The following is a 68,560-nucleotide window of genomic DNA, read 5'->3' as shown; positions in this document are numbered from 1 at the left end:
TGCTCTCAATACTTGGGTTATGGAGTTCACCAAATAGAACGAACAAACAAACAAACTACACTTGTTTTTAATTCCTTGAATTGTATCTCTTTTTGTATTTTTTTTTATTTTATTTTCAAGGGTGTGTGTGTATGTGTAAGCTTGAATTGCACTGCAATAATAAATACAAATATTGAATACTCGCATACCAACATTTCATTAAAGTAACATATCCGTGCTTGATTGATAAGTTGGTGGGTCGTCACCACGTCAATGAAATGAAACATGACATCTTTCCGCTAAGCAAGTGGAATGTAACTTCGAGTTGTCAAGCAACTATAACTATATTTGTTATTCCTTTTCTTTTTATAATAGGATATTATCTAATAAAACCCAATTTTCATTAAAACTAGACCAAAACACATATCCGAGATCTTACGATGAGTCACTCGAACCCCCCGTGTATATCCTGAAAAATCAATGACGTACTTTGTATTTGTTCTCAACTAAGTCCGCCCTTGTATACAAGAAGAATTCACCACAAAGCTCAATTCATCCATAAACCAATGCCAAATCATATCATTCCAGTTTTCTAGGAATCAATAGATTCAATAGGCACTTGAATGGTATATTTAATGCCAGGACATCCATTTTAGTGTTACCAGCTTTAATTTGAAAGAAAAAAATATATATATGAGTTGCACTCATTTGGTGAAAAAACAAATACACAAGAGTACTTGTGTTAGTAAAGTTCACTTTATGCTCTTGCAGCAGAGTTGAACAGACATTAACTGCACTGAAGTAGCAGAAAACAAGTATCTCTGTTCTCTTTACCTTTTTGTGCAGGTGGGCACGTTTGTTTCTCCAAATGAAAATGGTTTCAGGCTTTTGTTGTAGTTTCAGGAAGGCAAGAGACAAAACAAGATCAATGGATATCTTTGAATATCATCAATAAATGGACATCCAAATCCAAATCCAAATCCAAATCCTTACAGAAAACATACTCCCATGATGTCTCGCCTCTCAAAAGAATACCATCATCATCTGCAGCAGCATAACATAAAGAAAGAGATGAGGGAGTTGGAAGAAATGTTGTCAAAACTCAACACACAACATCAAACCTCATCATCTTCATCTTCATCTTCATCTGCTGCTGCTGTCAACACTCCTACCAGAAGGAGAAAGGTAATTAATCATTAGTAATACCACATCACTTTGTTTAAATATTAATTGTTTTTGTTGGGGATTTAGAACAAGGGGAAGATCAGCAGAAGACAACCAGACCCGCAGGATGCGATTAAGAGGACTGTTTATCTCTGACATTGATTACCATGTAAGTCGGTCGTCGGTCGGTCATATATATCTTTGTAGCTAACTAGGAATGTCACTTCCTTCCGATAAGAAATTTTCTATCTTTTGTTTCGGTGTTAGGTCACTGAACAACAGCTAGCGGCTCTCTTTGTAAATTGTGGACATGTCAGTTATCACAACATCAGTATTTATATTATTATATTATTATTTATGCTGCTAATTTATCACTCTTGTTGTTTACTCAAGGTTGCGGAGACCCCAATACCATTCGTCGTTTCGTCTTCATTGAGTTTACTGAAGAGGGTATGGTTTGGTTTGGTTTACTTGATAGATAGATATTGTACATGTGGGTGTGATTGAGCTGTTTGTTTGTGTTTGTGTGGGTGCAGAAGGTGCAAGGAATGCATTGACTATGGGTGCATTTTTCCCCGTGAAGGTGAGGCCTTCTAAAACAGCCATTGCACCAGTAAATCCAACTTTGTTGCCCAAGGTGAGAGATAATCTTAAAGTTTATTTGTGATTTATCATTGGAATGTGTAATAAATATACTTTGTGTGTGTTTTAGTCATAGGATGAGAGGGAAATGTGCACAAGAACCATCTACTGTACTAACATCGACACCAAGGTACGTATTTCGTATTTGGTATTGTTAGTGGATGGGATGCATCATAACATGCATAGTTTTGGTTTAAAGCAGGTTACCCAGGCAGATGTCAAACTCTTCTTTGAGTTGCTCTGTGGACAGGTAGAGAGAGCTGTAAATGTTTGAATTATTGTGAGATGACATGACAGGAATAGCCGAACCGAATGATAATTGAAAACTGATTGGGTAATTCGGTTGAGGATATTAGCCGAACCGAATCATGTACACCCACAATTACATATAGTACAATGTAAAATAAGTTTCTTACCTGTTTTGCACAAATCTAAGTGGCCAAACATGTTCCTTTGCTAAAGCTTAGCAAATGTATCCGGACCATCAACCTGCACAGCAGTTAATGAACAAATAATAAACTTAACTTCCACCAACCTGCACAGCAGTTTATCATACCAATTCACAACTTTAACATTCGGCTTTCGACTTTAACTACACCCATGGGGCCCGCTATAAGTAACAATATTATCACCTTAAGAATATCTTTCCCTTTCAACAAATCTTCTTGTTTTCCCTGCTCCGACACATTTTCCTTAATAAACTCAATCTGTCCATCATCCCATTCAGCTATCTAAGCAACTTCCTAAATCAAATCAACAAAACTTACTTAAAAAACAGTTTCTAGTTAAAACAGTTGAAAACAATTTCAATCCTAACAACCACACATGGTATGGACAACCTAAAGTCCACCTGGTATGAAAACATAATTAATTTAAAAATAGCCTAATGTTTTACCAATTCCTTCATTCCCAAAACGCGTATATGCACGGTGACTTTAACGGCCTGCGTGCAGCATCTTTAGCTTCTAGATTTCACCCGACCCTAGAATATCATAAACGGCTTTATATAATTATATATAGAATAAAATTAACCCTTATTTATAGGTTTTGTAAAAGGTTACTAAATTAATTTAAACATGAGTAACAAAGACAAGTCATCCTATTATCATAGAACTTCAGTCTTATGTCTAATGAACCTAACTATAAATATATAAGTATAATTAATTGAGTTGAAGAATGGCTAGTAGAACACACATGTATTGAGCTGGCCATCCACCACTTACATTAATAATGTATAAATTTCCCTAGGATGCAGTGGAGGATCCTATGTCATGTTGTAGGGCTGCAAAAGCAAAAGAAGAGGTGCTTAAAGAAAGTTGGAATGGTGATGATGATATGTTATTATGTTATATTATTAGATCGAGGTTGAAAGTGGCATCTCAATTTCCATTTCTTTTTCTTTTCAGGCCTTAAATTAAATCTCCCCTGGACTGAACTAAACTATGGCCCATCATTTTTTCCTTTTTCGCTTAAAGGGGAAACAAAATAGAATTTAGCTTCAATTGTACTCTTTCAATTCAACAACATTCTGACACACCAACATTTACATGTCATAAAGTGGATATCTTTAACTTTCAATCATCACCATTTTCATATTCATATTCATATAGTACGTTTGTATTTCTTCACATACATGATCAAATTGCAGATGGGTTGGCTGGATGTTGTGAAAAAGGCTTTCGGGTCTCCAACTAAAACCATCAAGGCGAGAGAAGAACAAGACCACCTCCACCAACATCATCATTATCAGGAGGTGATTGTGCGGAAGAAGAATAGCAAGAGAAGATGGATTCTCAAGAAAACATGTCTTCATGAAACAACCACCATACTGCTGCATCTGCATCATGATGAATATCCTACCACCAAAATAGCACCTTCACCAGCATATTCATATTCAAATTCCTTTGACAAACACAAAGCCGCCCTTATTATTCAGACGGCATTCAGAGGATACCTTGTAAGTGGTTTTCATATAAATGTATAAAGCTAGCATGTACTAATTAATTACAGCGTAACGGATGTAGGCAAGAAGAGCTCTGGAGGCGCTTAAAGGGGTTGTGAAGCTGCAAGCATTGGTGAGAGGCCACAATGTAAGGAAACGGGCAAAGATGACACTGAAATGCATGCAGGCACTCCTTCGTGTCCAAGCTCGAGTATGTGACCAGCGCAGACAGCTTTCAACCTTCCACCACCAAGATTCACCCCCCATTGTACATACCATTCACTAATTCATTCCTTTTGTTAATTCTTAAGATCTTTAATTATTAGAGAATATTATAGAATATATTATTATTAGAGTTTTAGTAGTATAGTATTACTATAATTAGGAGATTGTATTTGATTATGTTTCCTTGTATATACATAATTGTACACCTATATATAGTTGATCAATAATAAATTACACCTTACGGGGGTTTTCATTATTCTACATTAATATCAGCTTAATTACATGAGAGTTGGTTTTGATTGTAGATCAGAGAAGAAGGTACCAGAATGTTACACAAAACTCAAAATGAACACGAGCAGCAGTCGCCTTCATCCATCTCAAGACCAAGCTATGAGAGATCACAAAGACTAAACACAAATCCATTTTCATCTCCATCGCAACATTCGCCTTCATCCATTTCAAGGTTAGTCAAAGTGAAGTCAAACAGCAGCCCTCGAAGGGAGGGAAAGCCAAGCTACATGTCTGCAACAGCATCAGCCATAGCGAAAAACAGACCACAAAGCGAACCAAGGCAGGTGATGTCAATGACAGAGGGAGAGGGGAAGGGCACGGGGAAACGCCTTTCTTTCGGTAATGTAAGTGACAGTGAAGTAGCAGCTCATAATCATATGATGGGAAGAAACCGTTGCAAACAGAGAGTTGAAGATGAGGTTTCCCGCCTTTCAGTTAGTGAAGAGAGAAGGTGGTTTAGATGACATTACATTAGCATAATATATGTATTTAATTGTTTTGTTTCCCATCTATATACACAAAAAAGCTAGCTAGCTAGGTATTTAATTGTTCTTCTTAATTAGTAATGTAATGCATATCTTTTATTGGTACTTTTATCATGACAATACATTTTTCAAGAATGATTATTACCATATTCTCTTCAAGGTTTTTTAAGCAAATCTTGAAGTGTCAATATGTTTCTACCAGCTTCATCGGTCACAACTATCTTTGTTATGGATCAGTTTAAAATAATGCTCCTTGTGACCTGTAGTCATGATTTTTTGCCAATAGTGCTATGGTCTTTAAAATAGTTACAGTTACAATTATTATCAGTATTTTTAACTTTTAAGGACTAGTGAGGATTAATCTAAACGGGTTCAGATACCAGGTCAATGGATACGGGTCATAGTTAAATTTCAGTTTAATGTTTTATCGGGTGGAGTTGGCCTAGGTTTCTGTAATCTAATTGGTCAGTTTTCTGGTATTGTTCAAAACAAATGTATCTAGTTACCTATAGTCATGCATTATAATGCTAAACATTTTGAGGTCTTTAAACAACATAAGTGTTATTGTTGTTATTATTATTATTATTTTTATTTATTATTATAATTATTATTAGAATTAGTTTTTTTTAATATCCAAAACAGGTTAATTAGAATGCCTGATAGGTTAGTGGGTATGGGTCAAATATCAGTTTAGTTGATACGAGTCAAAGATGTGTACTCAAGATGATGTTTAATCGTGTTTAATCATCTCACGAGACCATAGTATCCCCGTTCAGTGAAAACAAAGGCCCATGAGTCGTTGCGAACCCCGTTTAGTGAAAACAGAAGCAACACTTTTCAAACGAACAAATGAATGCCCTAACGAACAAACGATGACCACGACGATTAAATGAATACTTGAATGGGGAACTAAACCCCTTAAACAACCCACGAGACCATAACATCCCCGTATAGTAAAAACAAAGGCCCACGAGTCATTGCGAGCCCCGTTTAGTGAAAACAGAAACGACACTTTTCTATCGACTTTATATGCAATCAATGAACTGCGGTATTCGCCTATGTGGTTTGTCAAAATCTATGATTTTAATCTACTAGTTTAAAGTTTGCAATTTTCGTGTCCGAAGGATGGAAACAATAATTTTCTAAAAAATGAAATGGACAATTTAATAATGATGGGCCGAGGCGGGTAATAACTGGAACAGCCCGGGTTGAGGTTGAGGACACCTGGCAGGCAAGCACCTAAACAAGCATCGTAGTCGTCGTCTTCTCTTTCGATCGCTTACAATTACATCATCAACAACAACTCACTTGCTTGAGTTGAGGATCCATCATCTATCTATCTGGTGACTCACTGCTTCCTTCCATTCTCTTTATTTATTAATTATTATTATTTATTTATAATTTCTTCATTAGGTTTTATCAATTTCTCTTTCCTGGAATTTGCTTGGCAGGCAGAATGGTAATTAATAAATACCTACCTCCATCCAATCATAATCATAGTCTAGTAATTAGATTTGTATTGTGTTTTATGATGTTTCAGAATTACATATTAGCCTGCTTGTAACATCTCTATTACATTTGCCGATGCCAAAACTCGTAAGCAGGTATATTATTATTATTCATCACTCTGTCTGCCTATGTATATTGCCATGACATTTTATTTCATATCAATAACAAGTTACTCACCACTGCCTTGATCCTTCATCTCAAACTTTCATATTCAGACTGACTGACTGACTGACTGATAGATACTGGTTTTCTGCTTCCATACATATAGGTTCCTTTAAAGAAAGAAAATGGTCAGACCATACTGGTCCCTCTTTTCCATAGTCAAGAAAACATTGCTGGAAAGGTACACACATCCTGCAACCTTCTCCGTATATCATTGCTAGTCATACTTACGCTCCTTTTTTTCATTTCAGATTTCTATAGACCCGCTGCAAGGAAAGAAAGTCGAACACAATGGCATTAAAATAGAGCTCCTTGGTCAGATTGGTGAGTTTATGTCTTCTTAATATTTTGCCATTAGAACAATATCATATTAATTGTGGAATAATAATGTAGCAACCTCATCAACGGGTCTGTGCGATCTGTGTAAACAGTGCCTCTTTATTGATTAGGTCCTGAATTTTAAAATCAAGTCTCATTTTAAGACACAGCTAAGAAAATTGGAAGATATAAAAAATACACTCTCCTGTTGTTACTTGTGTACAGGCGTGGTTGGTAAACGTTTTTTAAAGCGTGTACTTCTGTTGTCTCTGATTGGATGATATTTGATCTGAGTTGATGTTATTATATGACCTAAAATATACGTGTATGCTTTGTATAGGATTGATCACTGCCATGTTTACAATTATTGCCACCTTGATTTAAACTCACATTTCATTATTCTAGAATTTCTGAAAAGGCTGGTATATATTGTATTGTAAGGTTTTTGTTCCAGTGATTATGTACCTAAATAGTTTTATAGAGCTATAGAACATTTCTTGATTTATTGGATTTTAGAATAAAAAGATTATAATATCCTTTGAAGTTTGTTGCAGTGAAAGATGAATCCTGTTAATATCTTATTTCCTTTAGAACTTTCTTTTGTGTGTATATGATATCATACTCTAGCGGAGTCGGCAGGGTATCGCTTAGTGTTGTTGTCAACAACAGGCTTCTAGTTTGGCCTCTCAGTTTTGCTGTGTAAATTATATTCATGGTTTGAGGGCTGTCTTATTTTATTTTCACTGTAACTATTTAGGCCTTTATGATATCATAGAGCCAGCTTACTTAGCTCGTTCTTCAACTTGCGAATTTATTTTTTGGAACAGCCGAGCAACGAATTCCTGTTAATATCTTATTTCCTTTTGCAGAAATGTATTTTGACAGAGGAAATTTCTATGACTTTACCTCACTTGGTAGGTGGTTGTCGTCGATGCAAACCTTTTGCTGGTTTTTGTTTCTGTCTCTACTTATAAGGTCGCTGTTTGACAATTCCATCTCTAAGACAATCCTTTTGGTATGTAGTTCGTGAACTGGATGTGCCTGGTGAATTATATGAAAAGAAAACATATCCTTTTGAATTTTCAACAGTTGAAATGCCATATGAAACTTACAATGGAGCAAATGTCCGACTTCGGTAAGTTTCTTATATGCGCCTTTCCTTATTAGAAACAATTTATCCTTTTCGCGGTTCATAATCAGGCAAAAATAAATAGTTGATTTGAATTGAAGAAACTACATTCATTTCGAGAACTATGCATGCATTTGCTTTTCCTTTTCACTCACTCATTTTAAGTAGCATCAGTTGCATCTGTAGCATTCCCCCCAAGTTTTGTGGTGTTTTCTAAACAACACTAAAAATATTTCTACATCATCCCATTTTCAGATATGTCTTAAAGGTAACCATTGCTCGTGGTTATGCTGGTAGCATAGTGGAATACCAAGATTTTGTGGTAAATACTCTCTTTTTCTGTGTGTAAGTGTGTGTCTTCCATGTACTCGATTGGAAGCTTAGCTTATAAAAAGAACATGCAGTAATGCATGTTCTTTAAAAAGGATTGTGAATATTTGATATGGATGGTGAATGGTAGTTGTTTTCTAACTAGTATATTCTCGTGAGTTGTCTTCATTTTTGCTTTTGTGTTTATCTCTTTCTAAACTGTAAGATATGATTTAATCCACATGAGTTGTTCTGATATATTTCACGGGGCCAGGTCCGCAACTACAGCCCACCTCCTGAAATCAACAATAGCATTAAGGTTGGTGTTAATTTTGTATGAAAGTGGCGCATGGATGATTGTAGTTGTTTTGTAAAGACTATAGTGTAACCGTGTGATATTGCAGATGGAAGTTGGAATAGAAGATTGCCTTCATATTGAGTTTGAGTACAACAAGAGCAAGTAAGTAGAAGAAGAATACAAAGAAAAGGAAAGTTAAGTTCGCTAATTACTGATATTTTTGTTTGTTGGTTGTATATGCATCCAGGTATCATCTTAAAGATGTGATTATTGGGAAGATATATTTTCTTCTCGTTAGAATCAAGTTAAAGAACATGGATCTTGAGATCAGACGAAGAGAATCAACCGGTTCTGGGGCCAACACTCATGTTGAGACAGAGACCCTGGCCAAGTTTGAGTTGATGGATGGTGCTCCTGTTAGAGGTAGGTTAAATAAAACAACTTTTTGCCTTTCATTGGTTCATGTTAACTAAAGCAAGTCACTGTTGATAGGGGAGTCGATTCCAATCAGGCTGTTCCTGAGCCCATATGAACTGACGCCGACACACCGCAATATTAACAACAAATTTAGTGTCAAGTATTATTTGAATCTGGTGTTAGTTGACGAGGAAGAGCGCAGGTACTTCAAGCAGCAGGAGATCACCATATATCGAACCGCAGAAACCTCTTCCTGATTAATGATACCAAAACTTTTTTTATATATTTTTTTTAATTTGTATTTGTGTATAGGTGAGCCGGATAATGCTAAGTAGATTTTGATTCTTGTGTTATTACTTTCTCAACTTGCTTCTTTCTAATCATGTTTGTTACGGTTTGGAGACTTTGTGTTTGAATAAATGAACAACTCTGAAATCGTATTCCATGTGCTGGGTTGGTAAAGATCCACGCTTGAATGACATAATGGGGTTTGATAAAAATGTGTTTCCTTGAGTTGGGTTGGTACAGATCCAGTGTCAACCATATTGGTATAGACCCATTATCTCTAGATCTATCTTACTATGATAAGATTAATAGTTTTTTGGCTTCCATGATTAATTAGAATGTGTTGGGTGGGTGAATGATTAAGCCACAAAACTGAAAATGCAAAGAATTGAACTGGATATAGGTCGTGCCACTTAAAATTCATATCATATCATAATAATTATATTATTATAAGGAGTGGGGTTGGCATCACGTCTTGAGTTTGAGTGTTCTGCAATATTCAAAATAAAATCTTAATCTCTCTCTGGTATTAGTTTATATAACTTGTATTCTTGAATAAAATCAGTGTATTAAACATTATAAAGTTTTTGAGCCATAATAATAACAATAATCAAATTTTAAAGGTTTGCTGGTTGTCGAGTGTTTCTTTTAAACGAACGGTATCTAAGGATTGTTGATCTCTTAAGAACAAGAGTGATTCGTTTAAGGTCGTGTTGTTACCAAAACAGTAAAAACACGCTCATAACAACAAGAGTGATTAGTTTAGGGGAAACCAAATGAAAATCTTATGGTGATAGGGTAAAAAAACAATCTCCATTACAGATTATTAAATTAGTCATATTATTATTGTTATTTTTAAAATCGGTACTAGATCTAAATTTGAAACAAATAAAGCATCGTAGTCGTACAGTAAAACCCAGTTAAGATGAGATTAGAAGTCAAGACCTCCGGCCCGGCTGGCAGGGGTGTAAAAGAGGCAAATGGCAAAAGAAGATGGGGGACAAGGCATAAGCATATAAATAAATAACTGCAATCCTTTGTTGGTTTGTGGAGGAGTGAAGAAGGCAAAGCGCGTACATCCTGCTTGGGTTCGGGTCTCACAGGAAAGGAAGAATCTTAGAGACTGACTTAATTTAGTGATTGTGAAATGGAGGTGTTATATTACATGGTATTTGGGGGTTTAGGAGTGATAGTCCTGGCTTTGGAGTTGAGTAAGAACAGCAACAAGGATCATCGAATCACCACTTCTCAACCTTTCACTTCTTTCAAAAACAATTACCTGCTTGTCTACTCTCTCATGATGGGTACTACAATTCCACTCTACTTTTTTATTCTCTATATTATTATTATTTAGGTTAGGTTAACATCTGTCTGATTCACAAATCTGGATCATAAACATTACATTTCAGATCTATCTACTTTAACTGAATCAATTCCCGTCAGATCACTTTCCATTTACCTAAACACATACTTACATACATAGGTTTAATTAAATTAATTATGTTTATGTATGTTATTTGGCTCTAGCTGGAGACTGGTTACAGGGTCCCTATGTCTACTACCTCTACACAACTTATGGCTATGGCAAGGGAGATATCGGCCAGCTTTTCATCGCCGGCTTTGGATCCTCCATGCTCTTTGGCACCATCGTCGGTTCTTTAGCTGATAAACAGTCAGTAACACCTCCTTACTTTTCCTTTTATTCCTGAATTTTTAATAATAATAATGCTTGTATTTGTTCAATTTCAGGGGCCGGAAACGAGCATGTATCACATACTGCATCACTTACATACTCAGCTGCATGACCAAACACTCTCCTCAATACAAATTTCTACTGTTGGGCCGTATTTTGGGTGGCGTTGCTACGTCTCTCCTCTTTTCAGCGTTTGAATCTTGGCTTGTTGCGGAACACAACAAGAGAGGCTTTGATCAACAATGGCTCTCTTTAACCTTCTCCAATGCCATATTCCTCGGGAATGGTCTCATTGCCATCATCTCAGGCTTGTTTGGGAACTTCTTAGTTGATGTTGCAAGTCTAGGGCCTGTCGCACCCTTTGATGCTGCAGCGTGCATTCTTGCGATCGGCATGGCCATTATACTCTCCTTATGGGGTGAAAACTATGGAGACCCTTCCGAGAACAAGGACCTGCTTTCTCAGTTCAAGGGTGCTGCTGTAGCCATTGCTTCCGGTATGATGTGCATGCACAAACTTCTATTATCCATCTGGCCTGTAATAATTATTCTGTTTTTCTTGTGTCAGATGAGAAAATTGCATTACTGGGAGCCATACAGTCTTTGTTTGAAGGGTCGATGTACACGTTTGTTTTTCTATGGACTCCCGCCTTGAGTCCAAACGATGAGGAGATTCCACATGGTTTCATTTTTGCCACGTTCATGCTAGCATCAATGTTGGGAAGCTCGATTGCAGCTCGATTGATGGCCAGCACATCACCTAGAGTTGAGAGCTATATGCAGATTGTGTTTTTGGTTTCTGCAGCATCACTTTTGCTTCCGATTGTCACAAATGTAGGTGTTTCTATACTTGTCCAATATATTGATGCAAAACTTTGACAGTTGTTAATTTGTGACAGTTTTTCATATCTCCATCCGAGGTGAAAGGCGGAGGCCTCTCACTAGTCTCAAGTATTCAACTTGTTGGGTTTTGTGCGTTTGAGGGGTGCGTTGGAATCTTTTGGCCATCCATCATGAAGATGAGATCCCAATACATTCCTGAGGAGGCCAGAAGCACTATCATGAACTTTTTCCGTATTCCTCTCAATTTATTCGTCTGCATCGTCCTCTACAATGTATGTAAATAAAATTTTAAGATTGTTTTCTTTAGCTTTTGATGCCTAAGGTGGTGGTGTTTTTGAAATTGAAGGTGAATGCATTCCCTATAACAATCATGTTTGGAATGTGCTCCATCTTCCTGTTTGTGGCTGCAGTGCTGCAGAGGCGATTACTGGTCATAACCGACAAATCAAGTAAGTTATTGACTTTTACCAGAATGCATACATTATGTTTATGCAAACGCCACTTAAGTTATCGTTGTTTCATTAATATCAGAGTTGGATGATTGGACATCAATGAAAGAGAGAGATTTAGAGACCGAGCCCCTAAATGATGACTAGGTTGTAACGACACAGATATTGAAGAAACTATTATTGACGCCTTATTTTTATGATGTATAATTTTGCTTCTATTAGTGTTTTCTTACCATCTACTTGTTTGAGACCTTTACAAGTTCGGTCTTGCATGCTATTTAAATACCATATGATTCTTTTATAACATCACAAGTGTTACTGTATACTATCCGAAGAGAATCAAGTTGTCTGATTGATGATGAACTGTTGTTGTACAACAAGGTTAGTTCCGCATTGAAACGCAAAGAGATAATGACATAGCAAAGTTAACCACAAAACAAATAGTATAAATTACAGATTGAATAAAACACACTTGGAAGTTGAATAAGACTGAAGAAGAAACAATGCATAATGAACAGTTTTTCTGATGTTACAATAGGATACATTACAGATTGTAAAACATATGACAACATTAGATTTACAAATAGACGCTAGAGGAAACGGCGACCTCGCTTAGCAGATGCTGAATCAGTTTCCAAGTCTCCAACGAAGAACAAGATTCTATCAAGAATCCCCATCTGACGCTCATTTCTACTACTACCCGTAATGTCATCTCCTGCTGCTGCATCCAGGTGCAGACGTTTTGATCCCAAATGTTTTTGAATTTGTCCTTGGTGGATGAGGAAATAGTCGTCTCCCTCCCTAACGATCTTCAGACCCCTGGATTGACATTATAAAATAGCCTTGAGTTAGTATCGAAGACGTATATAGTCTCTCTTGTTTGTTGAAACTAATGGAATGTAAAAGGAAGGATTAGTAGTTACATACAATCCAACACGGTCGCATCGATCTTGAACTGCATATACATCTTTCCATGATTTAGAATCGACGGGTGCGTAAAACTTGGCTCGGTCTATTCCCCAGCGTCGTTTAAAGAGGTTAGACCAAAGCTCATCTTCTGAGGCCACAAGCTTCCACTTCCTGCAAACTTGACCGACAAACAAGCAACCAAATAATTCAGTCACCAAATGAAGAATGAATGATGTAATTGGGTCAAAAACAGATTTACCAGTATTCATTAAAAAAGATACATATCACACACAAAATAGCAAATTGTAATCGCAGGCAGGCAGGGAGGGAGAATAAGAATAAGAATAATATAGTTAAATTAATATCAACATACAACAGTTTTGATCTAACCGACTGACCTTGGTGAGCAGCAACGAGATCCTGATGATGATCTAATGAAGAAAAAACTTTCATACACAGATCGGCAGGTAGACTCTCCATATATGGCCTATTCAATCGAAACAATTGATGATATATTTTCAGATAGATAGATAGATAGATAGATAGATGTGCAATTGCCAATTGACGTGTTGTGAATCTATCTATCTCTCTGTTCATGTAACTAACTAACTCACTCACTCCACACGTGCCAGTCAGTCTACATATGTTGTTGCCGGTACGTAGCAATTTTGGATGTTACACCTTTTGTCCAACAAACCCACATATTTCTATTTCTATTTCTATTTCTATTTCTAATCCTTCACATTCTTTTATTCTTTATAAACATATTTATTTATTTATTTTTTGTATATTTTACAAATTGCATTTTAAAGAAAATAAAAACTAAAACTTCAAAACTAAACGCTACATGATTGAACAATATATATATATAATTACTAATTTTTATCTTCTGTATTACAATGGTTGTTTTATATTATTTATTTATAATATTTTTTTTTATTATATGAAAGTTAATAATATACTTATAATTTGCTGATAAATTGTTTTATAAATAAATGGGATGCTATAACTCGGTTTAAAAGCTATATGAGTTTGATAAGACCCAAGACCCGTTTATTTTTTTTACTATAAAATTGGTTTTTTAATTATAAATAATATATATATTTTTTTAAATAAATTAAATATTAATTTTTAGTATATCTCTACTCTATAAAATTTTTATATCAAATATTTGGTGATATTGGTTTTTAATTTATTGAGATATTATAACCTGCTTAAGAAATATATGGGTTTGATGAGACCTATACCCGTGAATTCGAGTCAAATGCATGAGAAGTATCCATTTAAAAATCAAGCAAATCTGGTGACTTTAAGAAAATGGGGAGCGGACACATCGTGATAGGTAAGATTTTTATGATTTCGTTTATATATATATTATAGATAATTAGTCTTTGTTGGATCATACATGTTCCACACAACACTTTCAAATTACTTCCACTAAAAAGGTTTTGTTAGAACTTAGAAGTTGAGGGAGTAAATCGAAAAGTATTGGAAAATAGCTAAAGTAAAACATTGGGGGTTCCGAATGGTGATGACTGATGGAATTGGAATTGGAATTGGAATTGGAAGGTGACATAGACATCCAGTGGGTGTCGTCAATTGAGTCTCCGGAGTTTGATCGCTTCAGTTGGGCGGTTCGTCAATCATTGGACTGGACGCCGAATGGAAGCCCGTCGTAAGACCTCACCAACACACTTTTCCACCAGTTTTTTTGCTTCTTCAAGTCGCCTGTCGACTCACCACCAACTCATCCTCATCCTGTTTAGTTTTCTTACTTGACCTCTCAGACAATAATCTTCTTCTTGTGCCTTCCGTGTACGAGCTGTTAGCAAATGTCTCCTAATATCCTCAAGCTAGGGTTTCGCTTTAAACAGGACCTGCTTTACCTCTCTTCTACTTTTCAAAATGCCTCTCATTCTGCTTCTGCTTTCCATAAGGTGGAGCCATTCATGGATATTGCAAGCATATACAGTAATCATCTACAGCAACAGCACAAGCAATCCAGAAGGAAGACTACGGCCACAAAGAGCCTATCCTCCATATGCCACGAACTTCTAGGCTTCTCTCTTTCTAAAGTATTATTATTATTATTATTCCTATTTCTCAAATCAATATAGAGTTAGTTAGTTAGTTAGTTAGTTAGTTGTATATAACAACAATGTTGTGCTCTTTCTTTCAGGAACTTCAATTCAGTGATTGGTCTCTACGTCCTCTCACGCAAGCTCAAATGACCTACGCAGCTTTAGACGCTCTATGTTTGATTCACATCTTCGACGTCTTTCAACACAGACTTCTCAAACAAGGTTTCTCATTTTCTTTCATTTCTTCTGTATTTTCTGATACTACCCGTTCTTCTTTAGATTACCTTATTATTATTGTCAATGGTTGATGGTGCTTGCTCTTTCATGTGATAAGTTTTTTTTTCTTTCTTTTGAACAAGCAACAGATATTCTTAGTGGTAGAATGCATGATCATTTTTTAGTGATCTTTAAGTTCCTCCTCTAGTGACAAGTGAGACAAAGAAGTGGATACACAGAGAGTTTGAGTGTTTATGTGAGATCATCTGACACTGACACAAGTATAGAAATATTATATATATGACATGTCATCTACACAAAACATGAAATAGTACATATTTGATACACGGTATACTGACGGCCCAGTTACATTTTTACCCCATGATGGAAGTCCAAGTCCTAAACATGAAACATTAGCTCGTTCAATCTCAACTTGTAGAAGCACTGTCACATTAATTGTTGTTTTCTTTAGTTTGTAAAACGGAAAATGTACTATTCTTCTGCACATGGATGCTACTTATGGTATAATATTCTTCATAGAGTTAAACTCAGGGTAGTTGGACACTTGGACAACGTATCTCAATAGATGAAATCCTCATCGGTTTTTATATCACTTATGCTTACACCCAGGTAGTCAAAGGTGTTAGATGCACTCAAGGTGCTTAAAAGGCGAGGGCTTCACAGTATGGACTTATAACATTTTTAGTGATTGTAGACAATGTTTTAGGGCCAGTATAAGCTGGCTCGAGGCCTTTTTTGGATGTTTCATACCAGTTTTACTTTTAGGCTTTTAGTAATGTAGATAGGAATTTGCAAAATATGGCCAACATCTCACTAGAGCGCCTTGATGTCCGCAAAGCGTTTTGGCTTTGCCTCGTCTTGCTTAGGTGCCTATGGTGCCTTTGACCAATGAGGTTTACACATGAGGTGTTTGCGATTTTGACCACGAGAAAAACAATATGAACTGGCTTATCATTTTGTTGTTAATTATAGAGTAATTTGGTTTTAGAATTTAGAGTGATAAAGCTAAAAATCATGCTATAAAGATTGACAAAGGGGTTTTAAATATGTGCATCAAACTTGGAAAGTGTGACAACATTATAAAGTTTGTGCATCAAAACCCATTACAACTGTCCCTCAACCTTGGAAGAACCTATGTAATGGGTTTTGAACTTTTGATGCACATACTTTATAACGACACACTATTACAAACTTGTGCATTGCAACGAATTTATGTTTTGTGGCACGACCACGAGCTCACAAGGGTGGTGCCTTTGACCCCACTTGTTAATCGCCGTACATTCCCCTTGACCTTTGCCTTTTTTTTATATGCACTATTGCGTATTCTTATGCATCATTGTAATCAAGAATGTTATGTTGTGGTCTCCGATCCATCATGGGTCGGGTCCGGTTTAGACGAATAGACAGAATTAGGAGATTTAAGCTGTTTGAGTTTTGGCCAAGCCCAAAAGCTCTAATCAGGCCCAGTTTAGTTAAAGGATTAAACCCTAATTGTCTAGTCTATATATTCTCTCCTGTACTTGTAAGTTGGTATCACTCAATAATAAGAAAACCCCAGTTATCGACAGTGGACGTAGGTCATACACCGTGACCGAACCACTTAAATCCTTGTGTCTCTTTCGTTTATTCTTTCGGTTTTACTATTGTATTCGTGTTTGTGTGTGACTCCGAACCTAACAATTGGCATCAGAGCCTGGTTCTCGATTATACACACAGTTCCGCCGCCGCTGCTCCGCTGCTACAGTTCCACCGCCGCTGCTCCGCTGCTACAGTTCCACCGCCGCTGCTTCAGTACCGCCGCCGCTGCTACAGTACCGCCGCCGCTGCTACAGTACCGCCGCCGCTGCTACAATTCCGCCGCCGCTGATTAGGGTTCCGCAGCTGCTGGTTCGTTTTTTCTGATCAGTTTCCAGTCCTTTTATTCCTTGGGTAGTTTGGTTGTTTGCTGTAATCAAAACTCAGTTTGGATAATGGCTGAGGACAGAAAGATCAAGATTGAGAAGTTTGATGGTCAGGATTTTGGATGGTGGAAAATGCAAATTGAGGATTTGCTATGTCAGAAAGATTTAATGGAAGCACTAGAAGAGAGGAAACCGGAAAGTATGAAAGATGATGAGTGGAAGGTACTTGACAGAAAAGCCATAGCTGTTATTAGACTCTCACTAGCTAAGAATGTGGCATTCAATATTGTAAATGAAACTACCACGTATGGTCTTATGAAAGCCCTGTCAAATATGTATGAAAAGCCTTCTGCATCAAACAAGGTATTTCTGATTAGACAGCTAGTTAACACCAGAATGAAGGAAGGGGCATCTGTTACCTCTCATGTTAATGACTTCAACACTATTATTTCTCGTTTGTCTTCTGTTGATATCAAGTTTGATGATGAAGTTCAAGCGTTACTCTTGTTATCCTCGTTACCCGAAAGTTGGTCAGAGACTGTTACTGCAGTTGGTAGTTCTTCTGTGAATACTAAGCTTACTTTTGAAGGAGTCCGGGATTTGATTTTAGGGGAGGACATAAGAAGAAGGAATTCTGGTGAGACATCTAGTTCTATATTGAGCACCGAAGGGAGAGGTAGGAGAAGAGAGAAAGGTAATGGCAGGGGTAGGTCAAAGTCTAGAAGAAGAAGTCAGTCAAAGCCCAGAAAAGACATTGAGTGTTGGAATTGCAAAGAAATGGGGCATTTCAGAAACCAATGCCCTAACCCCTCAATTTCAAAAGAAAAGAAAGAATCTAAGAAGGAAGTTAATCTGGCCATCAGTTCAGATGATTCAGAAGGTTCAGAAGAGACTCTTATCTGCTGTGTTGAAGAATCAACATATTCATGGATTATGGATTCTGGTGCATCTTTTCATGCCACTTATAGCACGAAGAAAATGAAGAATCTCCGAACAGGTAATTTTGGTAAAGTTCGTTTGGCTAATAATCATGCTGTTGATATCACGGGGATGGGGGATATTGAACTAAAAACTTCATTGGGCACCTCATGGACTCTAAAGGATGTTCGGGTCGTTCCTAGCCTTAGTAGAAAGCTAATTTCTGTTGGGCAGTTAGATGACCAAGGATATGATGTTATGTTTGGTGGGGGTAAATGGAAAGTTGTGAAAGGGAATCTTGTGATCGCCAGAGGTAAAAAGAAGGGCACTTTATACATTGTTGAAATTCCAGCTGATGGGGTAAATGCAGTGACCAGTGGACCGAGTCAGTCTAGTTTGTGACACCAACGACTCGGCCACATGAGTGAAAAAGGGATGAAAATGCTCGTTGCTAGAGGAAAAATTCCAGAACTGAAGAAGGTTGAATCTGAATTTTGTGAACCATGTGTTTTCGGTAAAAAGAAGAAAGTATCTTTTGTGAAGACCGGAAAACAACCGAAAGCTCAGAAATTGGAGCTTATTCACTCTGATGTCTATGGACCAACTTCAGTCTCTTCTTTGGGAGGATCGCACTATTATGTCACATTCATTGATGATTCGACACGCAAGGTATGGGTTTACTTTCTTAAAAATAAATCTGATGTTTTTGATACTTTTAAGAAATGGAAAACTGCTGTTGAATTGGAAACTGATTTGAAGGTGAAATGCTTGAAGTCGGATAACGGTGGTGAATACGTTAGCAAAGAATTCTGTGATTATTGTGAAGAGTACGGTATTAGGATGATCTTTACAGTCTCTGGCACTCCTCAACAAAATGGAGTGGCAGAACGAATGAACAGGACGTTAAATGAAAGGGCAAGAAGTATGAGACTTAATGCCGGGCTTCCAAAGACGTTCTGGGCAGATGCAGTTAACACTGCAGCTTATTTAATTAACCGGGGATTGTCAGTACCGTTGGGTTTCAAGACACCAGAAGAAGAGTGGAAAGGTAAAGCTGCAGATTATAAGCATTTGAAAGTCTTTGGGTGTAGCGCTTATGATCTAGTGAAAAATGACAAGCTTGATGCTAAAGCTAAAAAATATGTTTTCATTGGATATGGGTCAAACGAAATGGGCTACAGGCTTTGGGATTTAGAAAGCAGAAAAGTAGTCAGAAGCAAGCATGCAACTTTTAAATGAGGCTGAGTTATACAAAGATAGAAACACTTCAAAATCAAGGGTTCAGAAAGAGCAGGTTGAATATGAAATTGATGCTCAGAAAAAGACAGTTGAGTCAGCTACCGAACCCGAGACAGAAACTGAAGAAACCACAGTTCCTGAATTTGAAGATGATGATATTGGTGGAAATGAAGAGTCAGAGGGAGTCTCTGACAGTGGGAGTTCAGAGTCTGAGGATGAACAGTCTCCACAAGAACCTGACCCGCCTCAGCACTGGGTTAGGAGGTCCACCAGAGTTTCTAAACAGCCGGTACGTTACAAACCTTCAGTTAATTATCTCCTTTTAACTGAAAATGGTGAGCCAGAGAGTTATTATGAAGCACTTAAGTTGAAAGATTCGCTCCAGTGGGAGCATGCTATAAAGGAGGAGATGAACTCTTTGAGTAAAAACCAGACATGGGTTTTAACCAAGTTTCCACCAGATAAAAGAGTTCTACAGAATAAATGGGTCTATAGAGTCAAGGAAGAACGTGATGGGTCTAAACGATACAAAGCTCGTTTAGTGGTCAAGGGTTTCCAGCAAAAGAAGGGAATTGATTATAATGAAATATTCTCTCCAGTTGTGAAGATGACCACCATCAGATTGATCTTAAGTATTGTTGCTGCAGAAAATTTACATCTAGAGCAATTAGATGTTAAGACAGCATTTTTACATGGTGATCTTGACGAGGAGATCTATATGGCACAACCTGAGGGATTTCAGGTTGCCGGGAAAGAAAAATGGGTCTGCAAATTGAAGAAAAGCTTGTATGGTCTGAAGCAGGCACCTAGGCAATGGTACCTAAAGTTTGATGATTTTATGGTGAGAACTGGGTATAAGAAATGCGAGGCCGACCATTGCTGCTACTTAAAGAAGTTTAAAGGCTCATATATCATTCTACTTCTTTATGTAGATGATATGTTAATTGCAGGATCTGATATGAAGGAGATTCGCAAGTTGAAGAAACAGTTGTCTGATGAATTTGAGATGAAAGATCTTGGTCCAGCCAAACAGATTTTGGGGATGAGTATATCCAGAAAGAAAGATGGCTCCATAACACTATCCCAAGAGAAATACATAGGGAAATGTTGGGTTCGTAGGCCTTGTTGGCCCGGTTTATTATATGAAGTCAAAAGAGGAGACGGGTGTGGGCGGTCGGGCCCAAGCCCGGCCCGGTTTAGATTTCTTGCATAATAATTTACTAACCCTAGTTCAGTCTCTATATAAACAACATTATGTACTTGTAATATTTGTCACTCAATAAAGATATACCTAGTTGCCACCCGTGGACGTAGGTCAGTTTAGACCGAACCACGTTAAATCCTCGTGTTCGTTTACTGCTTTCGTGTGTGTGTTCAGTTTCGTGTGTGCGTTTAATCCTAACAAGTGGTATCTAGAGCTTAGGTTCGGATCACACGAAGAACACGGGAACCAACCTTCCGCCGCCGCCACCCTGCTGCGCTAGGGTTCCGCCGTCATCGTTTTTTCGCCGCGAGAAAACCTTGCTGTTGCTGTCGCAACACCGCTAGAGTCTTACCGACTCAGCCGCAGGGAAGAAAGGGGTGATCTCCGGTAGGGTTCCGCCATACCCAGTCGCCGGAGTTGTTCAGGTTCGGTTTTATTTTTCGAAAGCATTTTACCACCGCATAACCACCGTGTACCGTTGTTTAGTTGTGGGTCAGACGCCGGAGTTTTTTGTAAGATATTGATTTTGAGGTAGAAGCTTAATCGATATTTTCTCACTAAGAGCGTGTGCTTGGTAGAGAGAGACGTGACCATGGTTAATTATATTTGTTCAAGTTGCAGCATACCTTTTGACCAATAGCCAGATTTGACCAAAATTCTTGATTTTTTTTTTGTTTTAAAAGATCAATTTTTTGTGTGGGCCAAGTTTTCTCTATTTAGGTTCGAAAGTTTTATCGGGCAGTTTAGCCGAGGCACAAGGACAAGATATCTTTTAACAGTTTCAACGAGTCAAGAACGAGCCAATCAAGATCCTATTTTTGTTGAAGAACAGTTGAAGTCGTTTAAAGAAACGGAGAACCAGTGCCAACCGCGTTTGTCAGGTTTTATCGTTTCAGTTTAAAGTTTCGGTTTCTGATTTACCGCTCGTTATTCCGCTGCACGTTTAAAATAGGTTGATTTTTTTTAACAGAGTTCAGTAGAACAGTCGTTAAGTTCAGGCTCGTGTTGCTGTGTCTGTCTCTGTTTTTTTATCCAGTTTTTCGTTTTAGTCATTGTTATGGTAGAAGACGGAAAGGTTTCGATACAGAAGTTTGACGGACAGAAGTTCGGTTGGTGGAAGATGCAGATTGAGGCACTACTTTGTCAGAAAGACTTGGATGTAGTGTTTGAGGATGAAAAACCAGAAAAGTTGTCAGAAGCAGATTGGAAGAAGTTAGACAAGAAAGCTAGGGCTTGTATTACTTTGTCGTTGTCGGAAGATGTGGCGTTTAACATCATGAAAGAAACCACAGCCCGTGGTATGATGGACGCACTATCTAACATGTATGAGAAGCCTTCGGCAGCGAATAAAGTCTATCTTATCCTAGAGCTAGTGACAACAAGAATGAAAGAGGGTGGGTCAGTTACAACTCATATCAATAATCTAAATTCGATCTTGTCCCGCTTAGTGTCAGTTGACATTAAGTTTGATGATGAAGTTCAAGGCCTCTTGTTATTATCTTCTTTGCCCGACAATTGGTCGCAAACAGTGACTGCAGTTTGTAGTTCGTCTACAAATATTACTTTCGATGGGATTCGAGATCTGATTCTGGGAGAAGATTCAAGACGCAGAAGTTCAGGTGAATCATCAGGCAATATGCTAGTCACAGAAGGTAGAGGTAGGGGAAAACAGCGAGGCAGTGGGAGCAGGAAGAGGAGTCAGTCTAAGACTCGTAAGGATATTGAATGTTGGGGTTGTAAAGAGAAAGGACACTTCAGGAATCAGTGTCCGAATGGTAAGAAAGAGGTGAACGTTACAGAAGACGACACAGATGACGGGGTCAGTAGTGATGAGGCTTTGGTTTGTAGTGTTGAGAGTAGCGTTGATGCTTGGGTGATGGATTCTGGTGCATCGTTTCATGCCACTCACTGTAGTGAAACGATGAAGAATCTTAAAATTGGGGATTTTGGAAAGGTTCGACTAGCAAATGATGATATTTTAGAGGTTACGGGTATGGGAGACGTTGATTTGATAACTTCAGCCGGTACCTCTTGGACTTTGAAAGACGTGAGGGTTATTCCAAGTTTGAAGAAACGTTTGATTTCAGTTGGGCAGTTGGATGACCAAGGGCACGATGTTAAGTTCGGGAATGGGCAGTGGAAAGTAGTCAAAGGGAATCTCGTTGTTGCTCGTGGCAAGAAAATGGGTTCGTTGTATATGGTCGATATGTCACCGAAAGGAGTGGATCCAGTTTTGGTGAAAGACAAAGTCCGGTTCACAGAATCTCGTGGGCAGAAGAAGGTTCGTTTTGCAAGTAACAAACCCAGAGCCAAAGTGAAGATTCAGGATGAACGAGCTAGGAAGGTTAAATCAGTTGGGGGACATCGTGACAGTGGGAGCACAGGTCGTGTTTCAGTTACAGTTCCAGGTCGACAGTGGATTAAGAAAACCAGTATTCCAGCTGTAAAAGTCTCTACAATGAATTACTTGCTGAATATGGAGAGTGTTTGTTCTCAGGTTATCTCAGGATCCGGTAGTTCGTTACAGTGGGAGCCGGTAGGGACAGAGAACGGGTCAGGGGCAGTTTCAGCCGTGACTGACGTGTTGGAGCTCCGGGGAGCTTCAACGGGCCTTCAGGTTAATTGATGAGAAGGCGGTGGCAACTAGAAGAAGTTTAATGTTCAGATTACAGAAGTACAATCATGAGTGCAGACGAGAGTACTCAAGGCTTCCGAGTGGGAGATTGTTGGGTTCGTAGGCCTTGTTGGCCCGGTTTATTATATGAAGTCAAAAGAGGAGACGGGGGGCCCGGCCCGGTTTAGATTTCTTGCATAATAATTTACTAACCCTAGTTCAGTCTCTATATAAACAACATTATGTACTTGTAATATTTGTCACTCAATAAAGATATACCTAGTTGCCACCCGTGGACGTAGGTCAGTTTAGACCGAACCACGTTAAATCCTCGTGTTCGTTTACTGCTTTCGTGTGTGTGTTCAGTTTCGTGTGTGCGTTTAATCCTAACAGGAAAGTGTTAGAAAGATTCAGGATGAATGATGAGAAGACTAAACCGAGAAACACACCTCTGGGAAGTCATTTCAAACTTACCAAAGACCAGTCTCCCAGAACAGAGGAAGAAAGAACAGAGATGGCTAAAGTTCCGTATGCATCTGTTGTTGGCAGTCTCATGTACGCCATGGTTTGTACACGGCCAGACATTGCTCATGCTGTCGGGGTAGTTAGTCGTTTTATGTCGGATCCGGGAAAGGAACATTGGGAAGCGGTGAAATGGTTACTCAGATACTTAAAGGGTACTTCCAGTTTGGGGTTATGTTTTAAGGGGAATGATACAATTCTCAGGGGTTATTCAGATGCTGATCTGGGTGGATGTAAGAAGACGTTTAAAAGCACTACTGGTTATGTTTTCACAGTTGGGGGAACAGCAGTATGTTGGATGTCCAGACTTCAGAAAAGTGTTGCTTTATCAACCACTGAGGCAGAATATATGGCAGCAGCCGAAGCAAGTAAAGAATTAGTATGGTTGAGAACTTTTCTTGAAGAGTTGGGAAAGAAACAGGCAGAGTTCTTCTTATATTGTGACAATGAGAGTGCAGTGAAACTTGCGAAGAATCCAGTCTATCATTCGAAGACTAAGCACATCGGGAGGAGATATCACTTTGTCAGAGATTTGATCAGTGATGGTGTTTTCAGTTTGAAAAATATCTCAGGTGCTAAGAATCCAGCAGATATGTTCACCAAGCCGGTGATGCTGGATAAGCTGAAGCTGTGCAGAGCTTCAGCAGGCCTTCAGGAATAATGTTGAGAAGGCGAAGGGTAACTAGGAGGTGCAAAACCAGATGGGTTTTATTTTACATGTACAAGGCAATGCAGGTGAAGACATTTTACGTCTCCAAATGGGAGCAGGTTGAAATGTTTGACGCATCCAAGTGATGGTTTAGAGAAGATGTCTCGAAGCCCAAGTGGGAGATTGTTATGTTGTGGTCTCCGATCCATCATGGGTCGGGTCCGGTTTAGACGAATAGACAGAATTAGGAGATTAAGCTGTTTGAGTTTTGGCCAAGCCCAAAAGCTCTAATCAGGCCCAGTTTAGTTAAAGGATTAAACCCTAATTGTCTAGTCTATATATTCTCTCCTGTACTTGTAAGTTGGTATCACTCAATAATAAGAAAACCCCAGTTATCGACAGTGGACGTAGGTCATACACCGTGACCGAACCACTTAAATCCTTGTGTCTCTTTCGTTTATTCTTTCGGTTTTACTATTGTATTCGTGTTTGTGTGTGACTCCGAACCTAACAAAGAATGTATCAAATCTTATGAAAAATGATGTTTAAAAAAACTGCTAGGCTTATATAAAATGAAAGAGCCCAACATTCTGGATATTTCGATATGTTTTTTTTTTATTATAAAGATTGAAGTATAGTATTTTCAATTTGTGAGGGTCGTTCTGGCCATATAAGAATTCCGTTTTAAAGATATTTGAAGTTAAAAGTTTGATGGAAACAACCTTTGATTTGCACTTTAAATCATAAGTCAAAGATGTGTTACTGTTTTCTTGCGTTTTATCTTTCGCCCTTCTGTACATGTCTAATTTCCTGTTAATTAATTATACGTTTGCCACCAAATCGTTTTCACCTTCATTTGATGCAATCAAGTGATAGATATCCTCCCTATACTTTATGCAAAAAACCTTTCTACAGTAACTTCACTCTTTATAGGTTATGTTCACTGCAGGAGCCATCACTGAAGTTGATTGTTCAGGTCTGAATATTGGGTTGAAGCAAATTCTTAGGGAACCTAGTAATTCTACTGGAATATTTAGGACCACATATTGTGAAGCTGTAGAGATGGTGAGAGCTACTATACTTGAATACCCTCAAAAGCTGCAAGAAGCTAGTTTGAAGAAATCTAGTTGGGATACTATACCCATGGATTATACTCTCTTGCAGATTGTAAGAAAGTATGGTGATAAATTAATATTGACGGAATCAGATGGAAAGCCTAGAACATCAAAAAAGAAAGGAAAAAGGAAATCCTTTACATGCAAAGAAAAACAAGTTGCTTCTATTGATGAATGGGAAGGCCCACCACCGTGGGACTGTTCGTTGGGTGGCGATGGATGCCCTAAGTTTCTCTGTAATGTGATGGTAAGCAGTCACTTCTTATACAATTGCTTAACTTACTCCAAATTCCCTGCAAAATGTTAGTCCCGTCACGCCAAACAAACTATATTTTGATTTGGGACGTGGTTTAAGACCAGTATTTGACCCTTGTCACATGTCGAACACCTTCCTAACAATTAATACGTGGTAGAAATATTGATGACATACTTGGATTCATCAAAATCGGCATCTAAGTAGGTTTCGCTTAAAATTCTTAAACAAGCAATGTAACTGGACATCCCAATATGAAAACACATTAGTGATAACTTGAGGTTGAGTATATCAATGAAGCTAATTAGATAGTAGTGATTGGTGGCAGTATATATGTTCTTTTGGCTGCAATTGTAATTTGTTTTTATAGGTGATCAATTTACTATGATTGGTTTTAGTTGGTCAATGGATGATTCGATCTTTCTTTTTCTTGTGCTCCTCATAAAGGAGCCAATTGTAGGACTCAGAAATACTAACTTATAATAGTTTTGTTTCATTAATTCAGGTGGAAGGATTGGCAAAACATTTAAGGTGTGTCGGAATCGATGCTGCTGTTCCCTATTCTAAAAAGCCAGATACCAGGTATTACTTCTGCAACACACAATCTCTTTTAAAATATAAGTTGATCCTTTTTTAGTGAAGTCCAAAAACATTAGTTATTGTTATAGTTTTGAGTGTGGTGGTATGATTTTTTCACTGTCATTGTCACTCCACATAACCTACCACCATCACTGGGTTGCTGGAGCCAGTTCTGGTTTTAATAATCTCTTTGGGCTTTTTGTAATAAGATTTTAGCAAAGGTTTCACTAGATTTTAATCCCCTTTCTTACGGTTTAATTCTTTCATCGCCCAGTTTTATAAGAGATTCCGCCTTTCTAGTTGTTGGAAAGTTGTCCTATGTTTATTGGGACTGGGATGGAGTATATACTATACTCAATCCTGAAGTATATAGTTTATTTCATTTTTGTACTTGCACGTGTCTAGTTTTTTCTTAAGATTTATTTTTTCTTTTAATTCATGTTCAGGGAGTTAATTGATCAAGCTATTAAAGAGAAGAGAGTTATTTTGACAAGAGATGCCAAGCTCCTAAGACATGAATATTTGTTAAGAAATCAGATATAGAGAGTTAAGAGCCTTTTAAAAAATGACCAGCTAATTGAGGTATTGATTAGTTTACTCTTAAGGTCAACTTTTTAAGTATCTTATTTTATTAAAAGGGGGCATATTTGAAAAACAAAATATACTTATCCAATTATTTTAGGTCTTAGTATTCTGAAGGGATTTTTATGTAAGCGATGAATTTTGCAGGTGATTGAAACTTTTGAGTTGAAAATTTGTGAGGATCAACTGATGTCAAGGTGCACCAAATGCAATGGCAGATTCATCCAGAAACCATTGTCAATTGAAGAGGCCATTGAAGCAGCAAAGGGGTTTCAGGTTATCCCTAACTGTTTATTTGACAGGAATATTGAGTTCTGGCAGTGCACAGACTGTAATCAACTTTACTGGGAGGTATGTATAAGCATAACTTCATCCACACTCATACCGTGGTCTTGTAATTTGCATTTGATTATATGTTTGAACTGCAGGGAACACAATATCACAATTCAGTGCAAAAGTTCATTGATGTCTGTAAGATTACCTCAACTGACTGAAGCTTGATTGTTGTTGCTGTATTTTCTTTGTTATTGTTTTAAGTTATAGGCGTTTTTTACTTGACTAAATGCATATTTTGCCTTTGTCTCAATGACACACAAACCACATCATTTTAATTTTAAAAAAGTATGGGTCTTAGAAGAAGTTTTTGAAATGACTATTGAACCTTCCATCTACAGAGTGTCTTTGGATTTGATTTTGTGTATGGAAAACATTTTGAGGGTTAAATCCAACATTTTCATTGCACGTTACCTCAGGTGGTTTGTATGTTGAAATTGATGGGAACCTAAGAACGTCTTGTGTATTTATTTTTGTCGAAGACATTACCACACTTCAGAACGGGTCGTAAAAACTTATATGGGTAATAAGGGAGCGGTGATTAAGTTGTAAAAAGGGTGTTAACGGGCTGAACATATAATAAGTATATGTAATTATAAATAAATTGTAATGTCTATGTAATTTGCTATTTTAAGATGAGATTAATAAAATCCAATAACCCTTATTATTTTTATGCAACGTATAAAAGCGCATACTCAACAACCCTTATTATTACCTTTTCTGATTTTTTTGGTGGTTAACTTTTAGTTTGTAGTTGCATCATATTTGTAAATAAGATATAGTTCAGGACTCAAGGACACTGCTTGAGCCTTGAGTCGTTGACTCGTTGGTTAGATTTGCCACTTGTTTTTACAGATTAAAGCTTTATGCTCCTGGACCTATTTAAGTGCCCAATCAATCAACATGTTATAACATGTAACAATATTCTGGGGTGTTTGGGATTCCTTATTTTTACCTACTTATAAGTTAAAAAAAGTGTCTTGGTTTCCTTATTATGTGAGAAAAAATATTGATAAGTCACACAGTTGTGACTTATGACTTTTCTTTATAAGTTATAAGGAGGTAAAAATAAGGAATCCCAAACACCCTTTGTGTACAACATATGAGAGCGCACGCCACCCTGATTAATTAGTTAATAAAGTTGGTAGCTAGAACACATAAACAAGTAGTATACGTGCGCCAGCCATAAACATGGGTGAAACCGAAGGGACACAATTCTCAACTATAAGACGTTGGCTCCACGAGCAATATTGTTTAAAACAATGGAAGGGCCTACATGATGAAGTTTTCCATGCCAATTGGCAGTCACGGTCAAAACATGTAGTTATATCAGACTATGAACAAAGAACAAGATCATATATTAGAACTCTAGTGCATATTGATAAACTATAAATATTAACTAATAGTTTTTTAATAAGGACATAATAATATCTTTATGTTTAAAGAAAATCAATTTAAAACAAAATAAATTTAATAAAGGTTTGCATATCAAAATGATCATAATCTCGTTAAAACTGATATTTTTTTTCGAAATGTGTTAAAATTGATATTTGATCTTCCATTTTCTTTTGCTTGGAAGGAATGCTTTATTTATTTATTTATTTTTTAAATGACCAAATATTTTAAAACAAAACATGAAATTCCTAGCAAGTAGTAGCCCAGTTAAACGAACAAAGAAAAAAAAGAACAGGCATAGAAACTACAATTACAATGAAAAAATAACGAAATTGAACTTGTACCAAAACTCCCGATCAAAGCTCGATCTCTTGCTTCTAGTTGTAACAGTTTCGTTCTCAACAGACTCGAAGTAACCATAACGAGTATAAAAGTTAACACAAATAATATAATTGTATTTCAAAATAATAATAATAATAATAATAATAATAATAATAATATGAGTTTTATAATTACCTACCGTAGGCCTCCATGTATCCGCGGTAAAATTAAATTAGGGCGCCAATTGGTATCCTTTTCCCGCGAAGGCTACACGTATACATACAGCATACACCTGGCCCCATTGATTCATTCATTTTGTAATAATAATGGCTTCTTCTGCTGCACCGAGAGTTGCAGCTAGACGGAGGACACGAGCTACCAAAAGAGAGTATGATGATACCTGCTGCGAGGAATGTGGGTCGGGTGAATTTGGGTCGGAGCTCCTTTTATGCGACCATTGTGACCGTGGCTTTCACTTGTTTTGCCTCCGACCCATCCTTCCCTCTGTTCCTGTCGGCTCTTGGTTTTGCCATTCTTGTTCTTCTTCTTCTTCCAAAAATATTAATAAGACCACCATTCCAAGTATGCATTATTATTTCTTTTTTTTCTTATTTTGCCCTAATTTGTTGTAATACACACACACACATTATCGATTTGCCCTAATTAGTTGTGGATTCATCCTTGTAGTCTTAATTGCTTTTGATACGCATATTATTGATGACCCCTAATTGAATTGAATTGAATTATATCAACCAGCTTTAGATATAACTTTTAAATTGTATATATAGGGCATCTGATGTGTAAATGTAGCTGTTTTTGACACCATATAAATGTTATTATTTGTGGCTCTCTCAGGATTTCCATTGGTTCAAACCAAAATCATTGACTTCTTTCGCATCCAAAGATCGAGTCAAAGTGTTTGCCAAGGTACAGACATACAAATCAAACACACCATTATTATTATTATTATTATTGGATTGCTTGCTCACAGTACTAGTTTTTTCTTATTTGCAGCAGATATTCATCAGAAGAAAAGGCGAAGAGCGAGAAGCTTAGCATTGACATCCAAGAAGAAAAGGCGGCTTTTGCCTTTCACTCCAAGCGAGGACCCTGCACGAAGACTGGAACAAATGGCGTCGCTGGCCACCGCCTTGACGACAACAGGAGCTGACTTCAGTAATGACCTTACCTATATTCATGGCATGGCTCCCAAGTCAGCTAACCGCCCTGCTTACGAGAAGGGCGGAATGCAGGTTTTATCGAAAGAAGACACCGAGGCGTTGAATTTATGTAAGACCATGATGAAGAAAGGGGAATGCCCGCCTCTCATGGTTGTATTTGATCCTCTTGAAGGGTCAGTCACTCACTCACTGCACTTTTCCTTTATTATTCTTCCAATTTTTATGCTCATTATTATTATTATTATTATTATTATTATTATTATTAGTTATCAACTTTAGTGTATATATATCTATTCACTAGTTTCACCGTAGAAGCCGATAAATGTATCAAGGACATGACAATTATCACAGAGTATGTTGGAGATGTTGATTACTTAAAAAGTCGAGAGAACGACGATGGGGATAGTATCATGACTCTTATATCTGCTGCTAACGCTTCAAAAAGTCTGGTAATTTGTCCCGACAAGCGCAGTAATATTGCCCGATTCATCAATGGCATTAATAATCACACACCGTAAGTCTTTCTTTCTTTGTGTATACAATTTTAGTTAATAATAACATCAAAACCGGGAGCGGGAGGTATTAATTTATGTTACGTGTGTGTACATACATACAGGGAGGGGAGAAAGAAGCAGAATTTGAAGTGTGTGAGGTTTGATGTAGACGGGGAGGCTCGGGTGCTGCTGGTGGCTAACAGGGATATATCGAAGGGAGAAAGATTGTACTATGACTACAATGCCTATGAAAATGAGTATCCGACCGAGCATTTTGTATGATCTCTCATTCCTTCTTTATTTACAACAAGAAGAAGTTGACATATTTTGAATTTTGATTTGATCCTTCATACACACAATTATTTACAGAAACGACAACGGTGGCATAACTGCCAATTATTTTGTTTCTTTGTCGGTTGTAATCAGGACTTTCATCTTGTTATAATTTATGTATCAACAAATTCATGAATTTGGTCTTTTTTTTTTTAAGATTTGATTTGTAACTGTTTTTTATGGCCTCTAGTTCAAAAGTGGTTTCTATTTGTTCTAAGACATGAAAAATATATTAGTTTTGTTGGGCTTGGTTTAGAATATACAAACATATAATAAAAGCTATTACAGGTATCATCAATGTTAAAGAGAAAACCAATTATAATGACCTATGCTTTAACTTAAGAAGTGAAGTTTGTAGAAATACGCATGATAACTTCACATTATATAAATAGTGGATGAATATAGGTCCCATAGCTTCCTTAGAACTATTTCACAAAATAGAAAAGAAAAAGAAAACATACATACAGATTTTATATTGTGAAGTTTATACAAAATTATAGTTTCTAGTGTGGTTATTTTCTTATTTTTAAGAAAAATGAAAAAAATATGTTTATTACATTAAATTATAATACTTGTAAGATGATAGAAGTAAATAATTTATTTATGACATAAATAAAAACAAAGCGGTGGCATATAACTAAAAAGAAGTAGCGTGTGAGGACTAAGGTGCTGTTTGTTTTTTCAGAGGTAAAACATTTGCAGTCTGCGGACCATATCTGCAGGCATCTGCAGCAGAAGAGGTGGACCAAACATCTGCAGACTTTAAGAAGAAGACTGTTTGTTTTTTAACTAAATGAGCAATTTTTTGTTCATTTGTTAAATAAACGAATATCCTAACAAAAGTTTCATCAAATGTTCGGTTCATATACAGGCCTACTTAAGTTGATTCTGGGATTAAATTGCCTGGTCTGTTTTCTACTACTACTACTAGAAGCTTGTGTTCATGAACCAAATATGTGTCTGCAATGAACATATTTAAAATCAATGTTATATAAAAAGTGAGAGATTGATTGATACCATCAGCAACAGCCATCTCGATATCTTCCATGGTTATAAGCCCCTTTTCCATAGCTTCCTTCTGGTCCTGTTCAGTAGATTATTCAGTTCAACAAGCTAATTTAAACATGGTAATAATGAATTAATAATACATAAATAGTGAATGAAAGAATAATACCCGGCGCCATTTCTTCATGAGCTTACGCTTACGCTTGCCGGAAATAGTGGTGTTTTGGGGCTTATGTTTCAGCTTTCCGGTAAGAGGGTCACCGTGCGCCGCTCGCTTACGGTCGGCGATGGCGGCTCTCCGCCGCTTCTGTACCACGTTGAAGACGGCCATCCCGATATTTGCTTCTCGGTGACTAGGGTTTCAATTGGGCGTCCATGGTTCCTTATTTGTATTGTCGATGGAATAAGTTACACAATTTCCCCCTCATGTATTACGAGTGAAGTGTCTGATGATGAAGGAACAAAGAAGAAGAAGTGGAGAAGAGGTGAGAAGTCACATGTACAAGACTTCTGGGAGAAGAGGGCGCGCAGACGTTTTTTAATGAAACGTCTTCGGAAAAACAAACGCACTGCAGAGCCCAACGTCTGCGCGCCCTCTTCTCAGTGCAGACAAAAGTGGTCAGGAAGAGCTTTTGAGGAAAAACAAACAGCACCTAAATGTAAAATAACTTATTATTATTATTATTATTATTATTATTATTATTATTATTATTATTATTAATGTAACCGGCCACCCACCTAGTAGTTATTAGTTTGAATTGAAGGGATTTGTAGTGTGGTCCAAGTACACGCTTTCCTTTCAAACCCACCTTACTAACTCCACACTTGTCACTAACAAAACAACACATATTAATCTCATCTTGCTTTTTTTTTCTTTATTAGAATTTGTAACATATAAAGTTATAAACCTATGATTAAATGTCACGTTTTCTGTGTATAACATGTTTTTTGAGCTTAACTAGAAAGAACCCCATTCCATTCCATTTTAAAAGCTATGATTTCTTTTACTTTAGTTATGCGTATAACATGTTTTTGACACATTTAAAAAAATTAACGAAACAGTTGTTTTAACAAAAAGCCTAACATGTTATGCAAAAGTAATGTAATTCAACATTTAAAATAGACAAAATTGCAAAACAGGTCCTTTATGTTTGCATGCTTTTTCATTAGACGTCCCTTAGCAAACTTTAAGACAAAAGACGTATTTCATGTTTCAAATTATGTTCACGTTACGTCCTTTGGTACTATCCCAGTTAAATTTTTCTGTTAAATATGGTCATGAGGACAGTGTGGTCATTTAAGGACTATTTGTGTAACTAGACTAGACTAAAGGTTTGGCCTTTTAAAAAAATATTCATCTCTCTATCCCTCTCTCATCCCACCAATATTCATCATCTCCATTTCTTCTTCATATTAACCACCACCTACCCCAACACCACCACCACCGCTTATCACCACCAAATCCGGCCCCACCAGAAAACTCCATCTCTAACAACCATTAAATCCGAACACCTGACCATCACCATCATCTTCTTTCTTCTCCAAAACCCAAAACCACCACCACCTGTTGCAAACCGCCGCCACCCACCACTCCACCCCTGCCACCATCACCATCCCCTTGGTAGTTCTTCAAACCCAACTTCACCCACCACCTGCCGCCACCACGTCACCGCCGGCTCACTCCATAACAAACGCTAAAACCCCCAAATTTTCGAATTAGGGTTTCCAAACCCTAAATGAGGTATTAGAACAAGAAATAGTGGGATCTGGATATTTGTTTGCTCAGAGTAAAAAAGAGAGAGTGATTAGACGATGGCGGCGACGGTATTCATATAAAATGGAGGTCGGAAATGGTGACTGTAGTTGTTTATGGTGATGCGTACAGAGAAAACGAGAGGTGAGAGAGTGACGGTGGCAGGTGGTGGTGATAGTTGCCAGGAGAGAGAGAGGAGAAAAAGAGATGGAGAGAGAGAGAGAGAGTGTGTAATTTATATATATAATATAATTTTTTTGTTATTAAATAATTTTGAAGTTATAAATATACACTTATGTGCATTGCACATGACCAAATTTAACGAAAAAACTTAATTGAGTTAGTGTAAAAGGACGTAACGTGATATATTTTTGAAACATAGAACATGATTTTAGTCATTAAGTTTGTCAAAGGACGACTATTGAAAAATCATGAAAACATAAAGTACCAGTTTTGTCTTTAAAATATGTTGTTATTATTATTATTTATTACAGAGAGAGAATGAGAATGAGAATGAGAATGAGAATGAGTAAACCCCCATTGCATTGCATTGCATTGCATTGACATGTTTCTTATTTATTCGTTCACCAATCACACTCTCTTTCTCTTTCATTTATTCTTCTTCTTTCTTTTTCTTTTTGTTGTCCCCCAATTCCACCTTTCTTTATTTCTTTCCAGAATTTGATTGAATTGAATGAATCAGTAAGCAATAAGCATACAACTCCTCCTTAATTGCCTCCTGGCTGGCTTGGTACGTTTCAATTTTCATTTATTATTCATCTTCCAAATTTGTCTTGAGTTTTCTTTTCTTTTTTTTTTTTACTTTTAAATTCTTCAACTTGATGATGATTTTGTGTTTCCATACATGACAACTGGATCTGGCTTCCATTTTTGTAACTTTACAATTATTATTATTCATCTTATACTTGTTGTTGTTTTCAATTAGGCTGCTGTTGCTGGGTAATTATTAAACTATCTTCTTTCCTTGGAGAATTGAATTGAATTGAATAGAATAGAATACATTGCCTAGGGTAGGTGTGGTTCTTCTATTAAAAAGTTGGTTTCTTGCTTGGTTTCTTGGTTACTTGGGTGGTGCTTGAAGATTCATCATCATGCTTACCCAACACCAACACCAAGAACAAGAACAAGAATCTCACTTTTTTGATGCTCAAGATGCAACAATCCCATCCATTTCACCTTCTCAATATGATGTTTGGCTTAACCCTCCGACAAGCGTTCAACAACGGAAACATCACTTCCTCAAACTTATTCATAATCTAACCTCAGATCATCATCATGAACATCACGACAATAATATTAATAATAGGATTATGGAGACTAGTGATGCTACCTCCCTTAATCAAGAAAAGCCATCCACCGATAATTTCATCTGTAGACCCAATACATCTTGCCAACAACAACTAGAACAAGAAGACGAGGGATGTAATTCGTTTATCCATAAAGAGAATACTTCGCCTCCATTGGTTCAGAAACTTGTCGAGACACAAATCAAGGTTGCTGGTACTATGGCTAGAACCATGAGCAGGGTAAGAAGTCAATGGTTGACTCGGTTACGCTCTTTCACTTGTCTTGTCCATGCTCAACATGCTCTCAAGGACTCCCATACAAGAAGGGTTCAACGGGTCAAGGTTCGGCAAATTAAGAAACCGCTAAAGGAACTCTCCGCTCTTTTCATTGGACAAGATATCCAAGCGCATCAAGGCTCGATTTTGACCATGAAATTTAGTGAAGACGGCCGTTATCTTGCCACTGCTGGAGAAGACAGGGTTGTCAGAGTTTGGCAAGTTGTAGAGGATGATAGGTCAAATGATAACGACATTCCAGATATTGATCCTTCTTGCATATACTTTACTGTGAATCATCATTCTCAACTCACGCCTTTAATGACGGAAGAACAGAAATTGACTACGCTGAAGAACCTAAGAAAAACGTCAGATTCTGCTTGCGTCATTGTTCCTTCAAAGGTGTTTCGGATTCGGGAGAAACCTGTTCACGAGCTTCATGGACACACTGGTGAGGTTTTGGATCTCTCATGGTCCCGTGATAATGTGAGTTAACTAGACGCTGATTTCATAATCTGTTAAGTTAGTCATGTTTTCATATAGTAACGTTATGCTATGATTTCAGCTTCTTCTATCATCTTCTGTTGATGAAACAGTTCGTTTGTGGAGAGTCGGGAGCGAACTATGCCTTAAAGTCTTTCTACACAGTAACTACGGTATGTCCAAACTCACCCTAACATATAATTTAATAGTGATAAAAATAATCTGATTGAAAAACTGCATGCAGTGACATGTGTTCAGTTCAACCCTGTGGATGATAATTATTTCATAAGCGGGTCAATTGATGGGAAGGTTCGGATTTGTTCTATTAGTTCTTCCCAGGTTGTGGATTGGACAGAAATACGAGAAATAATCACTGCTGTCACTTACAATCCAGATGGCAAGGTTTGCCAATTTTCTTGTACATCAAATTAAAACCAAGAATGAAATTTCTAACACAGATATAACCTTTCTGGTGTATTTTAGGGTGGAATTATTGGATCCATGACAGGCTGTTGCCGGTTTTTCAGTTTTTCAGGTATACTTCACTTGTATTGTACGCCATGGTTTGATGTGTTTTTTTCCTTCAAATTTCTAGCATATCCTTTGAGAGTGATAAATTTGGTGAACCACATTCAACATACCAAATTGGTATTGTTTCTAATATTAATAAGCAAATTTATCTTCATTGTTTGAAAAATCTTGTGGATCGTATATTTGGCTCGGTGCTAGTACCGTATGCAATTTGAAGTCTTTTTATTCATTAAATTTACTAATGGTTACTGCACTTTTAAATCTTGAGAATCTGCTCTTGACTGTCTTTTTCTTGAACCAGATTATCATTTCCAAGTGGAAGCTTCTGTTTGCTTGAATCGTAAAAAAAATTCTCCTTGCAAGAGGATAATTGGCTTTCAGGTTGGTAAATTCATAGCCCTTATCCAATATTGTTCTTAGGTAGAATTTCATATATATCCTACAAACTTGTAAAATATCTAATCCAAATTTAAAATATCATATATGCCCTTAAAAACTAACTAAAATATTAAATGCATTTCAAGAAATGACCATTCTACCCTTATTTTTTTCTTAAAACTTTAAAATTTACTCCGTAATACTTATGCATTTTAACATGAAATTTTATATTTACCCATCAACCTATTTTTCCCAAAATGTGAGCTTTTTACCATTTTATTTAACAAAAAATCACTTTTTAAAAATGTGACAATTATTAAAGGTTTTACACCACATCAAATTATCAAACGTGGATTTCAACAGGGATGAATGATCACAAGAGTGATGCCGGATTTGGGAGAAGGGAAAAGGAATAAGGAAATTATTTAAAAGGGTAAAATTGTCTTAAAAGTAAAAATTTATATGTAAAGGGGGTATATTTGATATTTTGAATTTTGGTTGAGTGTGTGTATATATGATTTTTGAAGTTAAGAAGGGTATGCATGAAAGTCTCCCTTGTTCTTTTTATTCCTAAACTTTTTGTGTTGTATTAATTTGGGGTTCGCTTTATGTACAGTTCTGTCCACAAGATGCAAGTAAAGTAATGGTCACTTGTTCCGACTCCTATGTCAGAATTCTTCAAGGGACCAATGTTATCGGGAAATATAAAGGTAAATCTTCAAACCTCTCAACTGTTTGGTTTGTATATGAGTATTAATTGTTGGTCAATGTTTATGCCAGGCCAAGGAAACCAGTTATGCGCATCGTTCACATCAAACGGGAAACACATAGTGTCAGCATGTGAGGATTCTAACATTTATGTATGGAACTGCAGTAATGAGAAAGAATCTTTAGTTTATGAAGAAAAGACAGTTCGGTCGTCCGAGTGTTTCTCGAGTGACGCGTCAGTTGTGGCACCCTGGTCTGGTCTGAAAGGTGGCGCTTTGAATATACAAGACACTTTGCCTAATTCTTCATCTTCACCTAGTTACCGTCAAGATCAGTCCTTTCTAGAACCGATTCCAAAGGGATCTGCCACCTGGCCTGAAGAAAAACTTGGGAGTTCCAGTCATTACAAGTTTCTGAAATCTTGCTGGCAGAAGTGTGATTCGTGGGGTCTTGTTATCGTCGCAGCAGGGTGGGATGGGCATATCAGATCCTTCGTTAACTATGGGTTACCGGTAGCCCTTTAAGATGTTGTTACGTACACTTTGTATAAATGAGTTGATTAGTCATCCTCTATTATTCAGTGGATGATTTAGTTTTGTCTGCCATTTCTGCACAACCTGGAAGTGGTGTCAAAACTAAATTCAGGGAAATGATTCATTATATCATAGATTGGGTAAATGCCAAAGGCTTCTTGGCAAAAAACAGATGATTTTTTTTTATTTAAAGGAAGGGTGGCTAGTATTATTGTATAGGAATTCATTATTCTTCTTGTTAAGTTTGACTTGCATTGTATTGTATTTCATCAGTTCTGTTTTTTTGATAACTGAAACTGATGCAGGTGGGGTTGCTTTTGCATAGATTCTTGTTGAATTGTGTGATAATGGTATCTTATTTAAGGTGTATGAATATGATATATAATATTTTTTTGTAGCAATATCATCTCATTCAACCAGCCTCATCCTGTGTGTTCAAATTACAAATTATAAAACCATAATTCTTTCTCTTATAACTTTTGTAATGATAAAAAATGCACACCGCAAAACGTAAAACTATCTACCTTCATTCTTTGACATCAATACGCGCATGCTAAATAGATTAAAAAACACATAATTACGATTACAGAAGACCTAAAACCAAAAATAACACAAATACAAATACATAGAGATGTTGACATCAATATGCACATACCAGTTAGATTAAAAAAAAAAAGAAACCATAGGATTACAATTACAAAAGATGTGTAAGCAACAACTTACACAGTCACCTTAAATGCAGTATCAAAGATTCGGTATCTTCTACTAGCCCAAATGTCATTCTCATCAGTGCTGTAAGTATTTAAACGCATAATTGTACCCATGGTGGATATCGTGGTATTTCATTATCTGTTCCTTTAATCCCGAGCAACTTCTTATGCATATGCATCAACCGAGGAACTAACATGACAAAATAGATACCCCAGTAGTCCTAGCCGTAAACGATGGATACTAGTCGTTGTGCGTATGCCAAATGTGAATACCTCCCGAAGCTACATGCAGAATACCTGGTAGAGATACATAACAGAAAATCAACTTTTTATAAATCAATAGCCTCCATAAAACTTCTAATAACTAAATAAAACCCAACATATCACACACTGCATGGAGAAAAGGCTCGCATTGTAAACATACCCCATCTTCTTCATGTAAATATGCATGATTTCTGGCTATAGGATCTTCAAGGGTCAGCCTAATCCTATATCTGTCATTTGAATCACCGAATTCGCTTGGATGACCTGGCAATGTTTCCACTACCCAAACCACACAAATGAATTTACCAATTACCTGGAACATACACACACGCGCGCGTTTTTAATATTTTCATGTTGTAACAAAAATGCTTCAAAGTTGCTTAAAAACGGTTTAGCTGTACCATACCTCTGGATGGCAGAGGGCATCCATCAGAGTTACAAGAAGCTCATTCTCGTGATCAGTGTCTGCATATATAATAAACATAAAACGGTATTATCACTATAGAACTTATAAGGTTTATGTTTAGGATTTAGAGTTCAACATGTTATGTGAGAAGGCGAAAGAACACATGACATGGTCATTTTGCATCTAGCACGTTCTTCATATGTTCTATATCACATGATAATATACGTGAGCTTACTTTATTTTGTTTTCTTAATGTTTTACCGTTTTTGATTGAATTAAAATACTGAATGTAGTTTATGTCTGAGAACATGTTATTGTTGAGTATCGTGAGAGCGTGAGTTGAGGTTAGGCTATTGTTGAAAACTGACTACTAACTGTATCTATTAAGCATTTACCAGTTAGCTAGCTAACTTATTTTTTTTGTCCTTTCTCTTTTGCCCATGACTGAATATTGTGAAGCAAGATGTAAAATTCAATTCGCATATTTATTCGTGTTACCTCTTTATGTATTTTAGGCATGAATAGTTGTTTGTTACTCCCTAGTGAATTACAGTTAGAATCTAAGCCACTGATATTATAAGTCATGAAAATTGGTTCACAGTTGATTCAACTAAATGGCATCATACCATATTACTGATTTTGCATTGACACTCAAAGTGGTGAATGACATATCTATGAATACTGCCTAATACATATGGCTTGTATTTGACCTTGTAATCATGATTGCAGTACAACACAATCTGATTGATGAGGTCAAGTTTAAGAGTGAGGTCTTACAAGCACTATGAAATAATTAGACGAGTAAGGGAGGCGGAAAAACCTTGATATGAAAAGGAATTAAGACGCCATTACCCTCCTTCTCTACAACTATACGGTTGGCTATTTCATGCAAGTGAAGATAACTAATTAATTAATTAAGCTATTTTTACTGTTTTGAAGCAAACCTTACCTGCCTGCCTGCCTGCCTAATCTTGTCCTAACATTAGGTACTACGTGCATATATGAAACGAAACTAACACTTGTAAATATATAATAATGCTACGAGGTTGTCTAGTTAAAGCAGGCCGGCTCGATTGAGCTCATGTATCCTAGACGCATGTGCTTGCACTATTCTTCTCATGTCTTGTTTGGTTAATATTACGTGGTAGTGTTAGATGACGTGTGTGTCGAAAACACAGTGTTTGTTAAACAACCAACCAGGAATGGGCATGGGCATGGACAGAGCCGTGCAACTCCACACAAACAAACACCTTCATAGCCTTCCTTTAATCAACACAAATTCCCTGGTAATTATACTTGTTTTTTTTTAAAGAAAAAAAGGAATGGTCAATAAAATAAAAAAAAGTTATCATCATGTTCACACATAATTGACAAAAGGTCACAATCGATCTCACGATAACACCATACACTTGTCAATGATTCGGATTGCAGGCAGGCAGGCATGTTTTTTTTCTTTTTTTTAATTCATGTTTATCTTTTGATTTGAGATAGTGATGAAACAATCTTGACCACACACATTTTGTTGTGTATTATATATTTTAAGCATACCAGTTTTTATAATAATAATTTGTTTAAAACATGAAATAGAAGGAATAAGAGGTCGGCTTGGTTGACTTTCGACTAGGCTGCCACTGCTGACCAACGTCATATATATATATGATCCACATCACACACGTGTGTGTCTGCTACTGCTGTATTTTATTTTATCCCTCCATGCCCTTTTAATATTAGTTTTCTAGAATCCACACCGAACCTACCTTCCCTCCTAAATAGTAAATTACTCTCTCTCTCTCTCTCTCTCTCTCTCTATATATATATATATATATATCTTGTTTGTTTCATTCCCTGTAAATTCTTGTGTTGAGAAATAAATCATGCCGTTTTGCGACGTAGCGGTTAATAATAATAATATAAAGCTTTTTTATAGAACCTATGGCAGCGGACCAATCAAAGTTGTCATGATCATAGGATTGGCTGGGACACACGATTCATGGAACCCACAAATCCAGGCACTCACCGGAACAACCAACCCCAATGATAATGATGATGACGATGGGGATGGGGATGCTCACCTGTACAATCATAACAACTACGGTATTCGAGTCTGCGCTTTCGATAACCGTGGAATGGGCCGCAGCTCTATACCTAAAAACAAAGCTCAATACACGTACGTACTGTACATAATCCAAGTCTTTGTTGTTAACTTTTTATGTTTCAGCTAATTAACTGTTTCACTTGACAAATACTTATGTTTCAACTAAGTAAAGTAGATGATGATGATGATGATGATGTGTAATGTAATGTGCAGAACAAAGATAATGGCTACTGATGCATTAGCTCTTATGGACCATTTGGGATGGAACAAAGCTCATGTATTTGGCCATTCAATGGGTAACTAACTAACTAACTTCAGCTACTTCATATCTAATCTACTTGTGCTTAACTAAGTAAGTGTATATATATATTTGGCTCATTCAGGTGGTATGATCGCTTGCAAATTGGCCGCCATTTCTCCACACAGGGTCCTCTCTTTGGCTTTACTTAATGTTACTGGCGGAGGCTACGAATGTATCCCCAAGGTATATATAAATAGCTACTCGTCCATCTTAACACCTAACTTTCATGAAACTAACCTTATTTATAAATCCAGATTGACCGTCAAACATTATCCATCGCATTGCGCTTCTTGAGGGCCAAAACTCCAGAGCAAAGAGCAGATGTTGATCTAGACACTCACTACACAAAGGTGAAAGGTTCATCGTCTTCTTTTTAGTTTTTACAACTCGGAACCACCTCACTGTTTTCTTACAATATCTGCTTTCTTCTCTGCAGGAATATCTTGAAGAATATGTTGGACAAAAAACAAGAAGAGAGATATTATACAAAGTAAGGACCGCATAACATCTAGATACAAAATGAGCTCTGTTTCACTTATAAATAATGATTTGTCAGGAATATGTTAAAGGGATATCAGCAACTGGGATGCAATCAAACTATGGGCTTGATGGACAGATCAACGCCTGCTGGACGCACAAAGTTTCAAAAGCCGAACTTGAAGCCATCCGTGCCCAAGGTTTCTTAATATCTGTTATTCATGGAAGGTATTATTTGACCACGTCTTAAATCTTCATTTTCGTTTTCTACTTTTTATAAACTTATCAGTCGCTTATGTATAGGCACGATGTCATTGCTCAACTATCTCACGCACAAAGGCTCGCAAAGAAGCTATATCCACTTGCAAGGATGATAGAACTTCCCGGAGGTCATCTTGTGAGTCACGAGAGAACCAAAGAGGTGCATTTTATATTTTGTTTGATTGCAAATATAAACCAGAGCTTGTTATGTGATGGAGGGTTTAATATTGTTGAAATATAGGTCAATGAGGCCCTACTGGATTTGATAAAGGCTTCAGAAACAAAGACAAGCCCCTACGACTGGACAAATTTATCACCGGAGAGCTCTGGTAAAATTTAGAACCCTATTCTCTATTTAGGCTATTTGACAGATCAACATGATGCTTATAAACTGCTTGTTATTCATCACTTTTCGACTAACGAATGTATTTTATTTTTTTTTGGTTTTCAGGCTGCTGGACAAAAAGCAAGTTAAATTCAGACACAGAAATGAGCAATTCAGCCGTCAACGGTGGGATTGCAGAAAAGCTGAGATTTAAAGTATTGTACATAATTGGCTTATTCGTGGTCGCATTCGAGTACATTAAAAGAGCTTTAACACGTCTAAAGCCGGTCAGGATTGGCTCAGCCCTCTCATAATAACAGGGTTTTTTTTTTGCATCTACTGGTTAAAATCCTTTATATGTCGAATTGTGATCACTTTACAGCTAAACCCTAATCTCCTTTCTTGTAAGGAAATAATTCAACCTACCCAGTTGGCAGTTGGCTATTGATGCCTCACAAACTAAGTTGTAACATGTTAATATTATTGGAATGGATAATTGAACATTAGAGAATACAAGAAAATAGTTGAAAAGCAAAAAGTATGCTGATTTCATACATACCTGCTCTGTTGAATCTTGGTGTTCAAAAGATATTGAGCTGTAAGTATAGGCTGGACCTGCACTGCACCACCGCAACAGCAAAATATCTCTTTAGTATACATTGATATATGAATTGAAATGAGAGAATATTACATGCTAAATAGTGTTCAAAATGGAACATTTGGAGTAATATGCCATTGGAAATTTGGAATATTCTGAGTTCTGACTCTTATGTAATGCAGTACTTTCAGCCACACAAAGGGCAAGTAAGACCCTTATACATATATTTTGTGTTTAACAATCTTTCTATAACTTATTATCACAATCTGTTTATTTCCCTATACAAATCATGTGAACACTTTCCCATACAAACTATTCAGCAATATGCTATCACGAACAAAAAAATAAATAACTAATTTCTTGGATATATCATTCCATCACACGCAAGTGGACCCTCAATGTCCCCTATGATTCGAGATATTCTAACTTCTAAACCTCTTTGGACTTCCCGGAAAAGGGTTCGAAGGCAATCAGCAAATTTCTTCATGTCAAAACTGGCTGCAAATTCATCATCTTGAACACCAACAAAACCAGAAGCAATCTTGGACTGTATCTCCATCAATTTCTGCCCTGTTGCAACTATGTACCTCTGCAACTGGAACGTTTCTTCAAGAAAGTGCTCCAGTTTCTTAGTTTCTTCCTTCGATTTTGCAGCTCCACTGCTTGCATCCTGATCAATCTCATGCTGTACAAAGTAACCAACAAGATATAAGTACAAAGATTTTTCAATCACTCAAGTTAATGAATCTGACATCGTACCATTCGTTTGCAGATATCATTAGCCTTGTCTTGGAGAGACTGATATCTGTTAACTTGTTTATTGACTAAAGTCATGAGGCCATAAAACTGCCTTGTATCTTCACATTTGCTATTTTCACAACTTTCTTGCTTTCCGGTCAGCCTCTCGAACATGAGAAGTTGCTGATTAAGCCGCTTGATCTTGTAGAACACTCCGAGAGCATGAAGATCCATCTTCCATGTTGTTAACGATATGTATTCGCCACTTGGAACATCTTTTTTCATCTCACATCCTTCACTAATTGAAATTACATCCAAAGATGTATTTTTGTTATCTTCAAATTCCTTGTCAGGAGATTGCACTGTCAACACTGTAGCTTTATCTGAGTTTTTCTCTGGTATATCTTCTAAACAAACTTCTTGATCATGACTTATAGATCGGGTTTTGAGACGTGATTCTGATTTCATTTGCTCTTTCAAGGCATGCAGTTCTGATTCGCGGTCCAATAATAAAGCTTCAACCTTAAGGTTTTGTTCTTTGAGGTTTGATAGATCACGGGTAAGTCCTTCAATTTGAGATTGAAGTCGTTTCAATTCGATATCCATATTCATTGCATTCCGACGAGATGCTTCTAGTTTCTCATCTTTCAGTCTCAGTTGTTCTGCAAAAGCATTCACCTCAAGCTGATGCCTTTCCTCCATAACACTTACATATTTCTCAGCTTCAAATTGAACCCATCCTTCCAATTGGCTAATATCTGCTGCAAGAACTTCCACCAATATTTAATCAAGACGTTTAAATATTTGATGCAGAATCATAAATTAAAAAATGTTTTGACCCCAAAATAAAATTGTTTGACGTTCTGGTGCACAATGTTCAAGAATCCTTACCCAATTCTTCGCTTTCTTCAGTTATGTATTGTTGAGAAAAGGCAGAAGCATTGTCTTGCTCTTCCTCTAATTCTGATTGCTGAAACTCATGCAATTTGGTTGGTCGTGATCCTGTTTGTGATGAGACTGCAGTGGCCTCGGGTTTGGATTTGTGATGTCTAGATAGCATACTCCTCAGCGAGTATTTCTCATATCGGGACTCAGCTACTGTCTTTGACTTTTCTGTTTGCATAGCAGCTTGCTGTCTTTTACTCTTTGACACTTTGACTTCTTTCAATAACATTTGTTTCTCAGCCAAATCCATTTTAGATTTCCTGAGCATGGCTGACAAGATCTTGTCTTTTTGCTCCAAATCCTTGCGGGTTTTGATAAGTTCCATTGACAACTTTTGTGTCATCAACACATACTCCTCTTTTTGCTCTAAAACCGCATCAAGCTCTTGTTTTTCTGCTTCAATTTGTCGAACAGCTCTACCCATCTCTGCTTCAAACTGCCTTTGGGTTGATACAAGCTCAATAAATGCACTTTTATGCTTCCAGATCTCTTTCGCATGCTCTTGAGCTTCACGCTTCAATGTTTCTCTCAACACTTCATTCATTTTCTCAACCTTTTTTACGGTTTCCTCATGCTCTATCCTCTTACCCTTTTCTTCCTCCAACAACTTATCTTTCTCTCGTAGCTGAGTATGCAAGTCGGATACGCTTTCTTCTCCTTTTGTATTGATAAGTTGTAATTCTTTGAAAAGAACACGAATTTGTTGTGTAAGTTTCTTCCTTTCCATTATCCATCTCTGTTCGTGTGATGCAAAGATGCCAACAACTTTCTCATTGGCTTTTGCATCTTCAACTCGCCTTGTTTTTAACTCCTTGATCTCCGTGTCTGCATTCCTGAGCTTATTTAGAAGCTCACACTTCTCGGTTTTGACTTGTTCTTCTCTCTGAACCCTCCAGAGAAGTAAGCCCATGAGGCTGACCATTTCATCTGTAATTTCAGTCTGATTCAACAAGCGTTTGAAGGAAAGGAGTGCACATGAGACCCCAACAAGCATAGGATACAAGCTGCTTGCTTTTTCTTCGGAAATTACCATACATGATCCTGTGATCCCTTTCTCGTTCATATTAAGAATCGGCATTCCTGTTCAAAGTAAAAAAAAAATGTTTTAAGTCTCTTATTATAGATTGCCTACATGAAAGTAACGGTATGCATGCATTTACCCTAAACAAACAAAAATTGTTATGGTAAAAAATCATGGATATGATAATATAAAGCAAAACGTGGGTAGCAAACGCAACTCGGAATAATCTAATGCCCAAATATGATATGAAACAGTAGCAAAAACTTACAAGAATCAAAGATAAGTTTGTGTTGTTGAAGTGGAACATGAACAGGGAAATGTGGTTAAGAAGTGTGATATATAAATCAGCAAAAACAGATGCAATAGAAAGAAGGTAGTTAAACATGTGGATGGCTTAAGTTGAGTTAAAAAAGATGATGATGACAATAATAATAATGCAAGTGATGAGTATGGGAAAGAAACAATTGAGATATAATTTGTTCCATTGGTTTGAGTAAAGGCAGACCCCAGTACCCCACCTTTTTGCTCTTATGAAGTGGGAGTTAAGGTCCTTGCAGGAGACAAAAGCTTAAAATCCTAGTTGTTATTTGTCCCTATTATTATTATACAGAAAGAAAAGGCAGTTATATAAAAAAATGGATATCACTTAAACTAAGTTTGGGTTGTTGAATAAATCACTACCAAGTCACTTGTTTAACCAACCCAACCCAACCCAACCCCATAAATTACTGGGATTGATATATGTAAAGTTATTTTCACGAGATATGTAAAATGACGTCAAAATTAGTGCAATTTCACTTCTGCCCACCCGAGGGTTCACACGTATATACATTATCCAGCAAGCAACAATAATAAATGAATAAAAATGTGAGCTTTACAGATGAGTGGGATTTATCCAACTCCTGAAGAAGCAAATTTGGGTATGATTAAAGTGGAGATGATTTATTAATTTAGAATCATGTGAAGCTATAATTAAAGACAGTAATATATATATATATATATATATCCATCCTAAATTGGCCAGTTCATCTGTTAAAAAAAAGGAAAGCATGACACCCAAGAAAGAAAATATTATTATTATTATTATTATTAATATGAATGTTTAAGTTGCAACTCCAAAAAACAAGATTAGGGTTGTCGGAGACCTGTAAAGGCGGATGCTTGTTGACAAAAAGCTAAACAATTCATTGGAAAATGGTTATCAAGATCGGTTCTTGGTATCTTGATTGTTTAGAAAGCAAACAACACTTGATTAACACTATTGTCTTCCCCCATAGAACAATGAATGGATGTCTTTACTTTATTCCTAGCTTGCTGCTTCTCACTCCACTCCTTATACAACCACCCTGAAACTGTAGTATTAGATTTCATTTGGTCATATGGATTGTGCTAAAACCATTATGTAAAAAACTCGAAACATGACAGTATGACACAAATAAAGCTCGTTTAATTATTGAGATGTGTGGGAAGCTCGTTTAGGCTTTCGGGCCTTGTATATTTTTAAGTTTATATGTAAGGCCCCGAACCCGGTAACCCTACTTTAGCGTCGGATTTACTCATAAACACAGTTCTTCAAATCAGAGTTTATTAAAACTTTTCGCGGAATATAAAACATCAATCATTTGTTACAAAACGTTAAACCTTTTCTTTGATACCATAACACAAAACTTTATATTTAAAACATCTTTACTTCTTTCTTCAGATGCCAGCCGTTCAATCCATGCCGTGTGTCATCCTCATGCTAACTCTGTAATCAGCTCACCTGCGTGCATACTAAAAGTCAGCTACGCTGAGTGAGTTCTAGTTAATCGAACGCCATACAATACATACACATACATACATATCCGTAGATCCATATCCATACTTCACTAGTTACCCTTCTGTTCTACTTACATACTTGCTACCATACATACATACATATCTACAATCACTAACCTCAGTCTACCGAGAGTACGTTCATAGTTCACCGTCTATACCTGTACTCAAGGTCGTGAACACGTACAAAGGTCCGCAGTCCTTACCTATGTTCACCCTTTATGGTACGTGCAAGGTCCGCAGTCCTTCCCTATACCATCCTACATCCACAACACGTACAAGGTCCACAGTCCTCCCCTATGTTGCAACCTAAACCATAGCACGTACGAGGTCCGCAGTCCTCCCCTATGCTACCACAATACAACTACAGCACGTATAAGGTCCACAGTCCTTTCCTATGCTGATGCCTATCTATAATACGTATAAGGTCCGCAGTCCTTAACTACGTTGTCGTCTATTATCTGTAACACGTATAAGGCCCACCGTCCCTATCTACGTTTACATCTATCATCTACTTTACGTATAAGGCCCGCAGTCCCTAACTACGTCTACATCTATCATCTACTTTACGTATAAGGCCCGCAGTCCTTAACTACGCCATCTCCAGCCGAGTCTATGTCCGACAAAAGCTAGAGGGATTTGCCATCCTAACTTACTATGTCGAACGTAGAACTCACATACCATTCGTGTACCTGTATACACCTACTTCACATATACAATAATTACATCATAGCATAAGAACACCCTAGGCGTTCTTTACATCATTCATTTAACAACCATACCTCTTGTCGATACGTGCAATATCCGAAGATCGTTCACGCCCCGACAAGTATTCATTTGTAATGTTCATACATCTTCGATGTATAATATTTGTACCTTTATTTTTGACCTGACAGTACGCGCAATATCCGAAGATCGTTCGCGTACCGACAAGCAACCATTCATATCCATCACATATATCACATATGGCATACACTTATCACTTAGGATAAATGTATTAACAACACATCGAGTATGCACACAGCCCCGAAAACATAACACATAAATGGGGCTAGAAACTCACCTGGATCCTGTTACGCTCGCCGTTGATCGTAATTCCTTTCTTTAACTGGGCTCGGCTAACTGTATAATATTTACACATATCAATTAACTACTACTACTTGCTTTGTATTTCTATCTATAAATGACCCACAACGAACGGGGGTCCGGGGGCAGCGCCCCTGGCAGCGGGGTTCTAGGGGCGGCAGCCCCTAGCGGGGTCCAAGGGGCAGAGCCCCTGGCTGGGGTTAAGCTGCCAGGTCAGCTTGGAAAAATTTTATTTTCGATAACTGCCTTAACACATTTTCCATTAGGTTTTTACTTTATTTTATAAACGAACTTCACTTCAGGCGAAGTTAAACCTTAGGCGAACTTGGCTTCAGGCGAAGTTAAACCTTAGGCGAACTTGGCTTCAGGCGAAGTTAAACCTTAGGCGAACTTGGCTTCAGGCGAAGTTATCCTTAGGCGAACTTGGCTTCAGGCGAAGTTAAACCTTAGGCGAACTTGGCTTCAGGCGAAGTTAAACCTTAGGCGAACTTGGCTTCAGGCGAAGTTAAACCTTACGCGAACTTGGCTTCAGGCGAAGTTAAACCTTAGGCGAAGTTACGCTTGAAGGCGAAGTTACGCTTGAAGGCGAAGTTCATCAGGCGAACTTATTCTTGCAGGCGAAGTTATCGCGCTGCAGATCTGTTTTGCCCATAAATCCTTCGTTTCTTAGCCAAATAACTCGATTTTGGTACCCACGGAATCGTATGATCGGCGCCTACAAATCCCAACCATCAAATCGGCCTAAAATCGACGTTTTAGGGGTCCGATTTGGGCAGTTGGGTTTCGGGTCCGGTTAACCCATCCAATCCTAACCATTTTCAGTAATAATAGCTTTGTTAGATTAGTTCTTACCTTACCAACTCAGATCTATCAACAAATCTCGGGTCTCGGCTTCGAATCTAGATCGGTTAGAATGTGTGTGTTTTGAGGGTGTAAGGAGTGTGTGTTAGGGAGTTTGGTGAGAAATGAGATATTTTGGGATTTTGGGGGTATTTATATCCCTGAAATCCCATTCTCATTTAACCTATCTCAATTAACCCAAGTCCATAACCCACTTCCATTACCCGACACTAGCCCGACCCATACCAACTCCTATTCTTTTATTTATTTCCTGATAACCCGAGAAAACTTTCTCTCTATTATTAAGTAATATAATTAATATTATCTTAAAATTTTGGGATGTTACATTATATATTTTGGACTTCTATGTAATGATTTCATACAACACAGTCGAGTTTTGGATTATTTAAGGTACTACAAAGCTCGAGCCGAGCTTAGGTCCATTTAAGGTTTTCTCAAAATATGTTAAAATAATTTTAAATGTACATAAATTAATTAATTAATTAATAACAACCCTAAGTTTGAAAAATAAAAAACTCACGAGCTTGTGTAAGGGCTGTTTATTTTCAGAATGAATCAACTGGATCACTACTATAACACGTTTCTTTTAGTACTAAGCTTTAAGCTTGTTGATTTCATTTTTGTGACTATTGCTCTTTGTGTTTTTTTTATCAAAAGTGTCATCTATCTTCTACGTAAGAATGACTAGATGAATAAATGTTATCATAAAGTTATTTTTGTATTGTGATTGTGTATAGGAAGGAAATAGTGAAATTTCAGAGGCCGTTCTTGAAGGGCGTGCCAAGACCGTAGAGGAGTGGCACGCGATGTTGCTGCTATAGCTCGATACACAAAACCGGTAACAATCATTATGTGTGCTACTTTTGCTCAATGTTTTAGAGGGTTGGGCTAAGATTTCACAAGGCCATGATAACGTACATCAATATGTCATGTTTGGACCAACTAGTCTTGTGGATGGAACCATATCAAGTGAAAGAGAGAGGGTTGTTGCATAGGTGTTTCAACCTGGTCATAGGTATCGTATTTGATTTCAGTAGTAATTTTTTTAAGGTAGTATTGTTGTTGTTGTGAGAATATATAATTGATGCTTGGTATCTTTTGGAAATATGAGATTGCCAACAATGAGCATAGAAGAAGCTAGGTTGAAGGAGATGAAGATGATGAATAGATTGCATGAGATAACGGTAAAGATGATAGAAACCAATTCCTCATGGCATTATTATTATTATTATTATTTATTATTATTATTATTATTAATGTTGTAAAAGTCGTTAGGCGGACGATTAGGGAGTTGGGTGTACTCGGAAATGGTAAAAATAAAGAAAATTAACTTTTGGATTTTATATAAATGTCAAATATTTATAACAAAATAAGTGAATATAAATATAAATAAAATAAATACATTTTTAAATACTAAATTATTCTAAATTTTGCTAATCATTAGTTAAAAAAAAGTGATATTCTTTTTTTAATATTATAGACATACGAATTATGAATTATTTTTTAACTTAAAATCGGCCCAAGTTGATCAACTAGATGCGATTCTGGCTGATGTTGACCACGATTGATTGATTCTTAAAAACTTGGCGGAGTTAAGGAAATTCCCTCGGTGCCAGACTTTATAGCGAATACTCGACCTTATAAGCCTACTTTTTACAACATTGATTATTAATATAAACTAATAATAATAATAATAATAATAATAATAATGAAAATTGGATTTTAATAATCCCAACTTTACGCAGTTGGCCGATAATAATCCCAACTTTGAAAATAGCCGTCACTGGTCCCAACTTTCATGCTATTTGTTTTCATTGGACCACCGTTAAAAAAAATTTAACGACGCTAAGTTTTTTCCAAGTTTTAAATTGATGTTTTAGGGCTTTTGATCGGAATGAGAATACGAATTGATTGATATAAAACTTAACTCGAAACAACGTTTCATACAACTTGATTTTTGTTAATTAATAGTTTAAACACCGGAACTGAAGCATCCTTTAGCCGTTTGGACCACTGTTTGGAGGTAAGTTTTATATCAATCGACTCGTATACTCATTCCGATCAAAAGACCTAAAATATCATTTTAAAATTTGAAAATAACTTAACGCTGTTAAGTTTTTTTAACGGAGGTCTAATGAAAACAAATAATGTGAAAGTTGAGACTAGTGACAGCTATATTAAAAGTTGGGATTATTATCGGTCAACTACGTAAAGTTGGAATTATTAAAATCCAATTTTCCTAATAACAAAGAGCAGAGTGGCCATAGTTAAAAGTGAAAGTGAATAAAAAGAAAAAATAAATAATAAATGTATGTGAAGAAAAGAAAGGCAGTTGGTGATGGATATGTGACGTAAACGTTCAACCCTCAATTACTCAAACACAAACACACGCAGAGAAGAGAAGAGAAGAGAAGAAGAGATCGATCAAATGTTTTCACCTAACCACCAGCAGCAGCAGCAGCAGCAGGTAATGTTAATTAGCTTAGCTTAGCTAGGCTTAATTAATTCAATTTAAGTCAATTCAATTCGATTCAGTTTGTCTTCTGTATTTGCTTTCGATTGAAACTATTATTATTATTATTATTATTATTACTACTTACAATTGGGGAAAAATGACGACATCATGTATTATAGGTTGCCAAATCATATATTCATTCAATCTTGTTCAACCTATGTTTATTATTATTAATTACTTCACCTGTTTAATAATAATACGGAATACTTTTCGTTTATAAGAAGAGGAATCATTATTAAGGCCGGAGTTTCTCTAATTTTACATTTCATCTCAATTATTACTTTGATTGTTTGTTTTTACTCCAAACCATAATCACTTTCACTTTCAGATACATGCAAAGCTGTTAAATAATGTACAGCTTCCATCGTCACCAGTAGTCAACCATGTTGGAACTGCATTGTCTCAGGCACAAGCATTTGTCCATTCTTCAAAGGTTCATCTTAATTCATTCACACGCTATTTCTTTCTGCATTTTTCATTACTATATACTAATACTAATCCTGCTTCTTTGCAGAAACTTGAGGATGAACTGGCATCCTTAGGAAATATTATCAAAAAGCATGAAGAAAATATCAAACATTTGAAGGCTCGTGTTAGCACTTTAGATCACCAGATTACAGATATGCAAAGTATATATCACGTTATTCATTCATTTATTCAATCGTATCATGCTATAATAAATTATTTCTCAACATTAATTTAATGCTTTTCATGTGATTTAGTTACTCTTGGAAAGACTCATTCTGATACAAAAGATAAGGACACGCTGAGTCAGCACGCAACAGTTGACCATATAATGCAGCATCACAAATCAGCTGCTTCCATTGTATGCAAACTCAAGTATAGCGAGTCTCACGATGATCCAAATTCTTCTATTAATGATGTCCTAGGTGTCGTTGCTACTCTTGGAAAAGTCAATGATGACAACATTAACAGGTTATTTACTTTCATTAATCATCTTTAAATACAATTTCTTGTCACTGGACATTGGCGCATGCTATATTGGTGGTTCAATAAGTTGTTGCTGTCTTGAGTTTATGTGCAACTGACGTGTTATTCTTGCACATGGCTGTAAAAGTCAGCCTTTTCTAAACTATTTGCTGAAGTATATGCGAATTTTTTTGTATTACTAAGTCGGTTAAAATAACAAAGTTGGATTTATAGATGACTGGTGAGGTTTGGATTGAAATGCAAAAATAGATAACTTGCAGGGGGTGGAAGTGATTTTATTCGAAGTCGCACAGGGGGGGGGGGGGCTTTGAAAAGGTTATTTTTCATTTTGTTTCCCCTTTTCTTTTCTAATATTTCATTTAACATATAATTAATTTTTTTTAATGACTTGTATTAATACTTTTATAAAAATCTAATTACATTGTCTTGTTTATTTATCTATTTACATTTTGGCTACGTTCTAATATAATTTTTATTGTAAACCAAGTTATACTCAAATAAAGTATTTTTTATATTTACGGGACAAATATATACTTTATTTTGAATATAACTCGTTTTATAATAAAATTTTTTTATCAGAATGTAGATAAAAGTAAATTAAATAATACTGTGTATTTAGATTTAAAAGATATATATTTCAAGTTATTACAGAGAAATTAATTTTATTTTAGATGAAATATTAAAAATGAAATAAAAATAAGTTTTCGAAATCCAAACCCCTTTGTGCGTTAAATCTCTTCCACCCCCTTTGTGTTACCTAGTTTTACGTCTTAATCTAAAAATTACCTACAAATCCAACTTGTTTTTTAGCCCACGTACCAACGCAAAAAAGTTAACGTAAGCTTGTCGTTAAATTTTTTTTTTCTGTGTGAGTGTTATGTAGGCGGTTGGTTTTGCAAAGCTGGTGTTAAAAGATAACAAGATGAAAATTTGGTATAAACTGTATATACATATTTACATCTTGATCAGTGAGTTTCCTGATGGGTGTTGGAGGCTTTCTGAATATGATTATTGATATTGAGTAAATAATCAGTTATAATAAATCTGGTACAGGAGACGGTGTTAGTGTTTTTGCTGTTTGAAGTTGTTATTATGGTGCAGACTAGTGTTTTCAGTTATCAGCTTATCACACTGTTTTTTTCACCCCTGACACAAATGATCATCGGTTAATTAGATAATCACTTTGGCTTCTAAACGCTCATTAATAAAATGGTTTTATGGAAAATAGGATTCTATCAGGGTACCTTGGTCTAGAAACTATGTTAGCATTAGTTTGCACGGCATATAAGGGGGTTGAAGCTCTGGAAACTTATGACAAAGAAGGCTTTGTAAGTAAAAGCTCTGGACTTCATGGGCTTTCAGCTTCCATTGGAAAGTCCATAGACGGCCGGTTTAATGTAATCTGTCTTGAAAATTTAAGGTTTGTGTTTCCTCTCATCTTTTCACAGATAAGATCTTTCTTGATACACGTTTTCATTTAGTTGCCTTTTTCTGAGTACGGGATCAGGCCATATGTTGGTGAGTTTATGCCCGATGACCCGCAAAGGAGGCTTGCTCTTTTGAAACCAAACTTACCAAGTGGTGAAACTCCACAAGGTTATGTAGGGTTTGCTGTAAACATGATCCATCTTGATACTGCGCATTTGTCGTCTCTCACAAGTGATGGGCATGGGCTTAGAGAGACTCTTTTTTATAATCTCTTCTCGAAGCTGCAAGTTTACGACACAAGGCCCCACATGCTTCAGGCTCTCCCTTTTCTATCGCATGGAGCCATTTCACTGGATGGCGGGTTAGTTAGGAGCAACGGTGTTCTTGTTTTTGGCACTGGGTAACAATTAATTTATCAGATTTAATATATCTTTCTTTTCCAATGATATATTGGTGGTGAGGCTTCTGTTTCTGTTTCTGTTTCATTTATGTGAATTAGGGATGAGATGAAAGTTAGATTTGCGAGAAAGTTTTCCGCACCTGACAACTTGGTTGATATTGAAAAAAAATTGAAGGAGTTGAAATGGACAAAGGAAACTTCGGTGGAAGAAGTGCATAGAGAGGAAGCAATGTTAACACATTTCAAGTACACTTTTGAAGTTAAGAAGCAAGAATTTGTTAGGTTCATGGCACAAAGCTCGCCATATGTCATGCAAGTAGGTGACTAATAATATCTTTTAACAATAGATGCATGATTTGTTGGTTAATGAATTTGTTGTTATGCAGTATCCGGTTCAAGCAACTCCAAGGAGATAGACAGACAGACAGACTCGTAGATGATAGCTTTTTGTAACGGGGAGGTTGCAGCGTTCAACAAGTGTTTGGTGTTTTAGATTATTGGCGTGGAAGTGGATGGATGATCTTCATGTCAATGTTTAATAACAATCTGTGGTGTATCTTGGATTCATATGATATGAAAGGATGTTTGGATGGATGTGCTTGATACCGAGACTTGAACTCGGGTTACTGGATTCAGAGTCCAATGTCCTAACCACTAGACCATGGAACCTTGCTATGATAGGTTTTAAAAGAACAATATTAAAAGTGTAATCTTTGGGTAGCTTAACGATAAAAACAGTATAATTCGTGACTTCAAAGCTAGGAATATGAGGTTAAAATACAAGCAAGATGGGAATGTGCGACCATTGACAGTGTTGATATTTGTGTGTAAACATTTTTATTAGGCGGAAGTACATGCACTTTGGTTAGAAGTTTGGTAAATGCGTGAAAATTATCGTCTTGTAATTACTTTCACTCAAATAACACACTACGTTGATGAAATGGTTTGTGACAGGTTGTAGATGAAAAGGCGAATTAAAGAAAGTGGCAATGAGCCTTTTGGCGTTCTGAAACGTCAGTGACGCATTTTGTAACATGCTCTTTTAGTCGTTTGGTCAATATTGAGGAAGCATTACAACAAAACGTCTCACAATATGAAGTTTAGCAATGCCCATGCATCCTTTTGCAACCCAAGGACCAACAAAGGGATTACTAATTCAGGCTTTTAAATAGAGGTCAATAGTTTTGATCATTGTCACAAAATTTAGATAAATTTAATTAAGAGATCCTTAGATAGCAAAACACGCGTGAGAAAAAAAAATTCAAGTGATTTCATGTTTGAATCTTTAATGAATTCATAGTACCCCATTACTAAAAGTAATGATCTCGAAAAACACAAAAAGCGAGCACCGAAAGAAAATGCCATGTATGGTGTCGGTACCTGGTATCTCTAACGAAATGCAGGATTGTTTTGTGCAATACATGATTTATGTGTAGCTATGTGTGCTTTTAAGGTTTGATATCTGGGTAACAAAATATTCTATTATTTCAATTTCAATAGTCTGTTATATATATTCTTGGTGTTGTAATCAAATGTTCTTGTTCGCTAGCTTATTCTTTCTTTTCTAAATATCTATTTGCGTGTAGGTAATAAAATATTCTCACTTAATTGAGTACAACTAAAATTATTCTTTACATATATTGTTTTCAATTAACTATATATTATATATCTTCACTTGTTTGGTACTAAAATTCTTTCTTTTCTAATAAACTAAAGCAAACTAAGTTTGATATTTATTCTTTGAATATAATGAAAACAATTTAAGATGACATGTACATGTAGACAAATTAATGTGGATCGGCAAGTGTGAAACATATTGTATACATATGAATGGTTGGTTGAAATTCAAAAACATGCATTTATTCATTAGATGCTATATATATATTCGATGGTGTCACTAGCATAGATTCTCTTCGATCTCTCACCCATCCAATACACATGTACGTATATATTCAGATAGCTAGCTAGCTAGATACTATTAATTAATAATTCATATAAGAATCAGATCCATATCTTCGTTTACTTTTTTTTCTATGATATAAAAACTAGCATATAAAATAAGATATTTAAATTGATTCATATCTTCGTTTACTTTTTTTTCTTTCCATCCGTATGGTACACAACCATACGAGTTGAGTTGCTAACACAGTGATAACAGTGAACTCGTATCTTAAGGTAAAACTCGAAATCTAACATAATTGGGACGGGTAATATTCAACCCATAAGAGTTTATCACCGGTTTAGGATTAGTTTTTAAAATTTTCATGGGTTTGAGATCTGTAATATACCCGATAACATTGACATATATACCCGACTATCTACCTGATGTACCAGACAAAACTTTTTCTATATTTGTTGAAACTTGTTTATGACAATTATTGAGGCATTTTATTTTTATCGTAATCATTATTTGCAATAAATAGTTGGGTTAGGCTAAACGTACTATAAGAATTTTATTGTCATTCCCTCTCTCCTGAACTTTCATTTCCTTTAAGAATTTTATTTGACATATTACTCTACTATAACATTTTATTGCATTTTATAGTATTCATTGAAAATATTAAATTAAAAACTAGACAGAATTACAAATTTTGTCCTTTAAAATAAGACGAATTACGGTTCGTGTCCTTTTCTAAGTTTCCTTGCAGGCGGTGTACTTTAAACTTTTTTTTCCTACAAGTTATGTCCTTTACGCTAACTGGGTTAGAAAAACTCTGTTAAATCCCATCACGTGAGAAGCATGTGAGGGCATTTTTGTCTTTTCACCTGTACCTGCAACTTCTTCTTCTTCTTCTTCAAAATAGAAAAATACCAAAACACTCGCTGGCCGGACTCGAACCCGCGACCTCAGGCCGGACCAGAGTGTAACACACACACACCAGCCAACTGCGCTGGTGTGTCAGTTGGTTTAACATCGTAAACGTTTTAATATATACATAAACATATCAAAACCCAATTTGATTATAAACCCTAACCATGCAATTGATTAATTCGTTCTATGTTCGTTTAATTAATGTTAGGGCTTTTGTAAAGCTCACTGTGACGAATTCAAACATACAATTCATCACCTCAATCGTCGATGAAACATGGGTTAAATTGATCTCGTCAATTCATCACCTCAACGGCTACTGCATTTGGCTCGATTATATATTCCAGCCGTCGATGAAACATACAATTTTGTCTCCGGCATGTTCTTGATCAGAATACATATTCCGGCGGTGATTCCGAGTCTTGTTTGAAGATCAGCACTGTAGACCTGTACCGGAATCAGTAAATATTTCAGATCTGTTACTATAATATAGTATTAAATAAGTTATAAAAAAACTTACTTTATTAGTAAACGGAACAAGATCACCGAGTGAATTGACTGGTTTTTGACCTAGCCGGAGATATGCAGGGCTTCCACGGTCTCGTTCGTTGATCTCGTACACACATAGTTCATATTAAAACGTTTACGATGTTAAACCAACTGACACACCAGCGCAGTTGGCTGGTGTGTGTGTGTTACACTCTGGTCCGGCCTGAGGTCGCGGGTTCGAGTCCGGCCAGCGAGTTTTTTGGTATTTTTCTATTTTGAAGAAGAAGAAGAAGTTGCAGGTACAGGTGAAAAGACAAAAATGCCCTCACATGCTTCTCACGTGATGGGATTTAACAGAGTTTTTCTAACCCAGTTAGCGTAAAGGACATAACTTGTAGGAAAAAAAAGTTTAAAGTACACCGCCTGCAAGGAAACTTAGAAAAGGACACGAACCGTAATTCGTCTTATTTTAAAGGACAAAATTTGTAATTCTGTCTAAAAACTATAAAGTTATTTTATTTTATTTTCTTATCTCCTCTTAACTTTTATTTCTTTTTAGAAATTTATTTTATATATTACTTTCATTACCATTTTTTTTTGTTTTATGATGTCTCTTTAAATATTAAAGTAAAATATGTAAAGTTTTTTTACCCTCACTTTCTTGTATCTATTGTCCTTGATCATAATACTAATATTTATTAAAATCATTATCGATGCATTAATATATTTATAAAATAATATATATATATATATATATATATATATATAGGGGAGGTTAGAATAAAAAGTGTGAGAAGTAATATCGGGCGTTGGATTTGATCATCTGATAGTGGATATTGTTAGTGTGTTTCTTGTTCGGTGTATATTGATATCATTTAAATTTTATAAAAAAGATATTATAAATTTTTTACAACATTAATACTAAAAATAAATAAATTAACAATAGCTAAACAGTTTTTTTAAATTGATATATGTAGTTGACATTATTAAATAAAAAAAATATTGTATAGACTAATATGTACATAAATAATGTTAAGAACTAATAATAAATGATCTAATAAGTTCAGAGGGGTGTACATTCAGTAAAAAAATTGTATAAATGGGGTATGTTTAGCAGCACCTCATATTTTGTCAAAACCCAATAAAATCCTACGGGTTTTGGCGGGATATATCTAACGAATATCTTGACAAAACCCGATTAAATCAAATGAATAATTACCCAGTTAAAACCTGACGTTTTGAAAACGGGCTTTCATAATCATATATGGATTTAAAAATACATAAACCCGACCCAAACCCAAACCCCATCCCAATATTAACCTAGTGAAATATATATAATTGTGTAAATTGGGGACAGATGTGTGACTTTCAAGTCGTAGTTGTGTTGGTGTTGGTGTTGGTGTTGGTGTTGGTGTTAAGCTATTTCAACTTTTATGGTGCGACTCTAAATCTTGTGTCACCGTCCGTCGATGTCTCGGCCGATCATAAAGCCTTCATCTTTATAAAGGTTCTTGCTTTACTTGCATACCATCTCATTGATTACAGTTTCAGGGTTTTCAATTCAATTCGATTCCATTAACATATCTATCTAGGGCAAACAAACTCACTATATTCACTCCAATTGCAGGCCCATGTTATTTATCTCAATGCTGTCCTAAACACACCAATTGTGATGCAATCTGCTGAAAACAATAACAACAACAACAAGAAGCTTAAATACTCCAATTGCAATATGTCTCCACCAGATAATAATAATACTATTGATCCTTTTTCTATTGACCAAATAGTGCAGTACCCGTTACCCGGTTATGATGCTCCTACTTCCGTTAATTTCAGCCCCGACGATAACCTTATATCCTACCTGTTTAGTCCCGATCAAACGCTCAACCGGAAAGTCTTCGTCTTTGATCTCATCACTCGTAAGCAAGACATGTTTTTTACTCCTCCTGATGGCGGCCTTGACGAGGATAATTTATCACAAGAAGAGAAGTTTAGGAGAGAAAGAGCAAGGGAACGCGGTTTGGGAGTCACACGCTACGAATGGGTCAACACAACCTCCAAAAAGAACACAATTATGGTGCCTTTGCCTGCAGGGGTTCGTGACTTCGTGTACTCGTTTGTTAGTGAATTACGTGAAAGTTTATTTATTTATTTGTCTTTGCTTTGTTTTTTGCGCAGATATATTTTATGGACCGGTCTTCGCAACCACAGCTTAAGCTTCCTGCCGATTCCTCCCCAATTGTTGATCCTCATCTGTCACCAGATGGCACTATGCTTGCTTATGTTAAAAACCATGAACTCAATGCATTAGATCTTTTGTGCAACAGGTCTAAACGATTGACGTCTGGTGCTAATGGGACTACCAAGGTTAGTTATGCACATTGCAGCATGAACACATTTAGGTTATTAGTATGCTCATTCATCTATGGTGCTTTTGATTAATGAGTATGCAGTTAGCTGTTAGTGATTGTAATGTCTGATAACGTGGCACGAGATGTTTTAGAGGGTGTCTAGATGTGTCAGTTGATTAGGAATATCCAGAATACGTGTTGTTTGAAGTTGTTATAACTGCATTTGATGATGTTGGGTGTGTTTGTTAGATTTTTCTAAATGAATAAAATAATCGTATTTTAGCAACGACTCTGCCCTTTGATAATCACTTTTTTTGCAGCTAGTACAAAACTAATACTCAAATTTTAATTATTTGACCCTACTGGCTGGAATTATCAGATTCCTTCAGTAGTTCAGTGTATTCATTTTATATGGTGAACTCAAATATAATAGGGTCAAAAGCAGTAAGCACTAAGATGTAGGATCGAAGAAAAGCGTTTTATGTCAACAAATGCACAAACTTGTGTGTAACCCCTTGGTAAGAATAATGACATTGGATAAAATCTGTGTCCACATAAGCATATATAATGAAGGAGATATATAATTTATAGTCAATTTTGATTGGGTAACAAGGATTCTTAAATTTTTTTATTGCGCATTGTGAGTATTAAATGCAAAGTTTTATCCTTTTGAATAGCTTGTTCAAGATAGACATGTCATTAACTTTTTGTTATTTTTTACAGACGCATGCTGTTGCTGAGTACATAGCACAGGTGAGATATTCTTGTTCCATTCATCCACACACACAACCATTATAGTTTATTTTGGCATTTCTTGAATCATGAGATACACTGTAAAGCATTGAATATATTTATTGAAAGCAATCAGTCAAACTCCATCACAGAGTTTGTTAGTATAGTTAGAAATGATAAGTGACTCTAAATTTGCAAACTGTAGGAAGAAATGGAGCGAAAGAATGGTTACTGGTGGTCACCAGACAGTAAATACATAGCATTTACAGAGGTGGATTCATCAGAGATACCTGTTTACAGAATCATGCACCAGGGTAAAAGTAGTGTTGGTTCAGAGGCTCAGGAGGAGCATGCTTACCCTTTTGCAGGGGCCACAAATGTCAAGGTTCTTCTAGGGGTCGTTCCCATTATTGGGGGACCCGTGACCTGGATGGATCTTCGCTGCGGGTCGAACTTCGATGACGAATATTTGGCCAGAGTCAACTGGATTAATGGAAATACTCTCGTTGCACAGGTATTAAACAGGTCTCATACCAAACTAAAGGTCATTGGATTCGATATTAAAACGGGACAGGGAAAATGTATCTTGGTCGAAGAACACGACACGTGGGTCAATCTACATGATTGTTTCACACCTTTGGATAAAGGAAACAGTTTTCTTTGGGCTAGTGAAAAAACAGGATTTAGACATTTATATCTGCATGATGAAGACGGGGTCTGCATGGGACCGATTACACAAGGTGATTGGATGGTAGAGCAGATTGTGGGGGTAGACGAAGCATCAAATTTTATATATTTTACCGGAACTCTAGACGGCCCACTCGAGCGTCATATGTATCGGGCAGAACTGTTCCCAGAGTATGAAGTAGCAGCACCGGTGAAGTTAACCCATGGTAAAGGAAAACACTCTGTTGTGCTCGATCATCAAATGCAGAAATTTGTAGATGTTCATGAATCTCTGGATTCACCTCCAACAGTATCACTTTGCTCCTTGCATGATGGAAGCCTGATTATGCCTCTTTATGAGCAACAGGCGTCTACAATTCCGAGAGTTAAGAAGCTGCAACTTGAGCCTCCAAAGATTTTCCAAATCAAAGCAAAAGACGGTACCGCTTTATACGGGGCTTTATATAAACCCGAGGAAGAAAAGTTTGGGCCGCCTCCCTACAAAACTATGATTTCTGTGTATGGTGGTCCCGGTGCACAGCTTGTCAGTGATTCTTGGTCCAACACAGTTGATATGCGAGCTCAGTTTCTTAGAAGTAAAGGCATTCTAGTATGGAAGGTTAGCCCTCAGCATTTAAATGTAGATATATTTTTATTGTATGTATATATATCTTTTTAAGTAGAATTAGTTGAAATTAATAATATGTTGGTATTCAGATGGATAACAGGGGCAGTTCGCGAAGAGGTTTAGCATTTGAAGGTGCGTTGAAGCACAACTTTGGACGTTTTGATGCCGAGGATCAGGTTGTTGGAGCGGATTGGCTTGTGAAAGAAGGGCTGGCAAAAGCATGGGAAATTGGAATATACGGTTGGAGCTACGGTGGATACCTCTCTGCCATCTCTCTTTCAAGGTTTCCTGACGTTTTCAAGTGTGCTGTTTCTGGTGCGCCTGTGACTTCCTGGGACGGGTACGATTCGTTTTATACAGAAAAGTACATGGGCATGCCTGATGACAACAAATCGGGGTATTCATATGGGTCGGTGATGAAGCATGTGGACGGGCTGAAGGGGAAGTTGCTGCTGGTTCATGGGTTGATTGATGAGAATGTGCATTTTAGGCATACTGCTAGGCTTCTTAACGCATTGGTGGGAGCTCGGAAGGCTTACGAGTTGTTGATATTCCCTGATGCACGGCATATGCCTCGCCCTTTTAAGGATCGGCTATACATGGAAGAAAGGATTTGGGACTTCATTCAGAGGAGTTTATAATGGAATGGTACTAGCCGTGCCTTCCCTTTTTTTTTTTTTTTTTTAATTTATGTATATCTTTTTTTTTTCTCTTGTTATCTGCATCCTACACAATAAAATAAAATAAAATGATTGCTAAAAATCACTGGACTTAGTTTGAAAGGTTTTAGCAAAATAAATGATGTATGAATGAATCTTAAAGATGTGATAGTATGCTGATGGTGTTGTGATGTGTAAGGCAACTTGCCAAGTGTAGTGGTGGGTCTGTCCTTCAACTACACTTGTCCATTTAATGTCAACCACTCTTATCGTTATTCAAATATTTTATTTATTTATTTATTTTTCAAAAATTATACTAGAGGACTAGAGAATGTGTGGAGGTTGTAAACATTTAAAATGGACTTTGTTTATCTTAAAACTTCAACAAAGACATTTTTAAATCATTGGGTTGCTTTATATCAGTACGGGTTTATATTAATCAAAAAATATATACCCGAACAGGCGAACACGAACGCCTCTTTAATAATTCTAGAGAAGTTAACACGGAGTCGGATTTATGGACAGGTAAAATAGCAAGTACTTATAATATGTCTTCATTTCAGATTAATACTTTTGTAACTTTCAAGCAAGTTAGTATATTTAATGAAGAAGCAAGGATATAGTTATTTTGTTTAGGCTTTATATCGTGATATGTTAAGAGAAAAAAAGAAAATTCTTTTATAGTCCTCGGAACATGACTTTACTATCAACTTCTTTAATATAATATTAGTTTCAACAATTCAAAGGCCCCTCACCCCTAAATATAATCATTAACTAATATGCATTTTACTGTCTCCTGAATTCCTTTACATTCACTATAAATTTGTTAAAAAAGGATCTGATTACAATTAAAAAGTCAGATATAGTTAGCACCTTTGAAAGTAAATACCGTTACTAAAACACACACCATGTTAGATTTAAAGATTTAAATCCGATGGATATTCAAAATTTCAATCAAAGCACAAGGCCACAACCAATTTAACGTTGCATTTAAATTATTGATCACATTATAAATACTGGACAAAAAAATATGGGGACCATAAGAACATGATCTTTGACAAATCTACCTACTGTTTATTAGAATCTTGACTCGATCAAAATATTAATTGAATCGACGTAAGTACGCATGAATAGTTATAGTTGTTATAATACAAGTAAGTAATTCATACTGTGGTACGATGTTTAATTTGCTTGCAACTAACATGGGACGTTTTACATGCATGTTTTTTGTTTATTTTTACCACCTATAAATATAAATCCACAAATATTAAATTTTCAATGTCAATTACTAAAAATAAACTATTATTCAGATAGACCAGCTAAAAATGCAACTCCAGTCGAAGGTAACCATGACGATCCGTATATAAACTGAGCCACGGTGAACCGGCTCGCCTCTACTGTCGTGGTAATGACCCAGTAACCAGGCCAGTTGACCCGCTGACCGATGGCCCCACCCGGCCCATAGTTCATATACTCACCATAGTACAATGTGTCTAGTGCAAATTCCACTCTAGCCAACCCCTCGGGTCGGGTGGATGTGGTCACCCATGTAAGTTTGCAAGTACACGGTCCGTGAGTAAAGCTTCCACGGCCGCCCAAGATACGTCGAAAAGCTACCTTTGGCCGCCTCCATATCCGGCTGGGCCAGGAGCCGACACGCGTGGATCGAGATTCCAGTGTTTTGATTCGGGTCTTTCCGGTTTTGAGCGGTAATAGTGACTTTTTGGAGAGGCATTGGTTTTCTTGCATACATGCTGCAGTTTTGAAACACGACGGCCGCATTGCCAAAGATAAAATCGACCGTGCCATAAATATCACATTCACGGAAAAACTGGCGTTGCGAGTGGACGTATAGCGTGTCTTGATACCCGATGATGTTGCAACGGTACACAACCGATCGGTCGGCACCAACACGCAGAGCCACGGCTTGGTGTTTGGAAGGGCCGGCATAGTTTTCGAAGGTCATATCTCTTGCAATGAAACCAGTACCGGTGGCAGCTGTTTTCGGAAATTTAGAAAACAAGACAATATTAAGATTATTAATTAAAGATGTAGAAGAATCTGATAACATTGAATAATGTATAGAGCAATGAATAAAGTAGTAATATCAATCTATCGCTATTAGAAAAAGGCTTTTTGTTTCCAATCAATATATATGTGCTCGTTTCAATAGAAAAACATTTATTAGTTTTTAATCCAACATGTGGTATCAATTTTATTTTGAGTTAGAGTTGAATGTCCATTGATTGATTAGCAATAAAAAGGTTAAAAAGAAATGATAACACCGTACCAACATTAACTTACACGGGTTTAATAGACAAGAATGGAATGGGTGGATGTTGATAATTATGAAAGATTTAAAAATTTTGACCATCCTTGCATTGGATACCCCCACAAAAATAATGTGACTGACTTCCTTATATTAATGTTCTATATCCTTTTATTTCTTCATTTTTTTTCTTTTTTCAAGATATTATGTTATATCATGTGGTTGTTATAAAAATAAACTTTAGAAAAATGAAAATATTTATATATAAATAAGAGTTATACAGCTTTTATTATTTAATGATATAGATTAATTTATATATATATATATATATCTATTATAATTAAATGCTGTTTATTTTATAATAATTACATTAATACTGTTTATTCTATAATAACTCCAATGTAAAATGGGCCCCTAGTTGGATATAAAGTAGTCTAGCCTGCTACTTTTTACTTTTTGATCCAAAATGACAAAAAGAGAAATAGGGTAAAAAAAATGAAAGAAAAGAAAGGAATAATTACCGAAAGAGGCTGTGTGGAAAGCAGTGACATAATTAACCACTACATTTACTCCTCCAGTAATCACTGTTTTACCCTTTCCATCTCCTATGAACATCAAGTTCGTCTTCTTCCTTCCCACTTTTAGATTATCTTCTTGGTACCTATTGTTATTATTAATTCAAACAGTTACAATCCAATTCCATCCATCATATACTAGTGTTTACGTCCACCTCCAAACTCACTTTAATTCGTTATAAAAGAATTTCGTGATATGTCACACCCACCTTATAATTAAATATAATAAGTTTTGCTTAAAACAAAAATTAGGTAGCATTTGTTAGTTAAAACACTTATTGCATAATTATTACTTCCAACTTAACCAAATCTTCTATCTACATAATAAGGCTGAGGGGTGTGGAGCGCGAGAAAGGGCGCGTGAGCCCAACCGCTCGCGCCCCGGGGCGCGAGCACCACACCACCGAGGCGCGAGAGGGGCACGAGCACGAAAAACAAAGCAGGCGCAAGGGGGGTCGCGGGACCTGTGGGGCGTAAATGGGCTTGGGAATGGTGAAAAGAGCCGTTGGAGTCTTAAAAATGAGCCGTTGGCTCTTTATTTAATAAAAAAAAAAAAAATTTACTCCTATAAATTACCCATTTTATACAACACTTAACACAACTTCAAAAAAAAACCAAACTTACCTATTTCTTTATACAACACTTCCTATATATTACCCATTTCTTTCAAACTTTTTTAAAAAAACCTTTACAAAATCCTATATAATACCCCTAAATCAACCCATTTTTACCATATCAAACACAACTTCAATCTCCAAACTCATATATAATATCCCAAACTCCTATATAATACCCAAAAAAAATCCAAAAACAACCCAATTTTTTTTTTAAAAATAATGTCGTCGTACTCGTCTGATTCCGACTCATCCGAAGAGGATGATTTGCTTCTTCATGTAGGGGGAGTTTTGACCGCAACCGTGGTCAATCTCTTGCAAAATCAAGCCCATCAACCCCGACTCCCGAGGGTTAGAGCACCACCTCGTGATCGTGATCGTTCGGGTGCTAACGATACTTTGATGAGGCATTATTTTAGCCCTCAACCGGTATACGCGGAGTCGGATTTTCGAACTCGTTTTCGAATGAGCAGGCAATTGTTCACGCGTATAGCGAGTGATTTAGAGGCACGGTATCCCTTTTTTCAACAAAGGGAGGATGCTAGGGGTCTTCCCGGTTTTACCCCTCTTCAAAAATGCACGGCTGCTATCCGTCAATTAGCGTACGGCATCTCGTCGGACGCTTTGGATGAGTATTTACAGATGTCGAAAAGGGTTGCACGTGAATCCCTTCATTTTTTCTGCCAAGGTAAAAAACATTAATTTTACTTTTTATTAAATATTTATTACATTTTGTAATATATATTGTACGTAGGAGTCATATCGACTTACGCTCGGAGATATCTGCGTAAACCTACAACGTATGACATCCAACGCATATATGAGGTGCACGCAGAAAAACATGGTTTTCCTGGGATGCTAGGTAGCATCGATTGTACGCATGTTGGATGGGCTATGTGTCCAACGGCCTGGCGAGGTCAGTTCCACCGTGGTGATCATGAAGGGCCGACCCTCATACTTGAGGCGGCGGTTTCACAGGATCTTTGGTTTTGGCATGCTTTTTTTGGTGTTGCTGGGTCAAATAACGACCTTAATGTTATCGATCAGTCACATTTGATCAACGACCTTATCGACGGGGTTGAACCACCTCAATCTTTTCTTGCAAATGAAGAACTCTTCAAGTACGGGTACTATCTGGTCGATGGTATTTACAACGAATGGGCTGTGTTAGTTCAAGCTTTTACAGATCCAGTCGCCGACAAACGGAAGTATTTTACGAAGAAGCAAGAGTCTGCTAGAAAAGATATTGAAAGAGCTTTTGGAGCTATAAAAAAACAATATTATGTTCTGGCGAACCCGATACGTTATTGGACTCGGGAGAGGATAATGGACGTCGTCTACACGTGTCTTATCCTACACAACATGACGTTAGAAGACGAGGGCAAAGCTATATGCCAAAACTACCAAGGTGACATTCCGCCACAACCGTCCACAATCAGTGATCAACAAAAACTTCATAACATAGCAAATATCAAGAGCCGTGAGATACACGGGGATCTTCGACATGAGTTGGTTGAACATTTGTGGGCGAGGCGACCAGATGATCTTGTATTAGATTAGTTTTATTATTAAATATTATTGTTTGTTTAATTTTTAGT

At 36.7% G+C, this 68,560-nt stretch overlaps 11 protein-coding genes, 2 long non-coding RNA genes and 1 pseudogene across 16 annotated transcripts in view; 10 read left to right on the top strand and 4 right to left on the bottom strand.

Annotated features, from left to right (window-relative positions):
• Positions 1–181, top strand: part of LOC143633395 (caffeic acid 3-O-methyltransferase-like) — a 5,648-nt gene extending 5,467 nt beyond the window's left edge. The window contains exon 3 of the mRNA XM_077101712.1: positions 1–181. This exon is cut by the window's left edge and continues 260 nt beyond it. Coding sequence (XP_076957827.1) covers positions 1–37 — 37 coding nt within the window. The 3' untranslated portion in view covers positions 38–181.
• Positions 182–3,418: 3,237 nt separating this feature from the next.
• On the top strand, positions 3,419–4,714 carry LOC143633364 (protein IQ-DOMAIN 15-like). The gene is made up of 3 exons (XM_077101681.1): positions 3,419–3,742; positions 3,810–4,010; positions 4,258–4,714. Exons 1-3 carry the CDS (start codon positions 3,419–3,421, stop codon positions 4,705–4,707), a joined length of 975 nt encoding a protein of 324 aa, XP_076957796.1. The 3' UTR covers positions 4,708–4,714.
• A 1,545-nt stretch (positions 4,715–6,259) lies between these two features.
• LOC143633381 (vacuolar protein sorting-associated protein 26B-like) lies at positions 6,260–9,271 on the top strand (annotated as a pseudogene). The gene is made up of 10 exons (XR_013153662.1): positions 6,260–6,332; positions 6,506–6,580; positions 6,651–6,723; positions 7,587–7,631; positions 7,741–7,852; positions 8,102–8,168; positions 8,430–8,474; positions 8,560–8,615; positions 8,701–8,876; positions 8,946–9,271. The product of XR_013153662.1 is annotated as a vacuolar protein sorting-associated protein 26B-like (transcript).
• A 1,009-nt stretch (positions 9,272–10,280) lies between these two features.
• On the top strand, positions 10,281–12,447 carry LOC143633393 (uncharacterized). Its single transcript, XM_077101711.1, has 7 exons — positions 10,281–10,459; positions 10,683–10,827; positions 10,905–11,344; positions 11,416–11,681; positions 11,747–11,962; positions 12,037–12,139; positions 12,222–12,447. The coding sequence occupies exons 1-7, from the start codon at positions 10,303–10,305 to the stop codon at positions 12,284–12,286; spliced, it is 1,392 nt and encodes a 463-aa protein (XP_076957826.1). The 5' UTR covers positions 10,281–10,302; the 3' UTR covers positions 12,287–12,447.
• A 162-nt stretch (positions 12,448–12,609) lies between these two features.
• LOC143633394 (uncharacterized) lies at positions 12,610–13,583 on the bottom strand. Its single transcript, XR_013153663.1, has 3 exons — positions 13,447–13,583; positions 13,067–13,226; positions 12,610–12,958 (listed from the first exon to the last, which is right to left on the bottom strand). It is a non-coding gene; the product is annotated as an uncharacterized LOC143633394 (long non-coding RNA).
• Positions 13,584–14,889: 1,306 nt separating this feature from the next.
• LOC143633380 (uncharacterized) lies at positions 14,890–27,556 on the top strand. Its single transcript, XM_077101697.1, has 7 exons — positions 14,890–15,123; positions 15,228–15,351; positions 25,363–25,775; positions 26,287–26,363; positions 26,807–26,942; positions 27,090–27,293; positions 27,371–27,556. The coding sequence occupies exons 1-5, from the start codon at positions 14,998–15,000 to the stop codon at positions 26,901–26,903; spliced, it is 837 nt and encodes a 278-aa protein (XP_076957812.1). The 5' UTR covers positions 14,890–14,997; the 3' UTR covers positions 26,904–26,942; positions 27,090–27,293; positions 27,371–27,556.
• Positions 27,557–29,317: 1,761 nt separating this feature from the next.
• On the top strand, positions 29,318–31,116 carry LOC143633379 (histone-lysine N-methyltransferase ATXR6-like). Of its 2 annotated transcripts, none has more exons than XM_077101696.1 (5): positions 29,318–29,573; positions 29,847–29,918; positions 30,009–30,345; positions 30,474–30,686; positions 30,789–31,116. In XM_077101696.1, the coding sequence occupies exons 1-5, from the start codon at positions 29,318–29,320 to the stop codon at positions 30,946–30,948; spliced, it is 1,038 nt and encodes a 345-aa protein (XP_076957811.1). In that variant the 3' UTR covers positions 30,949–31,116. The 2 variants fall into 2 exon arrangements, with proteins under 2 accessions (XP_076957811.1, XP_076957810.1); XM_077101695.1 differs by having other exon boundaries at positions 30,006–30,345.
• A 3,716-nt stretch (positions 31,117–34,832) lies between these two features.
• Positions 34,833–38,348, top strand: LOC143633392 (WD repeat-containing protein YMR102C-like). Its single transcript, XM_077101710.1, has 7 exons — positions 34,833–35,826; positions 35,906–35,996; positions 36,068–36,225; positions 36,307–36,358; positions 36,656–36,735; positions 37,349–37,442; positions 37,513–38,348. The coding sequence occupies exons 1-7, from the start codon at positions 34,870–34,872 to the stop codon at positions 37,962–37,964; spliced, it is 1,884 nt and encodes a 627-aa protein (XP_076957825.1). The 5' UTR covers positions 34,833–34,869; the 3' UTR covers positions 37,965–38,348.
• Positions 38,349–39,107: 759 nt separating this feature from the next.
• LOC143633377 (uncharacterized) lies at positions 39,108–43,547 on the bottom strand. The gene is made up of 3 exons (XR_013153661.1): positions 43,372–43,547; positions 39,354–39,412; positions 39,108–39,177 (listed from the first exon to the last, which is right to left on the bottom strand). It is a non-coding gene; the product is annotated as an uncharacterized LOC143633377 (long non-coding RNA).
• LOC143633376 (uncharacterized) lies at positions 41,228–43,204 on the top strand. The gene is made up of 9 exons (XM_077101693.1): positions 41,228–41,520; positions 41,662–41,744; positions 41,832–41,932; positions 42,004–42,099; positions 42,186–42,239; positions 42,306–42,454; positions 42,530–42,647; positions 42,729–42,816; positions 42,939–43,204. The coding sequence occupies exons 1-9, from the start codon at positions 41,228–41,230 to the stop codon at positions 43,124–43,126; spliced, it is 1,170 nt and encodes a 389-aa protein (XP_076957808.1). The 3' UTR covers positions 43,127–43,204.
• Positions 43,548–43,681: 134 nt separating the features above from the next.
• LOC143633391 (uncharacterized) lies at positions 43,682–47,453 on the bottom strand. Of its 2 annotated transcripts, none has more exons than XM_077101708.1 (4): positions 47,260–47,453; positions 45,040–46,173; positions 44,170–44,918; positions 43,682–44,095 (listed from the first exon to the last, which is right to left on the bottom strand). In XM_077101708.1, the coding sequence occupies exons 1-4, from the start codon at positions 47,300–47,302 to the stop codon at positions 43,763–43,765; spliced, it is 2,259 nt and encodes a 752-aa protein (XP_076957823.1). In that variant the 5' UTR covers positions 47,303–47,453; the 3' UTR covers positions 43,682–43,762. The 2 variants fall into 2 exon arrangements, with proteins under 2 accessions (XP_076957823.1, XP_076957824.1); XM_077101709.1 differs by lacking the exon at positions 47,260–47,453 and adding an exon at positions 46,383–46,686.
• A 5,251-nt stretch (positions 47,454–52,704) lies between these two features.
• On the top strand, positions 52,705–55,770 carry LOC143633363 (protein DEFECTIVE IN MERISTEM SILENCING 3-like; the record flags this gene model as incomplete). The annotated part of the gene is made up of 7 exons (XM_077101680.1): positions 52,705–52,824; positions 52,906–53,020; positions 53,114–53,327; positions 54,571–54,762; positions 54,850–55,170; positions 55,270–55,486; positions 55,557–55,770. Coding segments are annotated over 7 exons (1,209 nt in total), but the record flags the coding sequence as incomplete, so codon positions are not given.
• A 4,312-nt stretch (positions 55,771–60,082) lies between these two features.
• Positions 60,083–63,488, top strand: LOC143633390 (uncharacterized). The gene is made up of 5 exons (XM_077101706.1): positions 60,083–60,563; positions 60,647–60,835; positions 61,543–61,572; positions 61,757–62,836; positions 62,935–63,488. Exons 1-5 carry the CDS (start codon positions 60,141–60,143, stop codon positions 63,484–63,486), a joined length of 2,274 nt encoding a protein of 757 aa, XP_076957821.1. The 5' UTR covers positions 60,083–60,140; the 3' UTR covers positions 63,487–63,488.
• Positions 63,489–64,785: 1,297 nt separating this feature from the next.
• On the bottom strand, positions 64,786–66,430 carry LOC143633375 (putative pectinesterase/pectinesterase inhibitor 61). Its single transcript, XM_077101692.1, is given in 4 exon segments — positions 64,786–65,009; positions 65,012–65,033; positions 65,036–65,502; positions 66,295–66,430. Coding segments are annotated over 4 exon segments (786 nt in total). The 5' UTR covers positions 66,389–66,430; the 3' UTR covers positions 64,786–64,806.
• Positions 66,431–68,560: the final 2,130 nt, after the last annotated feature.

The sequence above is a fragment of the Bidens hawaiensis genome, unplaced genomic scaffold, assembly GCF_021521415.1.
Source record: "Bidens hawaiensis isolate Kalapana, Puna unplaced genomic scaffold, B.hawaiensis_p1.1 tig00006709_1, whole genome shotgun sequence".
NCBI lineage: Eukaryota > Viridiplantae > Streptophyta > Magnoliopsida > Asterales > Asteraceae > Bidens > Bidens hawaiensis.
The sequence above is the reverse complement of the archived record's forward strand: the minus strand, read 5'-3'. Positions and strand labels throughout refer to the sequence as shown.

Bases quoted from the DNA above. Each gene is read 5' to 3' on its own strand.
- LOC143633380 (XM_077101697.1), top strand. From the start codon at position 14,998: ATGGATATTGCAAGCATATACAGTAATCATCTACAGCAACAGCACAAG. The intron at 15,124-15,227 runs GTATTATTATTA...TCTTTCTTTCAG, and splicing joins TAGGCTTCTCTCTTTCTAAA to GAACTTCAATTCAGTGATTG. The intron at 15,352-25,362 runs GTTTCTCATTTT...TGTTCACTGCAG, and splicing joins ACACAGACTTCTCAAACAAG to GAGCCATCACTGAAGTTGAT.
- LOC143633364 (XM_077101681.1), top strand. From the start codon at position 3,419: ATGATCAAATTGCAGATGGGTTGGCTGGATGTTGTGAAAAAGGCTTTC. The intron at 3,743-3,809 runs GTAAGTGGTTTT...TAACGGATGTAG, and splicing joins CGGCATTCAGAGGATACCTT to GCAAGAAGAGCTCTGGAGGC. The intron at 4,011-4,257 runs TAATTCATTCCT...TTTTGATTGTAG, and splicing joins CCATTGTACATACCATTCAC to ATCAGAGAAGAAGGTACCAG.
- LOC143633390 (XM_077101706.1), top strand. From the start codon at position 60,141: ATGCAATCTGCTGAAAACAATAACAACAACAACAAGAAGCTTAAATAC. The intron at 61,573-61,756 runs GTGAGATATTCT...TGCAAACTGTAG, and splicing joins TTGCTGAGTACATAGCACAG to GAAGAAATGGAGCGAAAGAA. The intron at 62,837-62,934 runs GTTAGCCCTCAG...GTTGGTATTCAG, and splicing joins AAGGCATTCTAGTATGGAAG to ATGGATAACAGGGGCAGTTC.
- LOC143633376 (XM_077101693.1), top strand. From the start codon at position 41,228: ATGCCGTTTTGCGACGTAGCGGTTAATAATAATAATATAAAGCTTTTT. The intron at 41,933-42,003 runs GTATATATAAAT...TTATAAATCCAG, and splicing joins GCTACGAATGTATCCCCAAG to ATTGACCGTCAAACATTATC. The intron at 42,648-42,728 runs GTGCATTTTATA...GTTGAAATATAG, and splicing joins GTCACGAGAGAACCAAAGAG to GTCAATGAGGCCCTACTGGA.
- LOC143633391 (XM_077101708.1), bottom strand. From the start codon at position 47,302: ATGAATTGTTTAGCTTTTTGTCAACAAGCATCCGCCTTTACAG. The intron at 46,174-47,259 runs GTCTCCGACAAC...TACTTTGAACAG, and splicing joins ACAAGCATCCGCCTTTACAG to GAATGCCGATTCTTAATATG. The intron at 44,096-44,169 runs GTACGATGTCAG...TACTTTGTACAG, and splicing joins ATGATATCTGCAAACGAATG to CATGAGATTGATCAGGATGC.
- LOC143633379 (XM_077101695.1), top strand. From the start codon at position 29,318: ATGGCTTCTTCTGCTGCACCGAGAGTTGCAGCTAGACGGAGGACACGA. The intron at 29,574-29,846 runs GTATGCATTATT...TGGCTCTCTCAG, and splicing joins TAATAAGACCACCATTCCAA to GATTTCCATTGGTTCAAACC. The intron at 30,687-30,788 runs GTAAGTCTTTCT...ACATACATACAG, and splicing joins GGCATTAATAATCACACACC to GGAGGGGAGAAAGAAGCAGA.
- LOC143633392 (XM_077101710.1), top strand. From the start codon at position 34,870: ATGCTTACCCAACACCAACACCAAGAACAAGAACAAGAATCTCACTTT. The intron at 36,359-36,655 runs GTATACTTCACT...TTCTTGAACCAG, and splicing joins CCGGTTTTTCAGTTTTTCAG to ATTATCATTTCCAAGTGGAA. The intron at 36,736-37,348 runs GTTGGTAAATTC...CTTTATGTACAG, and splicing joins AGAGGATAATTGGCTTTCAG to TTCTGTCCACAAGATGCAAG.
- LOC143633393 (XM_077101711.1), top strand. From the start codon at position 10,303: ATGGAGGTGTTATATTACATGGTATTTGGGGGTTTAGGAGTGATAGTC. The intron at 11,963-12,036 runs GTATGTAAATAA...TTGAAATTGAAG, and splicing joins TCTGCATCGTCCTCTACAAT to GTGAATGCATTCCCTATAAC. The intron at 12,140-12,221 runs GTAAGTTATTGA...CATTAATATCAG, and splicing joins GGTCATAACCGACAAATCAA to AGTTGGATGATTGGACATCA.